We start from the raw sequence: 72,089 nt of genomic DNA, 5'->3' as shown, positions 1-72,089 counted from the left end.
CGAGCGGTAAGTGGCCATGCATTCACGTTTAAAAAAGGGCATGTTGCAGTGTGCTGGTAGTTAGCTACTTGGCTGCATGTGCGACATGGGTCATGTTTGGATGTGTGTGTGCAGGGACATGATGGTGCTGCATGTGGGTCCAGTCGGCGTGACCCACATGGATGGTGTATGTGTTACAATGCATCATGCGGAGCAGCATGCGGAATGCACACATGTATGCATGCCTGTGTCTGTACTTTGACATATTTGGGGTGTGAGAGATGTGTGCTGCTGTCATGGACATGCATAATGTACATGTCCGTGTGTCTGAGTAGTGTGTGCACCATGAATGCATGACACATGTCCGTGACGATGTGTTGATTCACTGATATAGCCTAGTCATCCTTGTATCCACTGTGTCTGGGGGTATACGGGGCCAGATGCATGACCCTCCGGTGATGTGTGTGCATGTGACCAGCATGTCCCATGATGCATGTGAGTATCAGCCCACCATTGGATGAATCTATGGTGCCTTGGGCATGGATGCCAATGTATGTTGCATGTGCCATGCCTGTTCCTGCATGTGTGTTGCCTGCACTGACCCATGTGTTGTGGTGGGACATGATGGAAGTGACGTTTGACAGTGCCACTCATGTGCTATTGCTTTGTGTCTAGGGGACTATAGTTCAGTACCCTGATGCTTGTGTTCAATGTCTCCCTTTACACAGTGGCAAGTGAAGAAGAGGGCGGAAACAGCGCTGTGGAGAAAGGCAGCAGGGATGCCTCCACCAGCCGGCGACGCAACGTCCAGTCACCCTCCCAGGAAATTCCATCATCTAGGAGCAAGGGGACTGGTGCCGCGTCTGCCACTACGGCTGCAGTGGAAGGGACGGATGAGCCCCCACAGGGGCTTGCAATGGCAGAAGACGGTGCAGAGCCATCCAGGTTGCTGGTGTGTATAGAGGAGGAGGAGGCCACTACAGAGCCGCACATGGGGCCTGGTGGGTGTGGTACCACTAGTGCAAGTGGTGCAGTCCAGGGGCAGGGGTAGGAGGCAGCACAGGTTGCCGCGGAGGTGCCTGTGCATGTCTCTGTCCCTGACACTGTGACTGCATCACCATTCACCAGCAGGGATGCCCCGTCCCAGGCCTGTCCGCAGGTAGGGGGGAGGTCCACGTCATCTGGCACTCCTCTACTTGGGGACGACGGGACCCGTGACATTTGTGATGACGTGCATGCTTCCTGGGGGGACCATGCATGTCATCACGAAGAGCTGTGTGCCAACGTGGCCCAGTTGGGAGGGACCATGGTCGGGGATTTCCTCCATGTGTCGGCCAGTCTTGTGGCCCTCTCCTCCTCTGTGCACACTATACGCCAGTCGTTCTCCGTGCCGTCTTCCAGCCCAGATGCCACCAGGGCCCCCTGTGGATCTGCCCCAACCAACGCAGCCAGCCTGGTGGAGATCCCATCCCTGCCACAGTCGGGGGTCAGAGGTCCAGCAGGGGTGGCCACCCCACCAACTCGACCCCAGCAGATGGAGGATGTGCGAGCATCATCGGGCAGGGCACGTGCACGACAGCGCCGGTGGATTCCATCAGCCCGGAAGCCGTTGTGGTGGCAGAGGCAGTTGGGTCAGAGGCAGCAGCAGACTCAGCATGGGAAGCATCATGGCTCGGGGCCATCAACACCCCAGGGGCAGGCATCGGCCGAGGGGCAGGAGGACCCCGGACTGGGAGTGTCTTCCGTGTGGCAGCGGTTTGGCCGGCAAATAGATGCAGAGAGGCGGCGGGCGAAGAGGGCACGGCTCACTATGGTCAGGGCGGAGAACTCCATGCACAGGGCATTGAGGCGGGCTGAGTGCCTCGAGGCAACTCGCAGGGAGTTGGAGGAGGCCATGGATGCATCCCTGCGAGACCTCGAGGCCAGGGAAGAGGCCCGCCTCCAGAACATCGACACAGAGTTCGATGATGCCCTGCCCCAGAACATCAACAAGTGAGCTGTTGGACTTGCCTGTCTCCTTCGTACATATTTCTTTAGAGTTAGGTTTCCTTTGTTTTTTCTTATTATTTGTAGTTAATGGACTTTGCTCCACCTTATGTATATAGCTTTTTATTCATAGGACTTTTTTGTAGGTTTCTATTTGTTTTGGGATCATGGACCCTTTGGACTTGGATTTTATATATTTGAAGACTTGTACATACTTTCTTTTTTAACATTTCCCATGGACTCATGTTTTTTTTTTTCCTTTGGTCATTCAAATCATAGTGACATTGGCGATGGACCACTTTTCTTTTTTCATGCAGGGGAACTTTGTTCATCATTGGATTTTCTATTTTTTTGGTAAAAGCTTTCATTATTTATTAATTTGTTTGATTTTCTTTATGTTATTTCATTATGTTTTGAATACATTTATTCTAACTTCATGATTGGTGTTGTGTACTATCATTGGTTTCATGCATGTCTCAATGGACATTACCTCTGTCATGTGTTGCCACTGTGTGGCTCTGCTGTGCATTTATGCATGGGCATGGTGGTTCTTTTGAGACTGTCATGGCATGGGTAATTTGGGAGTGGGTGCAATAGATGGTTGCATGCTTGTACTGGGGCCAAGGGGGATTTGGGTTGGCATGGGCCTGTTTTGTTAGAACATGTTGTTTGGTGGGCCATGAGTCGGGGCCTGCTGGCAGGTGCCCGTCAATGGGGGTGGGAGAGTGGGGGGACATGAGTCGAGGCCTGCTGGCAGGTGCCTGTCAATGGGGGAGGTGGGAGCACATGAGTCGGGGCCTGCTGGCAGGTGCCCGTCAATGGGGGGGTGCAGGGACATGAGTCGGTGCTCCCGAGTGCAGGGTGTCATGTGGCCTGACTGTGGGGCATGGTATGGGGTGATGGGCTGCCTGCGGGGCATGATATGGGGTGATGGGCTGCCTGCGGGGCATGGGGAGGTGGACCCGTGGGTGGGTACACACTGCCAAATCACATGTGAAAGTCTGTGCGCACCCCCGGAATACACGTACCCCACTTGCGCTAGCGAAAATGCATGTGAAAGTCCACGTGCACCCCTCAGAATACACGTATCCCGCTCGCGCTAGTGAAAATGCATGTGAAAGTCCATGCGCACCCCCGGAATACTCGCAGGAAGCCCATCCACCCTCCCCATGGCCCGCAGGCAGCCCATCACCCCTGGGCATGGCCCACAGGCAGCCCATCACCCCAGTCCATGGCCGCAGGCAGGCCACACCACAAGGTGGACTTTTTCCACACATTTTACCTGACGCAGCGGGTACGTGTGTTCCGGGAGTGCGCGTGGACTTTCACACGCGTTTTCGCTAGCGCGATCAGGGTACATGTATTCCGGGGGTGTGCGTGGATTTTCACCTGCATTTTCGCTAGCGCCAGCGGGGTACATGTATTCCGGGGGTGCGCGTGGACTTTTACACACGTTTTCGATAGCGCAAGTGGGTTATGCGTATTCCGAGGGGTGCGTGTGGACTTTTACATGTGTTTTTGCTATCGCGAGTGGGGTACGTGTATTCCGGATGTGCGCATGGACTTTTACACTCATTGATGCTAGCACGAGCATGGTACACATATTCCGAGGGGTGCACATGGACTTTCACATGCATTTTCACTAGCGTGAGTGGGGTACGTGTAATCCGGGGGTGCGCGTGGACTTTTACATGTGTTTTTGCTAGCGTGAGCGGGGTACGCATATTCCGAGGGGTGCGCGTGGACTTTTACATGTGTTTTTGCTAGTGCGAGCGGGGTATGTGCATTCCGGATGTGCGCATGGACTTTTATACACATTTTCGCTAGCACGAGCAGGGTACACATATTCCGAGGGGTGCACATGGACTTTCACACGCATTTTCACTAGCGTGAGTGGGGTACGTGTAATCTGGGGGTGCGCGTGGACTTTTACACATGTTTTTGCTAGCGTGAGTGGGGTACGCATATTCTGAGGGGTGCGCATGGACGTTCACACGCATTTTCGCTAGTGCGAGCGGGGTACGTGTATTCCGGGCATGCACGTGGACTTTTACACATGGTTTTGCTAGCATGAGCAGGGTATGTGTATTCCAGGGGTGTGTGTGGACTTTTACAAGCGTTTTCACTAGTGCGTGCGGGGTACGTGTATTCTGGGGGTGCGCGTGGACTTTTACACACGTTTTTGCTAGTGCGAGTGGGGTACGCGTATTCTGAAGGGTGTGAGTGGACTTTTACACGCGTTTCCGCTAGCGTGAGTGGGGTACACATATTCCGAGGGATGCGCATGGACATTCACATGCGTTTTCACTAGCGCAAGTACATGCCGTGTATTCCGAGGGTTGCGCGTGGACATTTACACGCGTTTTCACTCACACTGTGAAAACAAAATCAAAATATCGAGGCTGAGTACCCCAAAAGGAAATACACCGAACACGGGTTACAAAGGATTATACAAAGTACTTTATTTTATACTGAATCCAGTTACTAAGAACAGAGCAAAATCAGATAGCTATTGGCCCTCAGTGCAACACAACGAACTCCAGCATGGTTCAGTGTGTTCAGTGAGAGACGCTGTACATTGGAATGCATTGGTTTTTATGCTCTTTGTGAGCACGATGTCCAGCCCCACTTCGGGTTAGTATTATACTAATACATCACCGATCTAGGGTTCATGCCAAGTCTCGCACATCCGCATATAACTGGTTTGCTTTTTAATACATATATGAACAAGCCTATACGGCAACTGTGTATTCTGGGATTTTCCATGCAGGTCTTTTCAAACATTAATACAATGTAGTTAAACAAGTGTTCTACATTCAGTATTTGGATACATGGTTCTTTACGTATGCTTGTGGATTAGTTTCATTGCACTAGTAATCCTTTACACACAGGTCAACGAAGGACAAGGTCTCAGTTCACGACCTCAAAAACTGGCCTGGAGGCAAGTTATATATTAGCTACATACAGAGGTCAAGACGGCCATGTTGTATTTTGGAATGACATCGTCCACCATTTTAACTCACAGGGTGACTTTTACAAAGCGAACCTAATATGGCAGATTGACCTAAAATGGCGGTTTACAATGATTTTAAGGTCAGGACCTTGCAACACGGATTTCTTCGCAAACGACTTGTGAGCAGCTTGGCGTAGGCCAAAATACATATATTTATTGCGATAGGAGGCACGATATAATTTCTCATTTGACAAACCCTCCTTTTGGCCTATGCCAAGTGCTAAAACTACTTTGGATATCCTTACAAATAACTTCATGCATCATCGTCCATTCACCCTGAATCGCTGTCCGAAATATCTATTGCCATTAGGTCATTCGCTAAAATGTCTTTCAACACATATTCTTTGGAAGTTTTATCTGGGGCATACACTTTATGTCCTATCGTACCTATCGCTTGTGCGCAACATCCCCCTAGCATTGAACATATTCTAGGTAGACACTGAATACAGCAACAAAGAAACAACAGGATTCCCAAAATAATCAGCAAGACCGAAAGGACTTTCCAACCCCAAGATCGCAAGAAGTCCGAGAGCCAAGCGCTAAGATCCCAGTTTCCCTCTGGAACGTGCACTTCTGAACTAAGGACATGCAGATTCTGTATTGCCTTGAAGATGGTTAGGGAGGAATCTGGCACAAAAACACAGCAAGCGGACCCCACTAATTTACACACTCCACCACGTTCAGCCAGAATGACATCTAATGCCATCCTGTTTTGAAGTGCTACTAGTCTTATCGCCTTCTGCCCTAATGTCATATTATAGAGTATGTCTGTGGTTCGGTTGATTGTTCTCTCCAGTACTATCGCTAGTCTTCTGATATCCTCGGAATTTGCTATCTGCCCCAAAAATGGCACAACTGATTTTGCTATATCTCCCAAGATTTGTGCTGGGGTGTCACCATTCTCGTCCCGCCGTGGACGAGCCTTTGAAAATTCTTTTGTACTAGCTATAAACACCCCAGGTAACAGGATCCCTAAATAACACGTTCCCTGGGCAACCATGGGAATGCTACATTACTGCAGACAACGTAGACAGGTTCGCCTACATACAAAGGTCTGTTTTCCCCAGTCAAATTTGCAACATTGGCACAACCTAGAAAATCTCCCATTGACTGAGTTCCATTCCTCTGTATGCAAAAAGAAACTGAATCAGTGCTATGATTAACAGTGTAAGAAGGAGGCATGGCATCCTTATTGCCTATAAGAGCCATCTTAAAGGAAATCAAAGATTGGAAAGGACGAGAAAGTCTATCAGAAGGCCTGATAGAAGCAACGTTAGGTTTACTCCTATTTGCGAAAAGCGAGCATCCCAGGGGAGTCAAAACACGTTTCTCAAAACTATTCAAATTAGTGCCATCAAAGTTCCCTGAGATGCTATCATTCCAACGGCCAAAGAACAGTGCTCTAAGAGAAGCATAGCAAGCAGTTGTGAAAGGTAAAGGATGAATATACCAACCTAGCCCTTTATCCCCTTATCCTCGTGTTGCGGTAGATGTGAGCAGACCCAACAGTTAAACTTATTAAAAATGTCATGCGTAGCATTCATGATAAGTAGTAGAGTATTATTGTGGTACCTTTGTCTATGCTGAGAGTCCCTAGGGGACAGAGTATGCAAATGCACAAAGGTAGTAGGAACAGCGGATACATTTTTAGTGGGCAACAAGGATTCTAAAGGATGCATTTCCTCAAGGTACCACAATCCTAAGACAGTGACTATTATAAACTCAAATATCATTATAAAAAGACAGCAATACGTTTTCGGGGCCCAGGCATTTTGTCCATTGTCCCGGTTGGTCACCCCCTCATTTACAAGTCCCATACGAGCAGTAGCAGGCATTGTAGTGTTCAGACGGATACATCAATGTTCGTTGATGGCGACCTCCCGGCCGCACAACTTCTTATTCCTTCCACAACCCTAGCCAACAGAATCCCCTTTCTCAAATTTGGGCAGAAATAAGCCCTTGATGATCCTTTTCTTCTTCGAATGCACAGCCGAACCGTGCGTAAGTCTATCAGATGCACAGCAAAACCGTGCCTTAAGTCTATTTTCTTGGACGCAGATTGTACCTTGCTTTTCCCAGTACTGATTGATCCGGAAACAATATGTCGTCACTTCCCATTGGAAGCAACATATCAGAGACAAGTGAAGATGCCGAATTTGGAACAGCAGTTTCCGGATGCAAAACTTTTGGAGAGTGTGGAGACAAAATGGCAGCTTCCCCAAGCCTCACGAGCTCAGAGAGATTCTCCGACACACTCTCGGCACTATTTACTGCTTTGGGATCGTTGGTTGCAGCATTAGCGAGGGGTTCTGTTTCTTCTGTAACGTTTGGCACTGGATGAGGAAGTTTCTTGACGAGGGACGCGGGGATCCAGTTCTTTCTTCCAGAGGCCCGCACCGCTGTTTGGGTGACCAACAGGACTTGGAACTGGCCACGCCAGCGAGGCGCAAGGCAGGAAGAGCGCTCAAATGCCTTGATGAGCACCCAACTTCCAGGCCGTATACTGTGGCCCGGGCCCTCGTATCACACAGGTAAAGCTTCTCGTACCTGGTGATACATCAAATACAGGTTTTTAGTCAACTGGCTGCAATAATCTGAAAGTAATACATTTTCAACATTTCTCAATGAATTGCATTTGGGAAGGTTACAAATAGTGGCAGGTCTCCCCATTACCACCTCGAATGGAGAGATCCCAGTCTTAGTTTGAGGGGTTGTACGCATGGATAATAACACGATCGGTAAGGCATCCGGTCATTTCAGTTTGGTGCCGGCACACGTTTTAGCGAGCTTGTTCTTGATGATACCGTTGTGTCTTTCTACTAGTCCGGCGCTCTGAGCATGTCTGGCTGAATGGAACCGTTTGTCAATTTGTAATGCTGCGCATATCTGCAGAATTACAGCAGTGACAAAATGTGGACCATTGTCCGACCAGATAACTCTTGGTAGCCCGAACCGCGGGAAGTATGTCTTTAACATGGTTTTTTCAGTAGTCATGGCTGTAGCATCTTTAACGGGGAAAGCCTGAACCCATTTACTAAAAGCGCAGATGACCACCAGCACATACTTTGTATTGTCACATTGTTCCATTTCAATAAAGTCAAAGTGGATAACTTCAAAGGGGACAGAGGGTGGCCCAAAACTTCCCCTTTGATTTACTGTCCCCTTTCTCACATTGTGTTGTAGGCAAATCATGCAATCCTGGACGTAGCGCTGGGCAATTTTCGAAATTTTGTAATTTGCCCAAACTTTCTCTAACATTTTTGTCATCTTCTGGGTACATACATGCGTAGGACCATGGGCCATGAAGACCATCATCATTATATACGCATCAGGGAGTAGCCATTTCCCTTCAACTATGTCCACCCAACACCCATCATCATCAAGTTTGCCCAAGCCTTCAGCCCACCTCTTGGATTCTTCTAACGTGGCATCAGCTTGGATATCCCGTACAGACCCAACACCCTCATCCATTGCATAAGCATTTACAGTGTCCCTTGAAAGAAACATCTCCGTAAGGGGATCAGTAGCAGTTTGTCTAGCTATCTGATCAGCGAAAGCATTCCCTTTCCCTATGTCATCTGTAATCTTTCGATGTGCTGCACATTTCATAACTGCTAACTGAATAGGGAGCGCAAGCGCTGAGAGTAGTTGTACTATTAGGGAGCCATGTTGGATTTTAGTGCCATTTGAAGTTAGGAACCCTCTCTCTGACCAAAGTCTACCAAAGTTGTGAACCACCCCAAAGGCATACTGACTGTCAGTATATATATTTACTGCAAGCCCTTCGCAAAGTTCACAAGCTCGGGTCAATGCTATAATCTCTGCGGCCTACGCAGAATTATGCGTGATTCTCTTAGTTTCCACAACTGTGCTTAATGTGGTGATTGCATAAGCAGCTGTGGATGTACCATCCGGAAGTTTGAAGCTGGAACCATCACAGATCAGCTCTCCTTGTGGATTATGCAAAGGAGTGTCTTTCAAATCAATTCTACCCTTTGTTTCTTGTACGGTAGTATTCAGACAATCATGTGACTCTTCATCGCCGCAAGTAGTATCTTGCGGGAAAGGTAGGAGTTCAACCGGATTAAGAACACAACACCTCTTAATTTGAATGTGAGTAGCAAACAAGATCAATTCATATCGTGTCAACCGTGCAGAAGTGAGGTGTTGCGTTTGGGTTCGGTTCAGTAGAACATCTATAGAGTGAGGCACCATCAGGGTTAGATCATGGCCTAAGACCATTCCCTCACTCTGTTTTGCAGACGCAGCAGCAGCAGCGACATCTCGCAAACATCTTGGCAAAGCGCATGCTACAGATCAAGGGCGGAAGAAAAGTAACAGCACAGCCTATTCTTCCCTCCATGTTCCTGCGTTAATACAGCCAAAGCACATCCATCACATTCATGCACAAACAACACAAAGGCCTTTTCATAGTTTGGTGTGCCCAAAACTGGTGCAGAGCAGAATGCAGTCTTAAGCAAGTCAAACGATTGCTGGTGTTCCGTGTTCCACAGCAATGGTGAAGAAATGCCCCTCTTTGTCAAATCCAACATCGGTTTGATCAATAGTGAGAAACTTGGGATCCACAATCTACAGTAAGAAGCCATACCTATCAAGGATCTAACTTCCTTCTGTGTATTTGGGACAGGTATGCCAGAAATGTGTTTTATTCTTTCAGGTGTCAATGTTCTTCCCTCCTTTGACAGGATATAGCCTAAATAGGCGACCTACTGGCAACAATATTGACATTTTTTAAGTGAAGCTTTGTGACCATGCTCAGCTAGATGGATAAGCAATAACACAGTGCCCTCCTTACAGGCGCTCTCAGAGTCAGCAGCTAAAAGCAAGTCATCAACATATTGAAGCAATGTACAAGTAGAGGGCAATTCAAGGGTATCAAGCTGTTCTTTCAAAGCCCTACTATAGATGCTAGGACTCTCTGTGTACCCTTGAGGCGCACAAGTAAATGTGAACGAGCTTCCCCCTAAGGTGAACGCGAACAAATATCTACTATCCTTGTGTATAGGAATACTAAAGAAAGCATTCTATAGATACACCACACTAAAGTAAGTAGCTGTAGCTGGAATCATGGTTAAGAACTGAAATCTTATACTGGGGAATGCGTGGCAGCTCAATTCCGTGTTTCAAAACTATCTTAACAGGTTCAATCTGTAAAATGCTGACATCATTGTCGTCAACAGCCCATAAGCTCTCTGTTACATTAATGAATTCTGGTGGCAAAGGTCTAGTCAAGAATTGCGAGACAGAAAATTGCTGTGGTGAAATCGTCAAGCGCACTCCATCAGACGACCAATAAATCACTGCATTTAATTCTTTTAACAGATTCAACCCCAGCAAGTTCTCTCCACAATTCGAAGTCAACAGAAATGGACAGTGATCCGTAAAGGGACTCAAAGAAATGAGTACCGGCAAAGAAACCGGACAAACAACTGGTGTGCCAGAAAACCCTACAGAAACATTTGTTTGCCCTGACAGTGGAATGTTTGGAACCCGTGAATGATCAATGGAACACTTCTGTGCTCCAGTGTCTATCAAAAACTGATGTTTCCTATTTCCCACCACCATTTCAACGTAGGGCACTTTCTGATTGACGGGAATAGGTGTAGGTTCCAAACCCTGCTTTGGGCAATCCTAACGAAACAGAATGTCATCAAAAGAAAGCTCTTCAGGTAAATATGCAGCAGAAGGATGATCAAATATGTTCCTGGTGTCCACACTCGAAATCTGATTATCCTGTGAAAAAGGTTGCTGAGGGTCCTGTATAAACTGACCTCTACCAGGGCCCCTACCCCCGGGCGACCAATGGATCGTCTACCCATATTCCCGAATGTGTTATACGACCTTTGTCGAAGGACGGGGCATTGTGCACACCAATGACCCTCTTGACGACAATAGGCGCACTGATTAATGTTCACAGGACCTAAGGGCACATTCCCTTGTGGGACATACTGACCTCTAATATGAGAACTACCCCCTCTGGGGCCTCTAACAATTTGCTGTAATAGCACTTTAGTCTTCAAATCAACTTTTTCGTTTTTCAACTCTATCTTTTTCATTATTGACACGATGCTCGTAGTACTGAGCCATGTGCAGTACTTCTGATTGCGATTTCGCCTACCAAGCGCCCTCAGAAGACATAATTTGTGACTGGATGTCAGGCAGCATTCCACGCACAAATTTGTCCACAAATAACCTTTTCCCAGACTCTGTGCATGGGTCTTGACCAACGAAATCCGAGAATACCTGTTCGAACCGATTAAAGAACTCGGTAGCACCCTCAGACTTTCCTTGGACACAGGCCGTAAGTTTGTCCCAAATTATTCTTTTCTCTGGAATTATGGTTTTCAATTTTGCAATGATTCTATCAGGCAAAGTTAATGTCACCTGAGGCGGTCTTTCACCAGCTGGCCTTTCTCCATCGAGTCTAGTTATATTCACCCATGTAACTCCTAGCCCTGGTACATCGTCTATAGTTCTAACTTGTTTCCACAAATCTACGGGTAGGAGTACAGGGAATAACAATCGATATCGCCTAAGATGAACACTGAGGATTGTAAAACAGGCTCTATTTCTTTATAGAATCCTGTCGGATTTTTCCTAATATCAGGAATAAATTGCCTAATAGTATTCACTACCTGTCTTGAGAACGGGACATGACCGAACAGCGATACATAATGTGCAGGAATGTTCACAGCAACTATACCATGTGCAGCATCGGCCGCAACTTCAACCTTCGGGACAAATGTCGGAGGAACCTCTCTCATAGGCAACTGGGAAGTAGGTAACTCCGAACGCTTACTAAGCAACAGAGCAAAGTCGAGCACTAAAGCAGTCGAAGAAGTGTCAAGTGAAAAAGCTCTCTTATAAATACTCAATAACTCTGTGGGACAACTAATCTTTCTTTTTACACAATCATCCTGTAGGTACTCTATCATTACCTGTATCACTTTCCTCTGTATTTCTGGCTTATACTGACTAAATGTGTCATATACTTCAACTGGAGTTATCGACATATCCAAAATCCATCTAAGTGCGTCCTTCGTACAAATTTGTGCTTCCTCAGATATCAATTTACGACAAGGAAGGAACCGTTTCTGTACATACATATTCTCCTCCTCGTCATCCTCATTCTGCAACTTTTCTAACTCCTTTCTATACCCAAATAACCTCTCGACATGATCATTTACTTTCTCGACAGTGTCTCTAGAAAACGCTAAAATATTTAGATCCCTTAACCCTTGCGGGAGATCTGCATTATTTAATTTTCCCCACAATACACATAAATGAATCCCTAAACCTTCAATAAAAACATTTTTCTCAGGAAAATTATCCATATTACAAAGTGTGGCAAAAATATTAGCTTGCTCATCCTTCTCCATACAATGCTTAGCCCATGGAATCAAATCACGTGTCTTCTCTGGTGGTACAGTATTGCGAGTGACAACCGTTGACCTTGCACCTCGATCGACTACAAGCGGCTCAGGACCACTTGGAAGAGAGGGAGCAGGCAAATTCAATGGAGGTAATGTAACTAGTGCGATAAGAAGAGGTGGAGGAGCTGGAGGAAGGGGAACATTAGGAGGAGCAGGAACAACGGGAATAACAGCAGGTAGAGCAGGAATAGAGGAGGAAGAGGCAAAGCAGCAGGAAGAGGAACATACGGAGGTGGCACAGAGGCACCAGACCTTCGTTCATTTAACAATTTGTCTATAAATTCATCGGAAGCATGGAGGTCTTTGGAAGGATAGATTTTTTAAATTCCAAGTGAGAAAGCCCTATCCATATTCCTAGTCGATTCAGAATGTTTATCTTGGTCATACAATAATGCTTTTTTGGCGTTCGTCTTATGACGGCGCGCATGTTTTTCTCTACTTTTAAGTTGCTGCAATGCTTCTTTTTTCCAATTCTGCGAACCATCAAATGCTGCAGGTCTAGCCTTTCTCTTTAATAGAATTGACTCTAAATACTCAATACAAGGGATTTCTAACTGCCATTGAGTGGCCACTGAGGTTCGGAGGCATGTCTGGTTTGTCTGTGCCAAATGTCATTAAATACTATACTTCCAATGCCATGCTTATAGTACATAGTACATGCCGGCGACCCCTCCTGTTGTGCAGGACGGCTAAATTCCAAAGATTGTCTATCGCTGTGGAACAACGCCCTGAAGCAGGTAGACAATTTCCCAGGCATATCAAATTATTGGTGTTACCTGGTCAATAATTGTGTCTGCAGATACAATGCTTCACAAAAAATTGGGCTCCTGGAGGGGAGCCTATTCTACCCATGAGCGTTCGTGGAAAACAAAAATTACAATTGAATAGGTCCACAAAACACAAGTGCTCTTAGGATGCTCCTACCTATAGTCCCCTTTGCCTAAATAACTTATTCAGACTCAGTAAGAAATCAATCTTGTTTCTTTATAAATATCTGAGGCATTGAATTTTAACATAAAATGGAATCTCCAGAATGGACATCAACAAGGAAAAAAGGAGTAATTCCGGAGTACAGAAGATATTTTCACCACACTAGACCAAAGAATATCTTAGTATAACAAAAAAATGTGTGTGCGTGAGATCATATCAATTTAAATAACATTGATCATACAGTTCACATAAAAGTAGCAAACATGTAGACATTTGGACATATTTAACATCACATAAACATTTTCAAAAGAACATAAATAATTTTTTCTGCATAGAGCAGCATTTCTAAGCTGCAGTTGGAAAAAATGCATCGACACCACGGTGTTTCAGCCGTTTCTAGGTGGAGTTAGTGTGCCACGTATGATGTACGGCCTTCGTCAGGACGGGGGTCTGTACTTTATGATGTCAGAGGTGTAAGTGACAAGGGAGACTATAGTCAGGGGAGTTTTTGAGCATTAGTGATTTAATTTGAAATAAATCATGCAATGTGTGGAATGTCACACTGCTTACCTGTGGGTGTATAAATTCCACAGGTCTAGTAACTTAGAAGACACGAGCCACAACGGCTAGTTTCTACGTAATCCTGTTATAAAAAACAGAAGAAACGGGAATTCTTATTAGATGGGGGAGTAAACTTGTCGAACGGTTCACACTACTTTACACTCGGTGCAATATATGCAAGTGTTTACAATTTTTGGGCTCTTACCTCTCAGCCGGAGGTGAGACTCTAATGTTGAGTGCATCTGTTGACTGGATTTTCAAATGATTCAGCAGGGGACGCCTGTATCGGGTAAAGGTGTCTAATTATTGATTTGATCAATCACGGCACGTCAACAGCTCTAAAAGGTTTGTAGAGGGGCAGCGTTACCTGTCACTGTGCAGGGCCTATTCGCTGACTGTTGCAGGGGCATGCTGAACGCTAAGTCGCTGTATCGTGCAGTGAGACCTGGCTATGGCGTTGGTAACGCTGTTGCTAGGTCTCCGTGGTAATTTATATGGCGGCCATTTTAGGTGGGGCTTGATGTCAAACCGTGTTACAAATAGCTAAAAAATCACACGTATGATGCTCAGAATGATTAGGTAATTAATTGTAGTGGATCCCGTGTGTGACAGGTTTCAAATAGGTAATTTAAAACTATTTGTTTATATCGGTTGCCATGGCGACCGTTCTTCATTTTTTTTAAGAAAAAGCGGGAAACTGAGTGAGGGTTCAATTCGACTCATAGGATGCTCTGAGTTGGAAAAAGTGATGAGCAAATCAGAAGGTCGCACCGCGTTCTTTAAAAGGTGTGTGTATAATGCCTAAATTTCATTGCTGAGACAAGAAAATGCCAGTGGATGCATTTATGGTTATAAAATGACACAACTGTTTACAATAAAAAGGGATGTATGTTGTCCTTAAATAACATTTCTATCAGAAAAACCACATATTTTTGACAGGAAAGCATCAAAACCAACAATTGCATTTGTCCAAAATCAATCACAATTTTGTGTGCAGTACATTGGTTTTGTCAATGTGTTGGCAAAAATGGTACATTTGATGTCCTTGTTACATCTCTATGAAAACACACAATTTCTGAAAGGAACATGTGAGTCGACAAATGCTTTTTGCTAAACCTAAGTTACTTGTACGTGTAAAATACATTGTATACATTGATGATTGTTGGTGTAGAGATTCACAAAAAAGACTCCCACTCCACTGATATGTTGAGTCCAGCATGTACAGTGTTCAATCTATGGACCCAGCGCTGCTCAAGTTGTGTGAGTGTTTTGTTCAAATCTCCGCCACGTATCGCTGGTTTGATCTTTTGGATGACAAACCATCTCAGATCAATGTCTTTGTGGTTTTTTTGAGTAAAATGCTCAACTAGGGGCTTGTCAGCTACCTTGTTCCTAATGCAGGAACGATGTTCCGAAATGCGCATTTTTATCGCACGTATTGTTTTTCCTACATAAATGAGGCAGCAGGGGCATTGTATGATATATATCACCCCCTTCGTGTTGCAGTTGGTGAAATCTTGCATCTCCCATTTGACCTTGACATGTTCAAATGTTCTTTTTTGCAGGGTAAGGGGGCAAGCCACACAGTGTCCACATTTATGATGTCCAACTATAGGCGGTAGATCCCATAGGGTGTTCGGTGTGCTTGGCGATGGTTCAATGAATGTACGTACCAAAGTGTCCTTAAGATTTTTATTCTTTTTGAAAGCAAAACATGGTACTTTATTTAGGGTGCCTAGATGTTTGACCAGGTGCCAGTACTTTTTGATGGTCTTCTGGATCAATTGGCTAAGGGGTCCGAACATGGTGACACAGACCATCCGTCCCATTTCTTTTTTGGGTTTATTCTCGAGACATATTTCTCTTCTTGTATGTCTTGCTCTTTTTTTTACTTGGCTAATAGATTTTTTTGGGTACCCTTTCTCCATGAGACGCTCCATGAGACGCTTGGTCAATCCATCCGCGTGAAGTTGGAATTTCTCCAGATCTGTGCAATTTCGGCGTATACGGAGAAACTGCCCGCAGGGTAAATTGTACTTTAAACCCATCGGATGATAGCTCTGAAAGTGTAATAAACTGTTAAGATCAGTTTTCGAAACAACTCTGTTTTTAATTGGTTGCCTGTTCTGTAAATATGAAGGTCCAAGAAATCTATTTGCTGGTGATCCCAATGAATGGTAAATTTGATGTGTGAATTTCTTGCATTTATCCAGTTGTGGAAACTTAGTAATTCAAGCGAAGTGTAACGCTCACCTGGCTCCCACGGAGGCGCTGGTCTAGTCTGGGTTGCTGTGGCCTCTTCAAGCGTGAAGCGCAGAACTCGGACCACCGATTGAACAGGACCCCCAAATCTTGCTTGTCTGGCCCGTAGGAATATCCTTCTGCAGATGAGAAAGGGGAATTAACTGTCTGCAGAATAGTGTGCTTGCTTCCCTTTTTCCCCCCTTCGTTCTTCTCTGACTTCCTCCAAAACCCCCGGTTTAAGCTCACCTTATGGTTTGGAAGGATGAACTCTCCATCCTGCTTCTGGTGCAGGGGCGCGCGTTCGTCCAGTTACTTCACTGGTTTTCAGAATGGCGCTGGTAAAATCCACTTGACTTTTCGGAGCGATACGCCGTAAGTATGAAGATTCAAAAGTTCAAGTGTGAGCCTCTTTTAATGTTGTCTTCCTAACCTGTGATCTGTCCTTTATTTCAGGTGCAGAAGGAAGGCGATGCGTTGAGGGGTTAAATTGCCGACGGTAAAATCAAGTGAGTTAGTGATGAGGGCGACCCCTCTAAATGTCTTTATAATTCCCCAGTAATGTCTTTTGTCCTTTCCCCATAGGGGCCGGAGTGTGGTACCTGCCAAAGAAGCGGCGCCGACCCAAAATGTGGAATGGTTCACCACGAAAAGCCTGTAAGTATTATGGCTGAAAATTCGGCTTTCCTCCTGTGTTCCCTCTGCTCACCTTTTGTCTCTTCTTCTCTCCCCTAGGTGCAGAGATGTGGCGACTGGTGCTGACAGCCGCGATGGAGCCGGGAGATGTCTCGAGGACAGGTGAGTGAAGCGCGGTGCTGCAGCGAGCAACGCAATGCTTTTAAATGGAAGTCTCTCTTCAAGAATGCTGGCGTGAAGATTCCGGATGCAGGTAAGAAGTTTGAATAAGTTCTTGGTTTTCACCTTTCTCTTCTCTTCTTTCCTTACAGGTGTTCCAGGTTTGAGGCAGGCGTGGCTGGAGTCCAGGAGCAGGAGCAGACACGGTGAGCATTCAGCTGCTGGGATGCAGAACAATGCGAAGCACGTGTGGCTGTCCGGGCGTGGCTTAAATAGCCTTGGAAGAAGTCCCAGGTAAGTATTCTTCCACAGCCCCACCCAAGTAACAAAATAGTCCCTTTAGAAAAATAGTCCCTCCTAAGCCTCATTTGGCTTGGGTCTTCATGCAGCATGGTCTGCATCAGGTGAGTATGCAGCATGGTCTGCATCAGGTAAGTGCACCAAACACTTTCCTTTATGAGCCTGGCGCCTATGGCGCCAGGACTGATGTCCAACATGAGCCTGGCGCCAAAGGCGCCAGGACAGAGTCCAAAGAGCCCCTATAAGGGGCCGCTGGGCTTTTACCTGGGGGCATGATGCCTGCTCCCGGGGGTGCTGGGCCTGGCCTGGTGCTCCGGGGGTAGGCATCATGACAGCACTCCCCCGCAAGGCCCCTCCCAAGGTCGTTCCCTCTGGAGGTTTCGGTTTGTTTGGGAAATTCCGATGGAACCTTTTAACTAGCCGAGGTGCATGTACGTGGTCGCTGGGTTCCCAAGACCTTTCCTGAGGCCAGTACCCCTTCCAATCAATTAGACAGAAAAGTTTTGATTTTGAGATCTTAGAATCCAAAATGTTCTTAACCTCGAATTCGGGCTCCCCATCTATCTGGATTGGTTCTGGTGGCTTTATTAATCTGGTTCCTGGTTGCACTGGTTTCAAAAGTGACACATGAAAAACGGGGTGAATCCGCATTTTAGCTGGTAGATCTAGCTTGACCGCCACTGGGTTAATTATAGCTTTGATCGAGTAAGGGCCTAAATACCTTGGATTAAAAGTTCGAGGTCCCTTGAGCGATAAGTGTTTGGTAGCCAACCATACTTGATCCCCTATTTGGTATGGAGGCGCCTCTCTTCGATGCAGATCCGCATTCTTTTTGTATTTCCCTTTCGCATGTTGTAAGTGTGCAGCTGCATCCTTGAAGGCTTGAGTAATCGTAGAATGCAAATCGTCCACTGCGGGCATTTCAAGGCTCAAAGGTGAGTCCAAGTCTGAAGTACGAGGGTGATGTCCATATAGGGTATAAAAGGGGCTCTGACGAGTTCCAGAGTGTATCGAGTTATTGTATGCATATTCAGCCACCCATAAAATATCCTTCCAATTACCCTCCGATTGGTGCAACATACATCGTAGATATTGTTCAAGGGTCTGGTTCGCTCTCTCCGTCTGACCATCGGTCTGTGGGTGGTGGCTGGTTGAGAGTCTTACGTCGATTTGTGCCAGTTGACAACACTTTTTCCAAAAATGAGAAATAAACTGGCTTCCCCGATCGGAGACTAGTATGGACGGGAATCCATGCAAACGGATGATATTTTCAAGGAATTCCTTGGCAAGAACAAAAGCTGAAGGTAATCCTTTCAACGGAATAAAATGGGCCATCTTGGAAAATAAATCCACCACAACCAGAATAGTATTGTATCCATTACAAGAGGGCAGGTCCGTGATAAAATCTAGTGACAAGGTGTGCCAAGGTGCTGGTGGAATGTCTAAGGGTTGAAGAAGACCGGCGTGTCTTGTTTTTTTACCTTTGTTTTGGGCGCAAACTCCACAGGACATCACGAAAGATTTAATATCCTTTCGCCAGGAAGGCCACCAGAATTGTTGTTTAATTTTTTCCTCTGTTTTGGCAATGCCAGGATGTCCTTCCATCAGAGTATCATGATGACGGGAAATAACCAGTTCTTGCAATTCCTTTTCTGGCAAAAATAAGCGTCCTTGGAAGTAAGGTAAGCCATCGTTGACTGAAAAGTAAGACCCCCTTTTGATCCAATCCTGCAAGGCTGAAGAATCCAGGAATTGTTTTACCCATGCTTGAATGTCTTCAAGCGTCTGTAAAGTGGTTATCCCCAAAATTCTTTGTTCGGGAATTATCGGCACGTGTTCTGAGTTTGTGTCCATTTCTCCCATTCCAATTCGAGATAGCGCGTCCGCTTTGCCATTCTTACAGCCGGGACGGTAAGTGATTACAAAATTGAACTCAGCAAAGAACAAAGCCCATCGGAGCTGTCGTGAAGACTGAGCCTTGGCAGTTTTTAAATATTGTAAATTTCGGTGATCAGTGATCACGGTGATGGTATGCCTGGCGCCAAGAAGATAATGCCGCCAAGCCTTAAAGGCGGACTTAATGGCTAATAGTTCCTTATCGGTGATTGCATAATTTATCTCCGGCGGCGAGAACTCTCTGGACCAAAATGCTACAGGGTGCAGTTGGTTGGTTTCGGGGTCTCTCTGAGACAGGACAGCTCCCATGGCTAAGATGGATGCGTCGGTTTCGACTATATATGGGAGATCGGGACGCGGGTGTTTCAGAATAGGTGCGGACGTAAATTTTGCTTTCAATTCCTGAAAGGCCTGTTCAGCCTCCTCGGTCCATTCAAAACGTTTATTTTTCCGCAAGAGTGCAGTGATGGGTTGCACCACCCGTGAAAATTCCGGGATAAACCTGCGATAAAAATTGGCAAAACCAAGCATGCTTTGGACACCTTTCACCGAACTAGGTGATGGCCATTTGAGGATGGCATCCACTTTCCGTGAGTCCATTCGGACCCCTTTAGGTGTCAGGATGAATCCAAGAAACTCAACCTCGGTGGTATGGAAAACGCATTTTTTCAGCTTTGCAAACAGTTTGTGCTGGCGCAATTTCTCTAGGACGGCCCTGACATGTTTTCTGTGATCTGATTCCGAAGAGGAGTACACCAGAATGTCATCGATATACACGACAACACAGACATCGATGAGTTCCCGAAGGACATTGTTCATGAAGAATTGGAAGGCAGCAGGCGCGTTGCACAACCCGAAAGGCATCACCTGGTATTCGAATAGTCCATATTTTGTACGGAAGGCTGTTTTCCATTCGTCGCCTTCTTTTACTCGTACCAGATGATAAGCCCCCCGGAGATCTAACTTGGTGTATACGCAAGCGTCCTTCACCTGGTCAAGGAGTTCAGGGATCAAAGGCAGAGGGTAACGATTTTTAACAGTTATCTGGTTCAATGCGCGGTAATCGATACAAGTTCTAAGGTCGCCTTCTTTTTTTGGCACGAAGAACAAAGCCGAGGATGCCGGAGACTTTGACGGGCGAATGAAACCATTGGCTAGGTATTGATCTAAATATTGTCTCAAATGCAGATTCTCCGGTTCAGTAAGGGCATAAATCCTGCTACAAGGGGGTTGTGCACCGGGCACCAGATCGATTTGGCAATCGTACGATCTGTGCGGAGGTAACGTGTTGGCCTGTTCCTTTTGGAAGACATCCTGAAAGTCTTGGTATTCCGGAGGTAGTTGCATGGAGACTGACGTTACTGATGCTACACTGATCTTCAGATTTTCTGGGTAGCAGGTTTGTGCACACTCCGGGAAGGTTATTCTCTTCGCTCGCCAATCAATTCGAGGATTATGTGTCTCTAACCAAGGGATTCCGAGAATAACCTGAAACTGTGGAGCCTTGATTACATCAAACACAACTGCCTCCCGATGGCCGTCCGGACCTACAAGTGTCACCTCAGCTGTGGAATGTGTTACCGGTCCAGAGGCAATTTCGGTTCCATCAACTGTGGTGATGACATCTTTGCTGGTTTTAGGACGCAGAGGGAGGTTAATCCTGAGACCAATTCACGATCCACATAGTTTCCTATAGCCCCAATATCGATGTATGCCTTTATTGCATGCAACCGCTTAGGCTGTTCCGGATCTACGAGGACCATTGGCACAATGAAATGCGAGGTCTGAGAGCTTGTTTTCAAGCTCGGCAAGCGGACCCCTACGCTTGTCGGGCGTGGTCGTTTCCCGATACAGAGTTTTCATGGATTTTATCAGCGGCTCCTACCACCTTCTTGGGCGGTTTTGCCGGGCAATCTCGTAGAAAGTGTCCAGAGGACCCACAATAAAGACATAAGTGCATCTGCCATCTTCTTTCACGTTCCTTTTGAGTTAGAGGTCTTTTAACCCCTCCGATTTGCATTGGCTCAAAGGCTTCAGCCCCCTTGAGGTTAGCGTGGGTCTTGACCAACACCCGGGTCTCAAACTTGGACCGATCTGCTTTTCTGTTTTGCAGTCTGTGATCCAATTGGACCGCTAAGTCTATATATTCTGAACATTCTTGGGGCGGATTTACAACTTGGGCCAGGACATCTTTAAGTTCTCCGCGTAGACCTCGATAAAATAACGTGATTCTTTTATCCTCTGGCCACCCAGTTTCCACAATTACTCTATTAAAGGTTGCAATGTAGGATAGGAGGTCTTGATTGCCCTGTCGCAGAGATAGAAGTTCGTCATCCAGAGCCTGCCCCTGGGAGTGACGAGCAAATAACCTTTCCATGCTTGCTTGAAATCCTTGAAAATCACGAAGAATCGGGTCATCTTGAGTTACCAGTGGAACTGACCAATCGGCAGCACTGCCGCTGAGATATGACAATACAAAGGCTACCTTGGTCTGGTCATTAGGGAAGGCCCCAGGTCTGCATAGGAAATGCAAACAACACTGATTCATGAATACGGCAAATCGTTTGGGGTCCCCAGCAAAGCGTTCGGGTGGGGCCAGCGGCATGTTTCCAGGTAGATTAATCTGCACCGGGTTACTGGAAAGCACAGGAGCGGGGTTCCCCCCGGAACCGGGTAAAGGAGTTTGTCTAGCTTGACCTTGCAAAAGCTGTCTAGCCAGGTCATCAGCTCTTTCCTTTGTTACAATCACTTCCCTCCTGAGAGCATTAGTCTCTTGACGAGCGGCGTGTACTTCGGCCCGTAATTCCCCCAGTAGATGGGCCAACTGGTCAGTCTCAGAAGTTTCCATAGCACCTGGGTGGGAATTTGTAGGAAGGCTTCGTGTTCTGTAACGCTCACCTGGCTCCCACGGAGGCGCTGGTCTAGTCTGGGTTGCTGTGGCCTCTTCAAGCGTGAAGCGCAGAACTCGGACCACCGATTGAACAGGACCCCCAAATCTTGCTTGTCTGGCCCGTAGGAATATCCTTCTGCAGATGAGAAAGGGGAATTAATTGTCTGCAGAATAGTGTGCTTGCTTCCCTTTTTCCCCCCTTCGTTCTTCGCTGACTTCCTCCAAAACCCCCGGTTTAAGCTCACCTTATGGTTTGGAAGGATGAACTCTCCATCCTGCTTCTGGTGCAGGGGCGTGCGTTCGTCCAGTTACTTCACTGGTTTTCAGAATGGCGCTGGCAAAATCCACTTGACTTTTCGGAGCGATACGCCGTAAGTATGAAGATTCAAAAGTTCAAGTGTGAGCCTCTTTTAATGTTGTCTTCCTAACCTGTGATCTGTCCTTTATTTCAGGTGCAGAACGAAGGCGATGCGTTGAGGGGTTAAATTGCCGACGGTAAAATCAGGTGAGTTAGTGATGAGGGCGACCCCTCTAAATGTCTTTATAATTCCCCAGTAATGTCTTTTGTCCTTTCCCCATAGGGGCCGGGGTGCGGTACCTGCCAAAGAAGCGGCGCCGACCCGAAATGTGGAATGGTTCACCAAGAAAAGCCGGTAAGTATTATGGCTGAAAATTCGGCTATCCTCCTGTGTTCCCTCTGCTCACCTTTTGTCTCTTCTTCTCTCCCCTAGGTGCAGAGATGTGGCGACCGGTGCTGACAGCCGCGATGGAGCCGGGAGATGTCTCGAGGACAGGTGAGTGAAGCGCGGCGCAGCAGCGAGCAACGCGATGCTTTTAAATGGAAGTCTCTCTTCAAGAATGCTGGCGTGAAGATTCCGGATGCAGGTAAGAAGTTTGAATAAGTTCTTGGTTTTCACCTTTCTCTTCTCTTCTTTCCTTACAGGTGTTCCAGGTTCGAGGCGGGCCTGGCTGGAGTCCAGGAGCAGGAGCAGACCCGGAGAGCGTTCAGCTGCTGGGATGCAGAACAACACAAAGCACGTGTGGCTGTCCGGGCGAGGCTTAAATAGCCTTGGAAGAAGTCCCAGGTAAGTATTCTTCCACAGCCCCACCCAAGTAACAAAATAGTCCCTTCAGAAAAATAGTCCCTCCTAAGCCTCATTTGGCTTGGGTCTTCATGCAGCATGGTCTGCATCAGGTGAGTATGCAGCATGGTCTGCATCAGGTAAGTGCACCAAACACTTTCCTTTATGAGCCTGGCGCCTATGGCGCCAGGACTGATGTCCAACATGAGCCTGGCGCCAAAGGCGCCAGGACAGAGTCAAAAGAGCCCCTATAAGGGGCCGCTGGGCTTTTACCCAGGGGCATGATGCCTGCTCCCGGGGGTGCTGGGCCTGGCCTGGTGCTCCGGGGGTAGGCATCATGACACGAAGTCCCCTTCCATATGATGATAATATCATCGATGTATCGTTTCCATAGGGTGATGTTCTCCAGGAAGGGATTTTCCATAGTGAATATATTGTTCTTCTCATAGCTTGACATATACAAATTATCAATGTCCGGGGCGAAAGTAGCCCCCATACTCACACCGTTAATCTGTTTATAGAATTGTTCTTGAAACAGAAAGAAATTTTCGGACATGGCCAGTCTCGTGCATTCCAGAATAAAATCGGTTGGACTGGTATTGATGTCTTCTCTGGTATTTAGGATATCTTGTATTGCCTCTAGTCCCCCTTGTTGTGGTATTGACGTATAAAGTGCCTCTACATCCATTGTCGCAAGAAGGCTTTCGTTTGTCAAGATGATGTCATCCAGTAAATTTATGGTACTGGTGGTATCCTTTAGGTATGAGGGCATCTTCATTACAAAAGGTTTGAGAAAATGATCCGTGTATAGGGATAAGGGTTCAAGGAGGGATTTGCATGCCGATACTATCGGTCTTCCAGGTGGTGTTTCACAGTTCTTATGCATCTTGGGCAAAATATAGAAGGCTGGTGTGCGTGGATTGATCTTATTTAAGAAAGTCTTTTCATCTTCGCTTATCCATCCTTCGGTAAGAGCATGGCATGTTAGACCGGCAATTTCTTCTTGAAGTTTCTTAGTGGGGTTGTAGGCGAGAGTTAGATATGCTTCGCGATCACTTAGAAGTCGCAAACACTCAATATTATAGTCAGCTGTGTGCCAAACGACTATTCCTCCACCTTTGTCAGCCGGTTTTATCGTTATTGATCTGTCGGTCTCTAAAGTCTTCATGACCGCCCTTTCTTCTCGATCTAAATTATCCCTGTAGTAGTTGTCTTTCTTGAAACCGGCTAGGATAGTTTTCGTCACCACTTTCTCGAAGTTGAGAATCTCACCTGGGGTGGATCCTAGTTCCTTGTTGATGTCCATTCTGGAGATTCCATTTCATGTTAAAATTCAATGCCTCAGATATTTATAAAGAAACAAGATTGATTTCATACTGATTCTGAATAAGTTATTTAGGCAAAGGGGACTATAGGTAGGAGCATCCTAAGAACACTTGTGTTTTGTGGACCTATTCAATTGTAATTGCAGATACAATGCGCCAAATTCAAATTATCAGGGTTGAATTAAGAGTCGGGTCACGACTCACCTGAACAAACCTAAGGAGGTCCGATCGGATTTCAAAGAATCTTACCTAACTAATCTTACCTCGTGTATGGTGATTTCGACAAATCTGCCCACCTCGATAAGTGGACCCTCGTCAAGATGCCATCTAGGACCACAAGCTAATCGTCCACGGATCAGGTTGTGAGGCGCTGCTGACGTGTCGCGTTTCGTTCAGTGAGGCCCCTTTTTGTCACACCGTCCGATCCCGGTCCGATAGCTTGCATCAACCTTCAACAAACCGGCATCATTCTTGAGGGTCCCTATTCGGGCGCCAACTGTGAAAACAAAATCAAAATATCGAGGCTGAGAACCCCAAAAGGAAATACACCGAACACGGGTTACAAAGGAACATACAAAGTACTTTATACGAATCCAGTTACTAAGAACAGAGCAAAATCAGATAGCTATTGGCCCTCAGTGCAACACAACGAACTCCAGCTTGGTTCAGTGTGTTCAGTGAGTGACGCTGTACATTAGAATGCATTGGTTTTTATGCTATTTGTGAGCACAATGTCCAGCCCCACTTCGGGTTAATATTCCATTAATACATCACCAATCTAGGTTTCATGCCAAGTCTTGCACATCCGCATATAACTGGTTTGCTTTTTAATACATATATCAACAAGCCTATATGGCAACTGTGTATTATGGGATTTTCCATGCAGGTCTTCTCAAACATTAATACAATGTAGTTAAACAAGTGTTCTACGTTCAGTATTTGGATACATGGTTCTTTACGTATGCTCGCGGATTAGTTTCATTGCACGAGTAATCCTTTACACACAGGTCAACGATGGACAAGGTCTCAGTTCATGACCTCAACAAGTGGCCTGGAGGCAAGTTACATATTAGCTACATACAGAGGTCAAGACGGCCATGTTGTATTTTGGAATGACATTGTCCACCATTTTAACTCACAGGGTGACTTTTACAAAGCAAACCTAAAATGGCGGATTGACCTAAAATGTTGGCTTACATTGATTTTAAGGTCAGGACCTTGCAACACGGATTTCTTCGTAAACGACTTGTGAGCAGCTTGGCGTAGGCCAATATACATATATTTATTGCGATAGGAGCCACGATATAATTTCTCATTTGACAGTATGAGCGGGGTACGCGTATTCTGAGGGGTGCGCGGGGAGTTTTTCACGTGTTTTCATGGTTTGGGGCTGTATGCTGGTCCACTAGCATTTGTGCCATGTAGGGGTTTTGTGCGATGTTTTTGGTGTACGGGGCGGGGTTGGGGGCGTAACTGGCGCTGCTGCAGGGTCACTGCGCCACTCTGCGCCACGGCTGGTTATGGATGTTAGTATCCATGAATTTTCTGTGCGCTAAAATGGGTTTTGGCGCACACTGTCGCACGCGCACTCTTGTGCACTAAATTCTATGAATTACCCCCCAAATGTAATCTAAGCGCATCACGAGTTGGGCATAGGGTCGCATTGTGAATATGTTACATGTGGAAGGCATAGTGTGAAGCATAATATAAAGCTTAGAATGTGTCACATGTGGAGGTCCTAGTGTGAAGCTTGAAATGTGTTATATATGGAAGGTTGATAGACATATAAAGTAAATAATATGGGAATCAGTATGGTAGAAACCTACAGGTTATAATAGTTTACATACTGATTAAAATTATGAGACAATTCATTGCAATGTAGTTTTACAATATTGTGGAAGGTGAAAAGAAAACGGACTGCATATACTAACATTTATTGCACCAAGCATACGATAATAAGTGCTCATGGATGGTGAACTGGTAAATTGTATTTTTGATATAGCTTTGTACAGGTTTAGACCTCACCATCCCAGTGCAGCCTTATTGCTCATTAATTTACCATAAACAAATCAAAGAATACTAGTAGAACTAGCGCAGGAAGGATACAAATATGAACTTTGTGGTTGTGTATAGAGTACAATATTCTAGTTCATTCATTATTTTATGCCGATCCCGCTTATTTTACATTCATTTTTGTTTCATTTGGGAGTCTTACTGTCTTGTAAAAAAAAAAGTCTAACTCACCAAGTATTTGTTTAACTTGCCAAGGGTTTATAATTTTATTAACTGATAGGTACACCAGATTAGAAATATACATTTAATCTCACAGCTAAAGACATTTTTTATTTATGAAAGCATATATTTATTAAACCAGACAATCACACTGTATTAAATATTCTTCATATTCTTCATTGCAATTAAAGATACAGTATTTCAGCTCTAATTGCATGGCAGTGAGCCAACAATCATTTAAGCACCATTCATCAATCATTCACATCAAAATGAAATGTATCACATTAGTCCCAAGAACAAACCTGCATATAATACTCGTAGAAAAAAAAAATCCATTCTATCTGTTTGTCTAAATTATTCATTTCACTTGTCACCAGGGTATTTTAAGTTACTAGGTGCATCTTATAGGCACAGTGCCATATATGACCTTAGCCCTGAAAATATTAGCACGTTGCGAAATAATAATCATTTATTTTCCTTGCGCGAAATTAAGTACTTACATATTGTTCTTAATTGGTTTGGCCTATTTAGGGATGAGATACAAATAGAGTCGTAGCCCACACGGTAGCCAGATAAAGTCTGCAAACTTTAGCCTTGTTACTCCCACTCCTCTCATTTGAAGTTCATTGGGAATCGACAGTCTTTAGAAGGCCACTCTCCAGCTGTCTTTTTTATTTTTGTAAAATACTTAGAGGCAAAATAATTTTGCATTGTTTGAGCGCAAATGCAGGCCCCTCTTTGCGTTCCGACAAAACATCTGCTTCCAGTTCCAAATACAGAATGTCTCAGAAACAGTCAAAAAGCAAAACCGCCAAAAGCAAACAACCCCTTCTCTGGCGAATCATAACTTTTTGTGGTTGCTTTCTTTTTCCACATACTTGCTAAATGCACCTATATCGGTCATCCAATCAAAATTATTTGGTTCTTCCACACCCAGTGTCATTAACACATGATGGCATCTGGTGGCTTCTTCCATCTGAGCACTAAAACACTTGTTTCAAAATAAAAACATTTATATTTAAATGTATTTCTGATTTCCCCCTTCCATATCAACATGTTGTAAATACTCTTGTCCTTGTCCAAATCACATAGCAGCAATAATGCCTTTGTCTACAGCTCAAGTGTTGTGATACTGGACTTGCTCAATTCATGTTTAATTCTGAATTTACGTTGTTATCCCTCCTGAGTTAGCTGAAGCCCAACCATTATGTCCCCCCACCACCTCCCTCCATCTGAAACTGCTGGAGCAGCGTTGTACGCACAGAGGAGAAGGTAAGCCCTGTGGGGATTTGTTACTGGCTGGGGAGTACAAGCTGCATTTTAATTTGAAAAAGTTGTTGCCAAGCATGCAGCATGCTTTAAAAAGGCTCAGAAGAAGAGCAAATGATTTTGCTGCAAAGCGCTCCTATTTGGGGACATCCATGAAGGATTACAACCTTTCCAGTGGGAAAAAAATCTTTTCATTAATATCGATCATTGGCGTAATCCAGCACTCCAAGATGGCCACCCCTGCCTAGGGCAGATGATCCATCCACAGCCTGCAAGCCTGCCTCCTCAGTAATTGGCTGCCTCACCCCGCATAAGCCAATCAGTGGCACTTGCATCCGGAAGCCGCCCCCCAAACAGAAGGCACACATCTAAGGCCCTGTCTGAGCCTGTCCGGGCATGGTAGACCACATGAGGGCCCCACTTTCGTGTCCCACCACAAACAATGCTGCAGCCTCCTGTGCACATCTTTCTCCTGCATGAACTTGGTCCATAGCACCCCAGGCCTGCCCTTCTGCGCAAATGTGTGTGATGGCTGAATGGTCCTATTGCCTCCTCCACCTTGAACAGTTATCTGTGCCAATCCTATTCTGCATTTTCTAGCTTGGCCACTTATTTTCTTCACTGCACTCTGTGTTCTACAATTGGGAAATTCATTCAAGTTGTGTTACTTCCTTTTCCTCCTGTCATCCATTTTGTGCACTGTATTTTGATTGTGCTTAACACCTCGCATCCATTGTGTGCACTGTATTGTGATTGTGCTTAACACCTTGCATCTATTTTGTGCACTGCATTGTGATTGTTTTTTAAAATTGAATCTAGGTGGGTGTGCTTTACACCTTGCATCCATTGTGTGCACTGTATTGTGATCCTTTTTAAAATCAAATCTTGGTGGGTGTGCTTTACACCTTGCATCCATTTTGTGCACTGTATTGTGATCGCGCTTAACACCGTGCAGCCTTTTTATGCACCGTATTTTGATTGTGCTTAACACCTTGCACCCAATTTGTGCACTATATTGTGTTTGTGCTTAACACCTTGCATCCATTTGTTTGCAGTGCAATATGATCTTTTTTAAAATCGAATTTAGGTGGGGGTGCTTTACACTTTGCATCTATTTTGTGCACTGTATTTTTTTGTGCTTAACACATTGCATCCATTTTGTGCACTGTATTGTGAACTTTTTTAAGATTGAATCTAGGTGGGTGTGTTTTACACCTTGCATCCATTTTGTGCACTGCATTGTGATCCTTTTTTTTAAATAGAGTCTACGTGGGAGTGCTTTACATCTTGCATCCATGTTGTGCATTGTAGTCCCTTTTAAAATTGAATCCTGCACACCACCTATTGCTCTACATTTGTATTTGTGACCGCCTTAACTACTAGGCCGCCTTGGAGTAAGTGCCAGGACTGTGCAGTGCAGCCCACCTTCTTTTCCTTCTCTCATCTATCCTCTTCCACTGAGATGGCACTCACCATCTCTCCAATCCTCTCAATAAACTATCATCTTTACTCCCTCTTTCATGAAATGTGGATGTGAAAAGCACAAAAAAGACATATTGGGTACAAATCCTGGCCTTCCCATCACAGACACCTATGTCAGTGCATCTTCCAGAGAGATTTTCACTGATATCCTCTTCTCTGTCCCCTCTCCAAACCTATGGACGTTTCGTCTCATCTCTGCTCTCACCCCTTTCATATCCTCTCCCATTAATGGTGGCACCAAGTGGGAAGTCCTAATGGTGGGCTTATTTTCATCATACTGCATCATGTCTGCCACAGTGATACTATCCTGGTTCAGGGTCCACAAGCCAACCTCCTTCTCTTTGATCGGATCCTGCTGTCCCTCATCAACTTTCTTCCCTCTCCTGCCTATCCCCCACCACACCCTCTGCCCCCATCTGACTGGAGCAGAGGCGTTGCTAGGGGGGGCTAAGAGGGCTATAGCCCCACATCTTTTGGTTGTAGCCCTGGATAGAATCTCAGGAGCTACAACCAAAAGGCTAGCTAGCCCCCAGTCTAGACAGTCCTGACAGCAGCGTAGCCCCAGGTCTTTTCCAGACCTAGCAACTCACCTGGACTGGAGTACCACGCCACTGTACTACACCTCAGAAAACCGTCAAAAGCAGAGACTGTCTCCACCTGGCGACCCTTAACGCCTGCTCAACCAACCAGAAACACTCTGCTGACATCTGCCTCCTTCTTGAAGACACTGAGCTTGACATTCTCACTCTTACTGAGACATGGTACAATGCCAGCCCAGTCACTGCTTTTGACCTCCTCCTTCCTGACGGCTTTTAGAAAATGTCCAAGTCGCCTCTTCAGAGTGCTGGTGGTGGGGTTGACTTAATCTTCCCTGAGTGGGTTCCTTCTTCCATCTTACCCACACAGCGCTACTCTTCCTTTGAGAGCCTGGTAGACAAGTTAGTCATCTTTCCCTCCTCCACCCTGACCATTGCTACCATTAACCGGCCTCCAGGGGCTATCTCTCTTTTCCTCTCTTAATTGGCTGATTTCTCTTCCTCTGTACTATCATACTCCAACCTGCTCCTCTTGGGTGACTTTAACATCCAATTGTACTCGCCTGGCACAGCATCCACTCTTTTTATTGACCTCTGCACTGCTCTATCCCTCTCCATTCTCCCTTCTGGTCCTACCCTCTCTGCTGGACACATTCTGGAGGCCCTCTTCTACTCCGAGCTCCCTCTCTCATCCCCTCTGGTCACTCCTCTCTCTTGGTCAGACCACTCTCTTCTCTCCTCCCACCTGGGCCCCTATGGCCCTCTGACCGCACTTCCAAAAGCCCTGCCAACCTCGTTTATGGACATCCACCCGATGAAACAAGTGTCAGCTGCTGCCTTCACTTCCACCTTTATCCCCCTTGCCTCCAACTCAGACTCTACCACCGACACTGCTCTCAGCAACTTCTACCTGTCCATTACCAACACCCTTGACATTCTTGCCCCAGTCATGAGGATCCGCCTGAAACCCGCCTATAAGCATAACACCTGATATGACTCTGAACTTGCAGCCCTGAAAACGAAAGTGCAGAGCGGCAGAACGGAAGTGGCAAACTTCAGGCTCACCTCTGACAGACTGGCCTGCCGCCTGCTCAAAAGGCATTACAGACTCGCTATATGTGCCAAGAAAAGGGCGCACATTCAGGCACGGGTATCTGGTGCATCCAACAACAGGGCTGAACTTTTCATAATCTGTAGGCAACTAGCAACCCTTCTGCAGTCTCCTCCTTCCCTTTTCCTTCTCAGGCCCTCTGCAACACACTGGCCACTCAATTCTCCACCTTGCCTCCCTTGGCCACTCCACCTCCCCCTTCCTCCTTCTCCTTCTTCGCCTTTGTCAAACCTGATAAAGTCACAAGAGTTGTCCGCTCCATGAAGGCCTCTTCCATTCAGGTTTCCCCTTGCTCATCCAGTACCATCAAGGACAACATTGTCTCTCTTGTCCCTGCACTCACTGATCTCTGCAACCACTCCTTTGCCACTGGTTCTTTCCCCTCCTCCCTCATGCACTCCTTATGAGCTCTCTCCTTAAAAAAAAAACATCAGCAGACCCTACCTGTCCAGCCAACTACCGCCCCATCTCCACCACGCCCTTCCTGGGGAAACTGCTGGAGAAATTGAGCCTGCCACAACACAACTCTCACACTGAACTCATTGGTGGTCTCCACGACCATCAATCTAGATTCCCAGCGTCCAGAGGCATGGAAACTGCTCTTCTGAACAGTTAGTGAATAACTGTTTGCATCGCTGGATTCCAACACCCCAGTTGCCCTCATTCGTCTTGATCTCTCCTCTGCCTTTGACATGGTCCACCACTCCATCCTCATACAAAGGCTCCACGACACCCTTGGTATCTCAGAGCAGGCACTGGACTAGCTGACCTCCTTCCTAACTGACTGCTTTTCCCAAGTCATCCTGGGCACCTTCTCCTCTCCTACTTCCTTCTCCACCTGTGGTGTCCCCCAGGGTTCTATCCTCTCGCCTTGGCTCTTTAACATCTACCTTACTCAGCTGGCACTCCTCATCTCCTCCTTCTCACCCAACTTCCAGTGTTATGCAAATGACACACAACTCTTCTTCAAACTTCTTGCTGACCCTCTTGCACCTTCGATCATCTCTGACTGCCTACCTGCCACCCAGGCCTGGTGCACTTCCAATGGTCTCCGCCTCAATGCCAGCAAAACAGAGATCCTTCCCATTGGGACCCCTGCTGCCAGCTTCTTCCCTTCACTCTGGCCTTCCTACATGGGCTCTCCTCCTGCTCCTTCTTCTGAAGCCAGAAACCTTGGTGTCATCTTCAACTCCTCTCTGTCCTTCATACCCTAACACTCAGGACATTACCAAGAAGTCCCACTTTCAGCTTTTGCTTCTCAAAGGAATTCTATCTTTTCTCACCTATCCCCAGAAGCTCAATGTTACCCGAGCCCTGTTTCTCTCTAGGCTTGACTGTTGCAGTAGCCTCCTCCTGCATCTACCTTCTTATACTCTGCCATCCCTCCAGCTAATCTAGAATAGGGCAACAAGACTTATCCTTGCCTCAAGACCAGGGACGGCATATCTCCTGTCCTAAGAAGTCTTCACTGGCTCCCAGTTGATTCACAGATTAAATTCAAATCCCTCTGCATCATCCACAAGGCTGTCTGGCGCTGGGGACCACACTATATGTATCCCTCTCTCACTAAATACTCCCCCCTAGACCTTTGCGCACCTCTGGCACCAACTCTTTGTGTGTAAAGTGTTTCGCTAAAAAGAGTGCAAGCGGTTCATCGCTTTCCTCAGCTGGCTCCCTTCTTCAGAACAACCTCCCACTCCCTCTTCGTCTTGAGCAAGACTTTCTTAAATTCCAGAAGTTCCTCAAGACTTTCCTATTTACCTCCTCCTTCCCCCCTTCTCTCATTTGCTATGTTCACAGTTGCTTGTTCGGTATCCAGGACTCGTATGCATTCTCGGGGGCCCTGACCTCCCTCACTGAATCGCCCCCAGCTTTTGTCTATTCTCAGCACTTGCCTCGGCATACCCTCCATCCTGGAGGCTCGCACTTACAAGACATTGCAGTTTACCTGTTGCTCACCCACAAGCACCCCAGCACCTACCCCCATTACCCCTCTCTTCTGCACTTGCACGTTCTGAACACTCACAAGGCATAATAGGTTCACCCTTCCCCCACTGTATTTAATATTTTGTATGTATTTTAATGTTTCTCACTCACATGTCCCCTCCCTGTTGCCCTGTGGGAGCTTTGAAACAGAATTTACTTGCTGTATAAGTGCCTAACAAGCGATCAATAAATAAATAAATAAATAAATAACAGTTTAACCATTTATGGTTAAACCATTTCTTAGGTAGTGTGCTTCAGCAATGTGACATTGATTTTTAAAGTATTTTTAGAAAGTACATTTTTTAAAGCAATTAGCCATCCCAGCACAGCAAGTAAATTGGTAATGAATTCATGTATGTTAATAGCCTCAATGTGCTTCCTATTATTTGTTTTACTTTTTGATATCCACATTCTCAAATATTACTTGTTCTCCCTTAAATGTCTCCCCCATATCATTGCACTTCTTTCATCGTTTACCTTTTTGTCCTGATACTCTTTCCAGGTTCTAGTCATGTAGCATGGAATCTGACCATCAACTTTGCCTTGGTTGGGTACTGCTGGATACTCCTTCCAATATGTCCTTAACTTCCTTGGATGTTGGATCAGGGTTTGTGTTCCAGAGACATCAACAGCAGGTTGCTTACGGAATTATTCATGAACATGAATGTATTTGAATTTAGGAAGATAATAAAATAAAATCTGTTTTAGATCTTTATATACTGTTTCATTATTAAGAAAATAGGGTTTATAGTCATAAAATCGAATACAATAATGTCGAAAGTCATTAAATCGAAAAAATAATGTGGAAAAAAAAGTCGAATTTCTTTTTTATTACGTTTTTTATTCGAAATGGGGGGGTTTCCGCCCAACCCCCCTTTTTTTTACCTTTTTTTTACATGCTGAACGCAAAAAAAATATAAATGACAAAATTAAAAATTGGACTTTTTTTTCCCGACATTATTGTTTCGAATTTTTTGTAATTCGACATTATTTATTCGATTTTATGACTGCACACCAGAAAATAGACATATAATGAGCACCACTGAAAGTGTATAAAGTGCTTAGTCCGTGTTTTTCTGAGGAACACCACACAAACATAAAAACAAGCACATCTCATTCTCCCATACAGACAAACATGTATAGAATCGATTAGTATAACCACAGCAACATTTTCTTAAATAATGAGCCAGAGAATCAAACAAATGATTTTGGACAAGCATAGTCAAAATTACAAATCTAGAATTAATCATATTACAAGCACTGGCATTTCAAAGAGAGGTGATTTTATATCCACCTATTTAATTTTTCTCAATTAACTGATTGTTCAAGGTGCCTATGTTGATTTAAATATTCACCAACATAAGTTTCGGCCTAAATAGCCTATCCTGATATGGACAGATCTTCTTCAGGGCGGATGAGGCTTATTTCGTTGTGATATGTTCCTATTCTGCAAAAAATGCAAACCATAAGTGTATGTTAGAATTTATGCCATGGTTACATGATCTTGAGACTAATGATAATGTTAATAAATTGTATCAGGAAGATATATATCTGGAGAATATACATACCCAAATTCCCAGTTCTTTTCAAATAGGGATACAACACTGGGGAAATGTCTGTAAACAATCCTGTGTGGTTGTGACATTTTAGAATATGAATTGGTATATGAACCAATAATTTAAACTGTGAATGCTTGAACATAGCTTCTCACCTCCACAAAGCAGACGCTCATTTGGAGAAACATGAATTAACTCTTAGTGGACATTTCGGAATGCCCATTCTAAATCAAAACTGCAACACAGAGGGAGAATAAAGCTACGTGCTGTGTAGCATTGAAAGAAACAGACTTCCATATTCTAAATGACACATATGGACATAGCATAATTTTGTTTTTCTTTGTGCTGACAGTGAAAGGTCATATACAGCACACGTTTCCATCAGGTCCAAACTCTTAAAAAGGAAACAGAACAGCGTGGGGCCATTAGTTGGATATAGTTTGCAAAGCTGACCGAGAGCTTGAAGAGCTCAGCAGTAATTTAAACTCACCGTAGCATGAAAGCGCTCGAGGTCCAAAGAGAATCTGTGCAAAGCTAGCATTCAAAAAGTAAAAAACTGTGCTATCCGCTGCACTGTTGCTCCTTCCTGACTTTCGCATGTATTCCGGAAAGCCTGGACAGGCGCAGCGTAAATATGTCCCCCCGATTTCCTTAGTGACCGAGCATAGCGAGGGAGCCCGATCCAATCTTGGGGGTTTAGAGGGGTTCTCCCCCCAAGAAAATGTTGAAAAAAGGTGTTAAAAGTATGCATTTTACAGTACCGTTTTCAAACAAAAAGACTAAAAATGTATTGGTTTTACAGGCAGTTCTTAAGAAGAAGAATTAAGTATTCTCGTACTCTTACTTTGTAAAATGCCACAAGCAATCACAAACATGCCTTTATGTCACATGAAGAACCACAACCAAATTGTTTTTCTTACCTGTAAAGTAGGTCCAGCTGTTAACGGATGCAAATAAATCCTGAGGTCATTGCGCCTCATTACAAATATTGAGGTAGTCATGCCGCTTTTAGCGGCATTGCTACCCCCAAACTGGGTACCGGGTCTGGGTTCCAGAAATAGGGAATTACTGGACCATGCCGACTTTGTCGGGCCCGGTAATTCCCATTCTCTGGACCCGGACGTGGTACATCCCCATTCCCATTTGAGCCCCCACAGGGCTCAGTGGGAATGGGGAGGATGCTAACAACGGGCACGTTAATGACGGGCCCATTGTTAGCATCCTGGTCTGCTAGCGGGTCCCGCTAAGGATGCCTGGTCTGACCAGACATCTTTAGCTGGATCCGCTGCAGACCTCGTAATACGGCGGCCCGGAATGAACGGTGCCGGTCCCTTACCGGCACTGTTCATTCTGTGGCCGCCTTCCTCGTAATGAGGCCCATTGTATGTCTGAAAAAAAAATGAAAATACGAGAAGCTAAAATTGAATGTCAGCAGTGGCACAATTATCTCATGAAAAAACACCTTTGTATTTTGTCAAAAATATTTAGCTATTGAAAACAATCCAACCTTTTTATTGTGATATATAGATGCATCATGTATGTATAAACATAACACACATACACACACACATTTAAAAAGAGAGAACAATACAAAAGTGCCCCTAAATCCCTAACTAACATGTACCTGTGGCCCCCTTAAGTGGTACCGTCAATACAACAAAAAATAAACATTAAATGCAGTAAATGTATGTCAGCATCATTAAGAAAAATTATATAAAGGAGAAGCTTTTTCCTAAGGGATTTGCTCTGTAAAAAGCCAAAACAAGATTTTACATGTACACAGGCTGTCGACATAATGAAGAACTTATGGGCCATTTTATAAGTCTTAAATACAATTGAACATGCACTATCTGTTATGAGTCACTCTTGCTCACTTCTTGTACAGAGGTTTTGCACTCCTATCTTTAAGACGTGCAAATCTCTCAATAACATACTTATTAAATTCCGGAATTTCATTGATAAGTTGCTTTTCAATAGACAGCATAGCCAGTGCATTAAGTCTGTCTTCGGTCACTGTATTTCTTGGGAATGTTTTAATCCGTTTCAGGGTTGAAAAGCATCGCCCGGATTCTGCTGTGGTCATTGGTGTGGTCATTAGAATCCTCAACAAAATGATAGTGTCTGACATTTTCTTTTCAAGATTGTTGTCAATAAATAACCTAAAGAAAGCCATTGCAGTGTTAGCACACTGGAATTCAGGTCGTTCATAGATTAAGGATAATTCAGTGTTCAGTTGGGCTTTATTCAACATGGGGGCTTTAAGCCACAATTATATGCTTTTGGCTTTACATGTTGTTATAAAGGCTTTATTATACAATTTGTGGCTTTTTTTATGCAATTTGTTTTTTTGGAAGTAAACTAGACATTACTCGCTCACATTCAGGCTTGGACTGGATTATAGGGAAATAGTCCCATGGCCGAACCAAAAATGCGAAATGCTTATGTGGGCCAGTTTTTTGTGTCAAAGTGGGGCACTTTCTTGGGCAATGTGTGCCAGTTTGATGAGTTACTTCACTATGCGGATAATAATTTTGACCAGTGTTGCAGAATAAATATTCTTTAAAATGTACAATTTGCATCACATGTTATCAAAAGCCTCCCACGTGGGTACTATTAAAACAGCGTCACAAAAGGAATGAATTCCCATTTGCAACTGTGGGCCACTTTTTCGTTGGTGCCCGAGACAATTGTATGCCCCAGTCCGACCCTGCTCACATTGTTTGGTTTCAAGTTCAACAGTATAATTGTAAACTCTATAGACATTAAAATCAAACAATGTGAGCCAAAACACTGATACTTGTACCCCTGAAAACCCCCACTGCTGATTAATGGGCAGGTGGGGGGTCACATTCCCCCCACCTGCCCATTAATCATCATTACCCCCACCTGCCAATTAATCAGCAGTTGGGGTGTGGAAGGGGTACATGTGGAATGTCTATGTCACCGGAAGAGCTGGGCAAAGAGTGTGGCCTGCCATCAGCATTTTCTTACATTTCATTTTCGTTGCCTGAATCCCCGGACTAAGGGAACGGAAACAAAACTCTGCTGACTGCAGTCACAGGCCCGGTTGTGGGTGGGCCCACTGGACTGGGGCCAGATTTTTGGCATGAATTTCGTTTTAAGTTTCATGCGCTTCCCAAGCCCGGGTAGCAGGAAGAAACTAAAACGAAATGCATCCCAATTATGAACATAGTCCGTCCGACAGAGTATATTCATAATTGCCATGAATTTCGTAAAATTATACCATGAGGGATTAAGGACATAGGGAATCCATAGAGGCCAAGATTAAAATCATTTTAGAAGAGGTTGATTCAAATGAAGGGGGCTAGCGAGGGATGGCTTTGAAAAGTAATACCAGTGGTTAGATTATGAAAGTAGCTAAAGGAGCAGGGTATTTCCGCAGATGCACTGAGAGTGAATTGGAAATGGAGATTGCTAACCTTGAGAACCAATATAAAGCATCAGCCCCATAGAAGGCTGACCACATCATGGGGCCATCCTTCCGGAAAGTAACTCAAACAGCCTGGTTCGAGATGAAGCTTCATGCAGGTTTGCAGTATGAAGATGCTGGTGGTTCAGTGTGCTGATTGAGGTGTAACGGATCTAAGGCTTCTGCAGCTGTGTGCTTCTTAGTGGTTTTGAGTCAGTGTAAAGGAAGCACTGTACATCCTGTTGGTTTGAAGCCATTAGTGTGGTCAATTTCTGGCTCGAAGACTGTTCCAAGCGACAGAGCACAGCAGTGAAGCTGCTTTGGCTCTGGTGCTGTGACTCCCAATCTAGCACCTCAGGGACAAGATTAGTCATTTTCCTGTTCACTCCCAGTTGAGGGAAGTGAAGTGGCACCCACAGGAATCCTTCACCTTCACTGAGGAGGCAGGGTACTGGTGCAGCTGGCAGAACGTGCAGGTATAGGTCCAATAGCAGACCCCAAATGTTCTTTTTGGTGGTTAAGGGACAGGGCTTGCCTCTGCCTTGCAACACCTGCCTTTACAACTGGAGCACTTTGGAAAAGACTGCTCTCCCAGCGGGGACCAAAATAATTCTTCTCGTCTTGTAGATCCAAAATGAACAGTAAGAGTGGAAGACTCCTTCCTTATAAAGACAAAAGGTCACATGGGATTGGGTAAAAGCAAGCCTAGTTTATGGGTCCATTCTATGTCAAAGTGCCAAGTGACATATGCCTACTTGCTTCATACCCAAAGTGCTCTACAGGAAGTGGAGGAGACCGGTGTGAAAAGAAACACAGAAATCAAAATGCAAGGCACACTTACTCCACCTCTCTTCTGCTCTGTCTTACTGTTCTCATATGGCCCCCTTCTCAAGTCTGCAGCTTCAAAGGCCCTTTGGTAGGCAAAACGCTGGTGTGAGACTGGCAATTAGTTGTGTGTTTGCCTTTCCCCCTGCAGAGTTTCCTGTCCTGGATAAGTGTCTCCCAACCTCCCCAGGGATCAAAGGAGACCTAGCCTTCCTGCCTATTGTCCTGCTGGCTGAGTAGAGACAGGCAGTCTAGCTGGAATCCACATAGTCTTTCCACAGCTCGCCTGAGCTCATAGGGTTGGTGTGAATGATTTTATGATGTACCTTTAATATTTGTACGAGCTGTGAGCTGTTGCCATACCAAAACCCAGATATGGCTTATTCGAGATTACACTCCTGCCACACTGTTTGATCTCCATTGCAGGATTGTGGCTTGGGGGTGCAGATTTAAATGCAACCTCTGTCTACAGTGACCTTGCTGTCCTAGCAGCTGTTGAGCAGGGCACTTGTAACCTTTGAATCTGCTCTGTTTCACTCAAGAGCAGGAGCTGCAGAACAGTAGACTGATGCAGCAGGGCACAGGAGTGCACTGCCCTTGGCATGGAACTTTCTCAAAGGGGTTTCTAATCAGCAGACTAATCTTTCCGAGAGAGACCAAGCATTGTTGTATTAATAATCAATAAAGCCAGGTATTCTACGAGTTGGGTGAGCAAATAGATCAGGGGTCTGGGGCCTGTGGCTCTTCTGTGCTTTGATCTGAAATTCCCACGGTCCCTCACCCATGGATAAACTGTCTATGGCTGATGAGAGTTGATGTCTGTAGCATCTGGAGGGCCAAGGGTTGCAGAACACTGAAATAAAGGCATGAGACTTAAAGCAAGGATCCTTGAAAGGTTACAGAACTCTGAGGTGACTTGCAATATCCTTTTTAGTTGGGAATTGTTTGTCCTTATAATACATGGGTCACACACCTGTTGTCTCATTCTGGCCTAATCAAATGCAAGACCTTTCCCAGTTGATCATCTGTTTTGATTTAAAATGAATAATTAATGTCATTTGTTTCAGAAAAGCAGTTTAAATGCATCTAAACATTTTGTGCTTTAACATTAGCGATAACCAATTACAGCGAAGTAGTGATGTCACAGCTAGCCTGTAATTTCTTTATAAACTCTCAAACTAGTGAAGTCCTTTAAGTTGCACTGGCTATCCAATTCAAAGGGACCTGTTTTGGCAACATGAAAAGAGTGAAAGTAGGACCTTGAGGCACAGGCTAAGGGCACCTTCCTTCCAGCACCTTTGCTCCCTGTTTGCCTATTCAGCTGGTGCCCTAGCCCTGCCAGGGGTAATGCTCTCCATCAACAGCTACTTTCAGGCAAGGGACCCCTACTGAGAATCTCACCACTGTTGTATTTTGCCACACTTGCATTTTGCTTCCCAGAGTGTTCCAAATATGGGTTTGCTGGGGGGAATCTCGCTGCTGTTGTTTTTGCCACACATGCTTTTTGACTCTCTGAGTGTTCCAAATGTAGGTTTGCCACCTTCGAATCTCACCACTGTTGAATTTGGCTGCACGTGCACTTTGCCTCCCAGAGTGCTTGAAACAAAGGTTTGCTACTTTAAATCTCGCCATTGTTGTTTGCCACACTTGCTTTTGCCTGCCGATTGTTACTAGTTTAGGTTTGTTACTTTGAGTCTCATCACTACCAGAGGCGATGCTGGGGCGGGGATGAGGGCGCTATAACCCTGGGTCTTTTGGTTGTAGCCCCGGATAGAAGCTCAGGGACTACTACCAAAAGACTATAGCTAACCCCGAATCCCGCCAGTCCCGACATTAGCTTAGCCCCTGATCTTTTCCAGACCTAGCAACACCCCAGATCACTACAATGATCTGCCACACTTGCATTTTGCCTCACCTCTGTGATATTTTGCTGCACTCTCATTTCACCCACAAAATACAGCTGAGTCCCATGAAAAGATTTGGTGCAGCTGTTCACATAGCTGCACACCTTTGAGATATACACTATTTGACTAATACTTTTCCCTAAACATACATCGGTATGACCCATAGAGGACATCTGTGGTCCAGTTGTTCACATAGCTTGACACTTTGACACAGCACCCGTTCCTCATGCCTTTGCAATATGGGCTGCTGTTAGAGACCTAGCCATTCTCTTACCTACCTTCGATTTAGCAATAAATATGCACCAGCATTTTATCATTCCTTTTATTACATGTCTATACAGACTATGGTCTTCCAAAGGCCATTCATCCTCAAAGTGCTTCAAGGCCATACCAATGGCAGCAGGTACTATACAAATACCACCTAAGATAACATTTAGAACAGCTTGTTACAAAAACGGAAGTTGTAAAGATGATATCCATCTTAAAGTTAAATAGAAGGCCAACACCGGATTGGTAAAGCAACATTTTATAAGAAATGCTAATCACTTTCAATTCCATATTTAGCTACACAGTATGACACCTTTAGAATTAATGGCATTATATGAAATTCAGTGAAAATGTCGAATATAATTCTTCTGCCCGAGTTAGGAAAGGCCCCTCAACTGAGCTCCTCAAATCACCATGTAGCCCTCATTAAAATATATGTAAAGATTAGTAATCATTTATTGGTATCCAGGGTGGATGGGGGATCTGACTCACATTGTTAACATATATAAATCCTGTTTAAAAAAAAATTGAAATGTCTCTTAACATTAGAAACATTTTCTATATAATAGAAAACAGGCACGTTAGCAATGCTTATGACACTGGATGCCTAGATGGCATTTGGCCATGTGAATTGTTTTTTTGCGATCAAGGTGTTTCAGAAACTGGCGTATGGCCTGCAATTTAGGAATATGATTCAGGTGAACTATTGAGAACCGAAGGCGAGAATGAAAGGGAATGACTCATGCCTGATAAATTCTCCATCGAGCAAGGTGCCAAAAGGAGTGCCCACTCTCACCTTTGCTGTTCTTGATGATTGTGGAATACTTTGCATATATGATAAAGAAAGAACAAGCAAATAAAGTGAGTCAAGTCGGCGAATTCCCAACATATAGTTTGTCTCTTAGTGGATGTTGTCCTCCTTATAGTTACTCTCCTATTTAAATCACTCCCAAAACATTATGCAAGACATTGGTGAGTACTCTTTATTCTCAGGATTTAAAACGTGTGTCCACAAATCAGCAACATGAAATATTTCAGTATCATAGGAGAAGGGAGAGAAATAAAAATGAATGGTTCTGTTTAGCTGGTCTACTAAGTCAATTAGATATTTATCAATGAATATATCTCCAAAGGTCGAGAAACTCTACAATGTAAATTATTTCACATTATTTGAAGAAATGAGTAAGATCTTCCGCAATAGAAATGCCTTTACATCTTGTGGTGGTGAAGAATTTCAATATTCAAAATTAGTACTGCCCCATCTTCTATATCTTTTCCACACCATTCCAATCCATGTGGAGAGTCCCGCCCCTATGCTGTTTGAGAATGAGTTCCCCAATTTTATATGGAAAGGTGAAAAAAGAACTATCTAAGAAAATATTATTTCAACTGAAGAGAAAGAGATAAGTGGGTTGTATAATACAATATTTTTGAGCATAGAAACCTAGGGCCTCATTACAAGTTTGGTGGTATTTTGGTGGTAAATCTGCACACAGTACCACAAACAGATTTACCATTACCGCCACTTGTTCCGGTGGAATTACTGTCGGATTACAAGTGACAGTATGGCAGTGTTAGTCCCCATTTGTGGAGGCCATAGGTCTCCATGGGGATTTTGTCAGAATTACCGCTGGTGGTAATTCTGCAGAAATGGCCACATTTGGGCAGTACGGTGGGTGAATTACCTCCAGCATTTTTCCTGAGGTTTTTCCTCTACCCCACCACTAAAAACATAGTTGGGTGGGGTGGTAATGTGGAAGTAATGCAGCAGTAACTCAGTTACCACGGCAATACTGCTGATTTCACCTGCACTGTTCAACTTGTTATGAGGTGCTTAGTGTATTTGCACTGCTGATTGAATAATGAAAAAGAAAAACTGGGTGACAATGGAGCAGTTGGTTGCCAGAGAATACTTATGGAGGCAGCCCTAGTTGTACAAGGAAGTAATACACCCCACATCATATGTTAATCCAATCCCCAGCTATACATTGAATATGTGGGCTATAGTCAATAGGAGCAACAGTCTGTCTCCTATTCTTCTCCTACAGCACCTTTATTTAGGAATCTTGCCTTCTCACCAGCCATGGACCTGGGGAGGTTCGAGAGATGAATATTGGGGTGAGTATCATTATTTTGAGGCGCAACAACCTTCGATCAAAATGGGTGGAATAAGGGAATTGTCCCTTTTTGAGTCCGTGCAGCAACATTTGGTTACATCAATGGGATTGATTTTGGCTATAGCTAGAAAATCCTGATATCAGTTTTATTTTCTGTGATTCATTCTCAAAAATGTTTATGTCTCGCCGAAATAGGTCTTTTGGTCATGTACACTGCAAATGTAGATTGACGTGTAGCATTGAGTTTAATAGTATTTGTTTACCTATTTTTTGGATGAATTACTCTCCTACAATTTTTTACAGCAGCTGCATTCTAATTATTGAAAAATTCCATTAAGTGTAGACACAACATGTACATGCACCTAAGGTTTTAAAGTTACTTCTCTTATGGTTCTCCAGACAAATATAACATGAATCAGTTGAGGCAGCACATCAACGTAATCCCTTACTCTGCAGCCATCTTAAATTGGCCTTTCTGCTTTCCGCACAAACCCTGCAAATAGCTTATCTCAAGATAACTATCACTTCCACAACAAACTAGCATTCCTTCATGAAACTGTCAGGGCAGCTTCTCCTTCCCTACGCCTTTGGAATCTTACACAAATCAGAGTCACTGCTTTTTTTTTTAGAGCGTGCATCTGGAATCACAATGTTCAATATAAGAAACTAGTGTGAAAGCCTGTGTATCTGGCACACACTGCGTGAGGAGAGAAATGTTCAGCGTATAGCGGTCACAACAGGCGAAGTGGGCAGAATCTACTGCGCATGATTGCACTGGGCAAACAAACATCAGGCCTTTTTTATATTGTATGATGGTTTATACTTCCGATGGTCTTCTAATAAAGTTTGTTTGTTTGTGTGTTTGTTTGTTTATTTATAGCGCGCGCCAGACCCGAAGGTATCCGGGCGCGTGATCAAGAATACTATAAGCTTACAAGTTACAGTTACAAATTGCAGAATAATAGAAGGAATAGTTAACAGCAAAGATAATAATTACCACACATAATTTTATACACAGTTGTATATACACAGTATACACTAATAGTCAAAGTGCAAGACAAAGTATGCAAGGAGAGATGTGCATAAAAATATGCGGTATGCCACAGATTTTCAGATAGGCCGGGCACAAGTAGCCAGGGTGACAATTATAGGTCGTTATCTTTGAGCCATTTAATACAGTTAAGTCTGAAGTGTGGGTAAGATTGGTCAGACCTTAGAGAAGGTGGGAGGGAATTCCACAGCTGGGCCGCTATGACGGGGAAGCTGTTGCCTCTGGCAGTATTCAATTCGAATGGGGGCACAGCTAGACAGTTGGTATACACTTCTCTGGTGGGTCTGTTGGAGGTTTTCTTTTGAACCTTTCTATTAGGTATTTGGGAGCTAAATCATTGATGCTTTTGAACGTTAGTGAGGCTGTTTTCAATTTTATTTTGTTAACTGTAGAGAGCCAGTTAGATTGTCTTCTGACTTCTGATATATGCTCTCTTCTTGGGATTCCTAGGGCGGCTGAGTACATTATTCTGCAGAGTTTGGATTTTTTGCAAAGTATGTTTATTAGACCCTAGGTATAGAGCGTTACAGTAATCCAATTTGGATGATACCAGTGCTCTTGCTAGAGTGAGGCAGCTAGTAGTGGACAAGTATGGTTTTGCTGCTCTAATCAACTTGCAGGTGTATGCAGTGGTGGAGGCCATCACATCCACCTGCTTTGTTAGAGAGAGGCAGGAGTCGAGGTAAAAACCTAATGTTTTTACCTCTTTCGCTACTTTAATAGTGTTGCCATCTATAACAAAGGAAGAATAGTCAGAGTTCAGTTTTTTGAAATTATGTGTAGTCCCCAGTATGATGAGTTCCGTTTTGCGATCATTCAGGCATAGACCGTGACGGGCCATCCATGCCTGTATGGTGAGGTATATCTTATTCACCAAGGCCAAAACCCGTTCATAATCCCCCTAAAGTGGGATGAGAATCTGAGTGTCATCTGCATAGTTCATGTAGTTGACACCCAGAAGGTCCAGATCATCAAACAGGGGCTTAGTGAAAATGTTATACATGGTCGGAGAGGTACACCACATGTGTAATAGGTACAGGGTCAGCCGCTGCTGAGGTAGAGAAAACCCTCATGGTTCTTTCACTTAAGAACAACTTGATCCATTCTATGGCATGTGAGGAGAAGTGGGCAGCAGATTCCAGGTGGGTACAGAGTACTTTGTGATCCACCAAGTCAAATGCTGCTGAGAGATCCAGTAGGAGGAGTAGGGCAGTTTTTCCTTGGTCTCTCAACTTGTCGACCTGGGTTTTGAAAGTGATAAGCGCAGTTTTGGTGCCGTGCTGAGGCCTGAAACCTGATTGTCTAGTACCTAAAAGTTGATGCAGCTCCAAGAATTTTTCGATCTGTAGGTAAGCCACTCCGTCTAGTATTTTTATTAGAAATGGCACTGTTGTAATCGGCCTGTAGTTTGTCGGGATGGACGGGTCCAGAGTTTGCTTTTTGAGGAGGGGGAGGACCCAAGATTGTTTGAGGTTATTTGGTATCATGCCTGATGAAAAGGAAGCATTAATGAGTTTGGATATAAATGTGGCTAGATCTCTCGCAGCATCTTTTATTAGTTGAGCTGGGCAGATGTAGCCTTGGCAGTTAGACGGTTTAAGCGAGAGTATTATTTTTTCAATCTCTAGGATAGTTACTTTAGTGAAGTTGAATTTTAGCTCTGGTTTAGTGGATAGTTTACCTCTTTGATTAGTTGAGGGAGGAATATATATATATTTTTTTTTCAATTTTGATTTGGAGTGTAGCAATTTTGTCATTTAGCGCTTTTTTCAATGTTGGAACACCACATTTTGTTTTTGTCACAGTTGTCAGGAGCAGGGGTAGGGTTTTCCAGTTCCTTTAGTATAATGAATAACTCTTTGGTTCCAGATTTTGCCTGCAGTATTCTGTTGTCAAAGCTCTATTTTTTTGCTCTGCGTATTTCGCTTTTGTATTTGTTAGAGGCGTTGATGAGAGCTGCTTTATTAGTCTCAGTTGGAGTCAGTTTCCAAGAAGATCCGCACCTGCGTTTTTCTTTCCTTAATGACTTAAGGTATGGGGTTAACCAGGCATTTAAGTGTGCTCTAGGCTTACTTTTTCTCAGTTTCAAAGGGGCAATAGTGTCCAAGGCTTTGGCCATGGCTGAGTTGAATTTGTTCACTAGAGCTGTAGGGTCTAGAGATTCAGGTAGGGCTTTTAGAGTTGGGAGGATTAGTGGTAGCAGTTTGTCCGTGGTTATGTTTTTTTTTATTTCTCGTTGGTATGGGAGGACCTAATATATTTTCCTTAGGTTGGGTGGTTTTTTCGTTTATGAGGAATGTTATTAGCACATGATCTGTCCAGATTTTTGGGCTGACATCAGTAATAGTTATATTACAGTTATGGTCAGCTACCCAGTCGAGTGTTCGTCCTTTCTCGTGGGTGGCTTGTGAGATTCTTTGGGTAAATCCAAGTTCTGTGAGGACATTGGATATATTGGTCGCTTGCAGGTCTTTGTGGTCATTGAAACCTAAGTTCAGATCTCCTAGTAGGATAGCTTGAGATGAGTTTTTAAGGTTATTTGAAAGGCTCATAGAGATGTCCTCCTCAAAAGTTCCGATGGGACCTAGTGGCCTGTAGATAAGATGTATATTGATGGATTGTGAGCATGATGTTAAGAGTTTGGCAGTTAAGGATTCGCAGGATTTGGTATGCGAGGGCGTTTCTATTTTTATGATAAGATTATTTTTTGCGATGATGGCTATGCCGCCTCCTCGAGAGTTGGTTCTATCTTCTCTGAGAATATTGTACTTAGGGGGCAAGGCAAGCATCAGGGCAGGGCCGGCCGCTTGGTGAAGCCATGTTTCCGTTATGGCTAGGAAGTCATATTCACCTTTGTGGATGAGATTAGCAATGTCGGTGGCATGTGCTATTAGTGACCTAGCATTAATAAGGGCACCCTTAAGAGGAGTGTTTAGTTTAAGTGCCGGAGGGCTGACACATCTGTTTTTTTTGGTTGTACTATTGCTTAGTTTGCGGTATTTGTTAGTAGGGCTGTTGTGGTAGGATTCTCTCTTGGCGGGGGAGATGTTTAGTTTAGTGGCATTTAATTGGAGGTCTCTTCTATTGCTGGATTCAGTAACAAGTCTAGCTAGTGGTTCATACATTTTAGGTAGTCTAGATCGTAATTTGGCATTTCTACTTATGGTGTCACACAGGGTATTTGTTAGGGTAGGATTGAGAACAGGTGACTTTGTGGACCGAAGGACAGTACTCAGTGTGATAGCCGGTCGGCTCTTATCAATGTTCAGCATTGTGGTAGTCATATGGTTTACTAATACCTTTGTGGACCAGAGAGTGGTCAGGTAGTGGAGAGTGATGAGCATTCTATCCTCAGGGTGAGTAATAATGTCTAGTGGCAGGCCACAGTGATGTCTAGGTCATTGCTAGCAGATTAGGTTCACACAATTTCTGGCATTATGATAATAGGCAGTAGCTTAGCACAGGTTAGGGTGCAGTTGGTGATTCACTCGGTTAGCAGCGCGCACTTAGAGTTGAATTCCCTCTACAGTATAGATAACTACAGCACTATCTAACAACAATATGAGGTCAGGTACAGGGAATAGCGTTATTGAAGTAATGGGCTAACAAGCATTAGTTGTGACATAGAGTATGCTGTGTTAGCATAAGCAGTAAAGTATATTAGGGCAGACATTATACTTCACTTTGGCTGGTAATGTGACTATTAGTATACATAGGCTGGTTCGACTTGTGAATTTAATGGGCCAGGATACATCAAACTAGAGTATGAAAGGTACAGGTATCGATTGTGCTGTAATCTAAATTGGCAAATCATTAAGAGTAAGAAGCGTTTGTAAAGCGATGCATTTGGGTTTTAGCATTACAGTGCGTAAATGCCCGGAAATGGCTAAACAGTTGAGACACTTAAGGCTTAGTCTGAGTTCCGTAATTTGTGCAGATTGTGCACTCACCTAGATGTCCTAGATATGGCGGCATTTGTAGAGACGGGCAACCTGACCACGCCAAGCACTAGTGAAGCCAGGATCAGGCAGAGGCATGGGTCAAGGCGGCGGCCATCTTTGAAGCAGATTCGTTGTGTAGGGCAAATACGAATCTAGGTCGAATTTCGTTCCAAGCACGCATCTGGAATTGCATTAGGTGCTCGTGCAGGGCAAACCGAGCATGCAGATATAAAAATGCTCAGTAGGGCTTGATAAAGGTTTGCGGGGGTTGCCCCATCGCTCAGAGTCTATAGAGTCCTTGCTCTGAAACTCTTCAAGTCTACATCTGCTTGGTGGTGGGATGCCACTGCATCCTTTCCAATTGCTGTTCCTGTAGATGTAGCTGAATTTATTCCAGTAGCTGAAGATGAAACCACAGTTATCTATCAATTGATGATTGAGCCCACTGGGTTTTCTCATCCAAACCTCCGCTGATGAGCTAAATAGGGTCTTATCACCTTCTTTTCTTGGTGTTTGGATTCCTTTCCTCTTCACCACCTCTCTACTCCTGCTCTGAACCTGCTCTTCCTTGATGCCATGCTGTGTGCTGGTTCCTCACCCCACTGTGGCTTTATCCCCTTCTGATCAGGGTCTAACATCTACTCCTTGCCATGGGCAACGCGTTCTCTCGTGCATCTTCCCGCTTTGGGTGGCTGTCAGATCTGAACCTCCTCCAGATGACTTTTCCTGGCCCTTCCTGGGCTATTTCTTCGGCCATTTTATGATGTCTCATTCCTTCCACCTGATTTCCTCCTCCTAATACATCCTTATGCCTCCCTCCCTGTGTATTTTGGTGATGTTGTATTTGGTTTACCCACTGAGGAGTAAGAGATATCATTGTGCAAAATGTTTGGGCAGGCTCGATCGTGGCTTTAAAAAGCTGGCCTGTCATTTTGAAGCCCTTGTCAGTGTGTGTTTTTGCTTTCATGTATTTATCTGTGTCCTTCTGTGTCCATGCAGAGGCACGTTAGTAGTGGGACCCACGGTGAGTAGCATGAATGCCTCCTAATTGTTACTTTATCATAACCTTTGGCAGCATTGAACTCACAATGTACCTACCTCAGGAAGGGGTTGGATTGTACTGTATGACGTCACAGGTATTTTGGCAAGGCCATTAATGGGTGAGTAGCATTTTTAGCTGGCTCATGACTGTCCTCTGCACAGTGAAGGGGGCTACTACCCAAATGGCCAACATCCACTGGCCCAGGTAGGCCCAAGGCCCCCTTGGTAATCCCGCTAGAGTTTCCCAGAATAAGGCAGAGGACTTTTAACTAGTTTTTGTTTTTCCTTTGGATCTATAATATCTGTTGAATTAAGAGCTCTTTCAAACTGATGCTTCTTATACATGCAATGGAGGCTTTAAAAAAAGATATTTAGCATTCTCATATCAATTTCAAGAATTAGTATTTTAAGATATTGGCCCTCATTCCGAGTTTGGAGGTAAGTACCGTCCCTTACCGGCATGGCGCAAATAGCGTGTCCGAGCTGGCAGCAGCCCGCTAATAGCGGACTATTACGACTTTGCGGGCACAAGCTTTGCACCATGCCGGTAAGGTACCTAGCGCCATGCCGCAAAAGTGCCCCAAAAAGCCCTTACCGGCATGAAGCGCACTGCAGATAACACTACCGCCATAGTCCATAGAGGCATTAGCGGTGACCGTAAATAGCGGTGACCGTAATTAGCGGTCACCGCTATTTACGGTCACCGTTAAATAGCGGAACCGGAAATAGCGTCATCGCAGAGGAACGGGAAGGAGCATGGTGGCCATCTTTAAAAACACAATCCATTGCTCTCCTCACCACACAGGACCCCTGGGACTCTGGTGAACTTCCAAAAAGGACATCCTACCTTCCAACAATGCCTAAAGCACCCAAGAAGGGATCTGCCCACCTCCAAAAGGAGCGCTTCAGCCCGGATGAACTACAAATGATCGTAGACACCCTGCATGAGCACGCAGGGGCAGTGTTCAATAGCAACATGAGGAGGGAGGCAGTGTTATGGAAAAAGGAAATTTGGGCACTAGTTGGGCAGAAGGTCAGTGCAGTGGGCAACACCCCCCGCACGGTCAAGGATTGCCGCAAAAGGTGGGATGACCTGCGGCTGAGGGTGCGGAACATTCTTTCAGCAAACCGTGCCCAGGCCTTGGAGACCGGAGGAGGACCAAGTTCTCCAATTAAGCTCACACCGTGGGAGGAAACATGTGCGAGCATGATAGGCCCAGAATCCATAGACGGCGTAGGAGAGATGGAGTGTGGCGCCACGTCTTCTGCTGATGGAGGTGAGTGTCCAAAGTAAAAACTACTAAGCCGAATGTGATGAAAGTCAATGCCAATGTCTGTCCTAAGAGTGACGCCATGGTCGGCCACACACACACTCCCTGTAAAGTATGCCAAAGCAAGTGAGACACATGCCGATGCCTGGTGCAAGGCCATAACACACTTGACACATACCACACAAGCTAGGAAATCCCATGACGCACACACCGTGCATGACCTAAATTGTGAGCATGTCAGACAGCACAGTACCTGGCCAACATGAGTGACACTGACATATGGCTGCATTTACCACCCATGTATGGAATGACGTGCTGTTCCCAACCCAATTGCCTATTACCCACAATTGTGTGGATGTGCAATCGTACCAAACTATGTATGATGCCTATCCAAACATCACTCATGCTGTCCCTCTCTTTCACCCCCACAGGCAGTGAGCATGACAGTGAGGAGGAGGACACCACCCCTGCACAGGACAGCAACCGTCCCTCCACATCCAGGGGACAAGCCAGGGGGCGCTGGGTCACAGCAAGGAAGCCAGCACAGGGACACATGCCACCAGCAACAACAAGGCCCGTGGAGGGCACACCACCCCACACCCACCCCTCACTTAACTGCCTGCAAACACCTGTCCAACGCCACGGTCGGAGGAGTCCAGTGTGGCTGGGGAGGTGGCAGCCATGGCCCCCCTCGCAGTCGAAGACAGCCCCGATGACATCTGAGGCACCATTGAGGACGACTCAGTGGATGTTGTACACACCCCAGCACAATTGGCATCCCCCCAGGTATCCATGAGTGACACTGTAGATACCAACACACCGGAGCAGTCTGGGCAAGAACGGAGCCTGGGACATTTCAGTCCCGTAAACAGTCCCGGTGAGGATGAGCAGGCTGGGCATGCCAGCCAGATCCCCAGCAGGACCACTGGTGCAGCCGCAGGAGCACAGCAGGCTGAACAGCTCTCTGCCCTAATAACGGAATTTGTGCAGGACAGTCGGCAGGCCAGGGAGGAGTGGCGCATGGATTTGAGGGCAGTGGGCCAGTCCATCACTGAAAACACAAACCGCCTCTGCAAGGTGCTCAGCCACATAGCCGATGCTTTGGATGCAGCTCTTCCCGGCCAACAGCCTCAGCATGAGGACACACCATCCACAAGCAACTCTGCACAGACCAGCCCGCTCCGCCGGTCGCTCCATGCGCTGCGCCGACGGGACATGCCTCCCCCTGGCTCTGGGAGCGCTGAGTGACTGTACTGGCAGACTCAAGTGGGCTCTGTGGACCCTATGGGACTTGTGTGGGGGAGTTGTGGGGGGAGGAGGAAGGGGGTGAGTGTGTGTTGGGGAGTTGTGGTGGGAGGGGGCAGGGGGTGAGGGTGGTGGAGGGTTTGCTGTTCACGTTAACATTATTACTTTCAATACACTGGTTGTGTTACAAAAAAAGAACCAGAGTGGACATTCATCATTGTGTATGTGTCATTTAATCTTGCACAGTGCATAGTGTACATGTATCCCCGCACCCAGTGTCCTATGTTCAAACATTATGTCACCCTCTGCTGACATGTGTGTCAGAAATATTGTGCGATCACTGACTGCTGCACAGCACGTCCCTCCTGTTCATCGGCACAGTGATGATGTCCTGCCACATCTACCTCCTCCCCTTCATCATCATCAGGTGGTAGCAGTTCCATGTCAGGGGGCAGGGGCACGTTCCGGCGGATGCACATATTTTGCAGCATTACACATGCCATGGTGATCTTGGCCACCTTCTCATGGCTGTAGAGGAGTGCCCCACACGACCGGCTGAGGCAGCGAAATCGGGCCTTCAACAGGCCAAAGGTCTGCTTAATTACCACACGTGTACGGGTATGGGAACGATTGTAGTCCTCCTCGTGCCTGTTCTGTGGGTTTCGGACAGGGGTCAGGAGCCACGGCTTCAAGGGATAGCCACCATCACCTGCATGAGAGGCGAATGAAGGTAAATGTTTGCACATTCATGTTGGACAACTGTACTAGTCTCACATGGCTGCAGGTAATTTGTGCCCACATGCACATGTCCCTGAATGCATTGACCCCATTTCAGGTCCCGCTATGTGTCCTGTGCAATGGACTAATGGTGTGGGTTGCATCTTCAAGATGATTCATGGTGTGCACTGACATCTTGTTGCACGTGCATCCTATATGCATACAGCAGTGTTGGAGTAAAATGTGTGATGTGTTGTGTTCTGTAAAATTTAGTAGTAGAGAGTGTTGGCTGTAGTCTGTACAATATTGGGCATTCTGCACTGATCATTTCCAAGATGACATGCAGCACTCCTATGTGTGTGCCGAACCAGTGACACACTGTGGAATCTCTGGTTGGCTCAGTTCAATGCACTCCCAGGGATCAGTGTCCTGTGTGGTGATATGCTGGAGACAGCAACATAGTGCATATGCACTGCATGGTGCAGGATGGCCTTACGGTGTGTGAGGGCTGCTGATGAGTGGTGCATGCGTTGTGGGATGTGGACTGGTTACCTGTTAGTCATGTAGTGATAGGTGTCGGCCTTACTTCATCACTATGGGATTTGGGTGTCATGTACCATTTCTGATGCTTTGGGGCACAGTGTTCTGTGATGTGCACATTATGCACTGACATCAACATTCCCATCCAGGTGGAGTATGCATCCCCCCCTTCCCACCTAGGTGGAGTATGCATCCCCCCCTTCCCACCCAGATGGAGTATGCATCCACCAACCTCACAACCCCGATGCACTGCCATGGCCCAGTCAGGCAACTCACCAAGCAGCCAGGCACGTCCAGCATGTCACTCCATGAAGCGTGGTAGCGTGGAGTTCTGCAGGACCAAAGAGTCATGAGTTGATCCGGGATATCGGGCACAGCAATGTGTGATGATCTTGCTGGCATCGCATACCATCTGCACATTGATGGAGCGGTATTGCTTGAGGTTGCGATACACCACCTCCATGGCATGCGGGACCATCAACTCCACGTGGGTGCTGTCGAGGGCACCTCCACAATTTGGCATGCCTGCCAGTGCATGGAAGGCAACTTTTATATCGAATATCTTCTGGGGAGTCCGTGGTAGGGATATGTAATCCATTGTGTGCTTGAGGAGGGCATCCAGCACTTGGTTCAGAATCCGTGAAAATAAGGGTTGTGATATGCCATGCATGTGCCCCACTGTGTGCTGGTAGGTGCCTGTGGCAAGGAAGTGGAGCACAGACACTACCCTCAGTAGAGGGGGGATGGTGGTGCGTATTTCTATGAGGCCCACTATGTCGTTGTGTATCAGGTCCACGATGGTGGTGATGGTGTCCCAGTCAAGCAGTACAGGGTGTGGATCTGCTCAGGGGTTAGATTGAATGGACTGGCTCTGATGCGAGGGATTGTGGGCTGCCGGGGTGGTAACGGTGGCTGCACTGGTGGGGCATGCTGGGCCTGTCTCACCTTCCTTCTCCTCCTGCATCTCCTCTGTGGTGGCGGCTGTTGTTGTTGTTGATGTTGAGGCATTGCAAGCAGGGCCTCCAGCTCCAGTAATGCTACTACTATTGGTATCATCTTGGTGTGGGAGAGGGTGTGGTGTGTGGGTGTGCTCCTTTTGTACTGGCCCTGACTCCATTGCCTCCACCTGTGCTGATTGTGTGCACCTGTGGCACTTTGAAACACTGCTCAGGGCTCTTTACCCCTGGTCTGCGATGCCTATATTTACACCATGCCAGTATGCACTTTTCCGCCTTCATGAGGCTGTTATTTGCATGTCCGCCTCACTTGTGATCTTCTCCGGTTTACGGCATGCCACTAATTCCGGCATGGTGTGTCGCGTGCGCGTGCCCAGACGCTATTTGCGGCATCGTACTTTACGATGCCGTTAATAGCGGTCTGGTTGGTCAGAATAGCCCATAGCGGTAGATGATGCCGGTAATCCTTTACCGGCATCGTTTTTACCTTACCTCCAAACTCGGAATGAGGGCCATTCTCTTTCTATGACCCACTAGTAGGTCCATAACTTGAAACACATACTGGGCTCCATTACCAGGTGGGAGGTAAGGGATTACCGGCACCAGTAAGGGCACCGGTGCCAGTAATCCCTTACCACCCTACTACGAGTTCCCTTTGCGGGTCCTTCCTTAACGCCTGTTTTTTTCAGGCATAAAGGACGGGACCCACAAAGGGACTCTAGAGCTAATAATGGTACCGTAATTTGCGGTACCGTTGTTAGCACTTTCCCCATTCCCATTGAGCCCTATGGGGGCTCAAATGGGAATGGGGAATGGCCCTGGTGAATGGGGAATTACCGGTCCCGCCAACCTTGGAATGGACCGGTAATTGCTCCATTCACCAGGGCGGAGTCGGAACGAGGTTGGAGGCAGCCATGGCGCTATTAGCGCCATCGCTGCCTCCAACCTCGTAATTCTTGGCCCACTGATTGTTTTGTCATGATGTCTTCACTGATTCAGACGGTATAATGTGTCTTCTTTTGCACTTGGTTTTCTGTAATAATGTTTCAGTGCATGTTGTTTGTCATTCCCTTGTTCGGTGAAAGCTTTTGCACTTGCAGTAGTCTCACGGCTCAAGTCGACGGTACACACGGGGGGACGGAGTCCACCCACTTTATTCAGAGGGTGGACTCAGTCCCCCCCAGCTAAAAGAGAATCATTGGATGTATTCTTTGAATTAAAGCCGACCTCTGGGGTCAAACCGCAGTTGTCAGGTGTGTGTCTGGACATTTCAGCACTGTACCATATAACCTGATGAAAAATAACAAACAACTAACAGTGAAATATCCGATTTTGGTACTGCAAGTCCCAGGGAAAGCATTTGTATTGGTTCTTGGAGTTAAAAACATGCACACCTTTTAACGTTTTCAAAAACACTATTAGAAGAACATATCCTGTCTTGGTTTTGTGTGTATGTTGTTTATGAAAGGCAAATGCCATTCGTCCTGTGCAATTTGGGTGGTTATGCAAAGCCAATTTAATGAAATGTGCATATTTCACCTTGATATGCTAATTTCTGGCAACATTGCATCCCATTGCGTTTGCTGATGAGTCCCCCCACTTAATTTTTTAGGACTTGACCCCTGAGTAATCTTCCTTATTCTTAAACGCCGTAAATGCAAAATACATTTACCAGTGGCAGGTGGGTGGTATCCATATAAATCACCCAGAGGGTCACCCCGGCTGCTGTGTGTTCATCCAGTGGATCAAAACAAAGTTTCAAGTACACATAAAGTATAGATTATTGCATAAATACGTAACATATAGAATCATTGTGTAAACTGCACATATGAATCAAAGTATTTTAATACATAATGGTAAAAAGCCTGGCAAACATTTCATGTGTGAAGCCAATGCATTTCGGACATTAGTCCATCATTAGGGCTGAATCTGCACATTAAGATAGAAAAGAAATGTAAAAGAACAAGAGAGATCATCAAAAGCTAGAATACATCAGATGAAACGTGATTCATAAGTAGATAAAGCAAAAACAGAATGGCCGAGAAATACCTGTGTCAACTCGCACTGAATGCAAGCGTTGAACCATCATGGTAAAAAGGCAGTACCAAAATCCTATTGAAAGACTACAATGTAATGCTAGTGAAGGACCCGATGGATGGTGTGAATCATTATTTGTGTCACTTTTTTGTATGAATTGAAGCTATCATAGGGCAGTATAGTTAGTTGAGATTAGTATTGAAGGTTCAGTTGCATCAAACAGCAAGATACTAAAAATTACAGATTAGTCTGCTTGCGACCAAAAAGCTATAGTTTAGGGCTGTAGCAGCCTAAATAATACAGTTTTAGCCACCCCAAAAGTTACAGATTAGTCTGGTAGCAACCACATAATTACACAATAGAGCAGTAGGGAAGCCTGGGCGAACTATCGCGTCAAGTCCACGCGTCAATGAACTTTGCAAGATCTCATGGGGCTCAGCAGCAGACCAAAATCAATTGTGAGCAAGTTCGGTGGACAAGCTCGATTGTGGAATCAGAATCATAGAATCTCTGAGAGAGATTCGATTGGCCAAAAAGAGACATTGGGCCTCATTACGACTATTAGCGCCATGGCTGCCTCCAGAATTGGATCCGGGTTCCCTGAGTGGGGAATTTCCGGGCCATTCCGAGTTCGGAGGGCCCGGTAATTCCTCCTACTGGGAACCCGGCCCCAGACCTTCCCCATTCCCATTTGAGCCCCCATAGGGCTCAATGGGAATGGGAGCGGGAGCTAACAACGGGCCGATTCCGACCGGCCCGTTGTTAGCTCCCTGGTCCCCTCGCGGGACCCGGTAAAGACGCCTGGTTTTACCAGGTGTCCTTACCGGGTCCTGCGAGGGGACCTCGTAATTTTGCAGAATGGGCTTAACGGGTCCACCTCCATTAGCAGAGCCCGTTAACCCATTCCGTAAAAGTCGTAATGAGGCCCATAGAATATGTAGGGAGGTTTGGTGGCTCTAGCTCATGCTGCCGTTTTTCTTTTTGGTGGTTTTCATTAATTGTAAATGTCAGGTGATAGGACAGACAGAATAAATGCAGAACTTAGCTTTTAAAGTTTTAGTGGACTTAGGTGGCGATTTGTGGCCATTTTGTTCAAGTTTATGAGTTGTAGTGCGTGTTGAACCTTATTTGATCCCTTTTGTTCAGTTGTTTGTTTATAAGGCTCGGTTTGTCATCTTTCATTTTTTCTCTTACCTTCCTCTCCTAAAAAGTTATTAAAGACACCAAAATAAGTTCCCCTGTCCTTTCACCCTTTTGTTCCCCAAAAGTATATGAATCCCAGAAAGCTTTGGTTTTTGTTTTATCGCTGTATCTAAGTGCTGGAGGAGAGACTCTTTGAGTTGCATTGTCCTGCCCCCACCTGCTGTATATAAAAGTGCCTGCCGTGCTGATGCAGTGTGGCAGTGAAGTGCACACAAAGAGCGCAAAGTGCATCTCCCTCATGCCGTCTAATTGGAGGTTTGAAGGGCGAAATGGCATCAGGGTGCACAGTTGAACAGAATGGAAAAGAGTTGCATTGAAAACCTCCCGCAGCCGATAATCCTTGTTTGCTGGAACCCTGGACTGTGATAAATGTCCCTTCAGTCGATAATCAGGACAATCGTGCCATCCGTGTTACACGCAAGAACACTTCCATCTTCTAAAAATTTCAATTTTGATGGAAGCAATTCTTGTGTAGATGCTAAAATCACCAACTATTTCCTACATGGAGTCTGCCCCTCAGTTTGGGTCTGCCACTCAAGACAAAGCGCTACCTAGTTTTAACATTGATGACCATTTTAGCAGCTCCTTAGCATGTTTGGCTAGCAAATTATCCCAACTTGTGGTTGCAAACCTTGCAGAGGGCTCTGCTCCCCCTACTCACAATTCTATTTCAGCTGGTTCTGCACCTGAGTTTGTGAGTCCTTAGACGCTTGGAATAACATCTTCTGGTTTTTATAGCTGCCACCTAATCTTTTCTATTGAAGAAACTGACATTCGTATGCAGCACAGTCGACCTATGGATGTGCACTCCAGCAACCAGCCTCTCCTGGGAAATTAGATGTTCCCACCTTAACTTGTAATAATGAAATCATGAATGCTTTTATAAAAAACAAAACTCTTGACATAAATGATTTATTGGTACATACTACAGATTTGGAGTTGTTGAGTAAAGGTCTCCTAGCTTCCCGCAAATTGCCCATTTTAAACTCTACTGTACCAGAAGACAAGGATTTAGTCGACTCAAGTACTAGTGGGGTCTCCTTTGAGCCTGATGGAAATGTGGGTATTCCATGGTGCCAATTACAAGCCCTTGACTATTTGTTAACTTCACTCGTCAACCTCTGAAAAGAATTATACAAGACTTCATCAGATCATACCACACTTTTAAACGGTATTGTCAACCAGTTAAGTTATTGCAGACATTTGACAAATGGGGCTTGTGTTATATCTAACTCTATTACTGTTGAACGGGTCCAAGGGGATACTGCCCCATTGAAACAGTCTCATGGTCCCCTTGTTGCAGAGTAAAGAATCAACACATCCAGCGAAGTAAACACCCCTCCATCTAATGAACATACACACTCTGTGGCAGAGGGAAATACCCTCGTTCCTGATACTTGTAAATAAACCATATCACAGATGATAGAACATTTAAGTCCTCTGGCCAATGGTTGTAATATCTATCCTGATTCTTGTAAGTTTTTGGAGATGAAGCAGCAGAAGTCTAAATCGAAAATCAGAGCTCCAGGATCACTTCTGAGCTCAAAATCTAAACAGCTGGTAACACATAAATTAGGCTTGTTTGACACTGACCCTCGTGCTGTGGCTAACGAGAAGGGAAAGCCCCTTAATAGGGTAGCCAAGGGAAATGATGAAAATAAGCTTCTCACTGCTAATATGATAAGATCTATCTGCTTATCTGATAGAAAATAATTGCACCAATTTTGCCAAGATGAGCCTAACTAATAGGAGGAGCAATATACATGGATTTTATAAGGACCTAAGTGACGCCAAATGATTGCTAAACGTGACTTATGCACTCTTGACAATTCACTGTGACAGTGTCACTGGGCCTCATTACGACCCAGGCGGTAAGTTACCGCCTGGGCCGTGACTTTACCACCATGGCGTAAACTACGTTTACGCCATGGTGGTTGGCGGACTTACCGCCCCATTCCGACCTTGGCGGGGCGGTAAGTCCCCAATCCCCATTTACCCTTCCCCATTCCCATTTTTGCCCCATAGGGCATAATGGGAGTGGGGAAGGCATTAATTACGCCACCGTAAATTACGGTGGCGTAATTAACTCCATGGTCCCTTAGCGCCATGGATTTTAACACCTGCTAAAAGCAGGTGTTAAAAGCACCATGGCGCTAGGGGACCTCGTAATTGGCGGTAAGGGGTCGGCGCAGCTAACGCTGGCGTTAACCCCTTACCGCCAGGGTCGTAATGAGGCCCACTGTCTCTTTGACAGGTTTAGAGCTTAATAGGTGAGTGAACTAGGACATTATTTGTGTTATTTCTTTTTCGGCTCGCAAATAGGTAATTTTCTTAACGGTATCCTAGGAACTTTTCTGGTAAATTTACTTGTAACAATGGATGATTTTCAAGAATGTTTTATTATTGTCTCCTACCAATACCATATTAATGTTGCATGTAGGATCTCTCTGTTGAAGCTAGAAATTATAGTAAATCCAAACCTCTATCATTAACCGTAGGAAACTATAATTTGGAGGGGGATGTTCTTCTCCATGTATTTCAAGTAACGAAGCGTATGAACATTACTTTGGAGAATGGCAATATTGCGTACTCCAAAATGGTGAGAAATAATCTTGTCAACAGTCTTACTATTCTGGATCCTGATGCTGAGGTTGGCAGGAGAACAGCTCATCTTAATGCTTTGTTAGACTCCAGGGGGGATGTTTGTTTTCACTAATAGAAAAGTCTCAAATATCTATTGAAACAAAATCTTGGCTATGTACCTAAAACACGTGTTTGTCAAAGCAGCTAAATGCGTATCCAAATACAAAAAAATATAATACAATTGTAAAATTACTCTGCAAGAAATATAAGACTGATCTACCTCAAAGAAAACATGGACACCACCTAAGTATATGGAACAAGATAGTAGTAGCAGCCGAAAATTCTGATACTGTAGTTTCTGTAAATACATTGTGTAATATTACATCTAGGAATAATGCAATTCCAGGCTTTTTTCCTTCCTATACTTGGGTAGGTCATTTTACTTCTCCATAGTGGAACCGGGCCGAGGGTGATTCGTAACAGCGGATTTCGTCAGAGACGCCATGCCTAAGTAAGGATCTTCGGCAAAGCCTCATCCTGCCGTAACAAAAAAGAAAAATGATCTTGAGGAGTGATACGTGGCAATGGCTAAAAAAGCTGGAGGCAAGAGCTCAAGTGCAGTCAGTAAACAATGGATCTTCATGCATTTTTGCCATCTTTGTGGTCCCCAACTGCGACCATGGGTTTTAGTTTTATTCTCTTGGCTCATTCTATTCCTAGACATTGGACATCTGGAACCACTGCCCTCATTTTCAAATTAGGGTTCTAGATGATCTCCCTAATTGTATCCACCAGTCTCTCTTATCATTGGAAAATACACTCTAGATTGCTAGTTTGGGTTCAATATAATCGCATTCTGTCAAATGTACAGTTCAGATTCAGAGACAATCTGGGGACAGAGCTTCAAGCTCTTAGTGAGTGCACATATCATCGGGTGAGAAATATCTGTATGACTTCAGAACTCCACTTTAGCTAGCCCACATGGACCTTGGTTCTGCCTTTGATAATGTCCCAAGGGATACATTGTACAGTCTAGGGTTCCCTAAAGACTAAGTGGCAATACTCATGTCCCTTCACTTTCATCTTAGGGTCGTTCATTTGGTGTGCCATGGCTATGTCCTGGCACACCTCCTATTTAAGATGCATAGTAACTCATTAATGGGCACCTGGATGAGTAAACGTCAAATGTGCCAAGGATATTGGATGGGTTCCCCCGTATTAATGTAGCGGATGGTGCTGCCTAATTACATGTCATCAAGAGTCCTATCTGTTAATGCTAAAGAATCAAGCCTCATGGTGGCCTTTTTTAAGAACATGCCAGGCCAGCTTGTTTTTTCTTCAGGAATCAAGTTAGATTCATGTACTCATTTATGATTATTTGGGTATAAGATTCGCAAATAACCTTTCCAGGCATCAACATGTGCGCAATCAAGCTTTACAGGTAGGTCAAATCAACAGTGGGATACTGAGGCTCCTCCATAGCTATCCCTAGAAATCAATTGATAAAATACTAAAAGGATAAAAGCAAAAAACTCTTACGGTTGCTAGCTACGGTGCAGGTGTTTGAGGCTTTGCAAACTCTTAGATATTAGAAACAGTGCAGCCTCAGTTTATAACTGCAATATTCTCGGCCTACCAAGAACAATCTCTACATTGAATGTCTATTAGAAGTCAGTTGGTTACTCACAATTATGTAAGCTTCTTTCTAGAACAGTGAGAAAGCTGTTCTTACCCAGGAGGTGGTATGTAATATTTTGAGTTTGTTCTTTAAACTAAGAATTACTCGGCTATTGTATCTTAAAGACAGCTACAAGATGTGGCCCACATGACTCGGTTTGGTAAATTGGCTACGATAAGTAAGGCTGCAACATTCAAAGGCAAGGGAGTTCTTGTGAACTTTCTACATCATAGAAGAGTGAGTATGGCATACCACACACTGGATGCTTCGCAGGCTATTTACTATCCTTACTTTTAAGATCCAATCTCACAATGTTATCACGCGCTAGGTTACAGGCTCCCCCTGTTTTATCAGTTACTAGGAGAAGGCTGGGTTTAGATAACATGGAAATGTGCTGCTGTTGTGATACTGGTGAAGTGGAACATTAACTCATTGCGTATTCTTTGGTCCTATGTACACCAAGATAAGGTCGATCGACCAAAAGGGTTTGCTTGTAGAAAAGAGTTTCACAAAATGCAAGCTCTCCTTATCATACCTCTTGATGTTGCCGCATCCTGTAGGGCTTTTTTTGTGTGCACATTTGTATTCATCTTTTGCGTATACATTAGGAAAGAAAATGAAGGTACCTGTCTACCTGACTCTTCCTAGTTAATGTATAGTAGTTGCAAATGAGGTGGGATTGCATTCTCGTATTTTATCATTTTAAATGTTTTAATATTTTGGGAATTTCCGTTTTTTTATCATGTATTTCTTCTTATGTTCTGCGCCTTGAAAAACATTGTGTATAGGCGCATTATGAACGCCCAATAAAGAAAATAAAAACAATAACATGTCTTGTCCCACGAAATGTGTTCTTAGTCATGACGGAGGTACTTGTATGGAGCAACGTCACTGAAATAAAGTTATTGATTGGTAGTGTTTTATTTTAAACAAACCGTAAGGAAATACATCATCCGACGAGACATTGCATGACTTCTTTAACAACATTTCCAAAATATACGAAATGTGAAAGGGAAAAGGGTTTTTGTTTTGCTTTGTTAAACGTGTCAGTGTTAAATATGCTCAAAAATATTCCTGTGCTGGTCTTGTAATAGACATCTCCAAATGTCGAGTTTTTATATATTTTATTGGAATGAGAATATTATGCTGCAATGCAAAAAGCATTCGCTTTCGAAAGTCCCAAAGCGCGTCTTAATCAGATGTTAAAATGCAGAAATGAGTAGAGAGACTATTCCGAAAGGTTTACCAAGGCACTCATGAAAAGCAGTGCTCTGCTTTGCTCATATTAGAAAAAGAGCTGTACATCCACAACATAGAGCCATTGGCTTGCAGACAAGCATTCCGAAACTACACTGTTCAGAGAGAGGCTTGCATTTACATAATTTAAGCAGTCCTGTCGGTTGTGTTTTCCCAAACAACTGGAAAGTGCTTTAAAGAATGCAGGCCTAGTGAACTTGAACACATGTATTTCAGTTCGTGGTAAACATGTCTCAAAGTGTAGGGTTTAAAAAGGCAGAAGAAACAGGTTTTATGATGTGTTCAGTTTGCTACGACCTTTGCATTGCTGAAAAACTCTGCACCACACATCCTGGCTGCTTGTTCTGGAGGCTCAATGCTGCCGCCCTACAGTGGTTGTGACAAGTAATAATGATTTACAAAAAGGATGTTACACGTTTGTGCATAGCGGTTGCTGAGTTCTTTTAGGTGTCGGCAAACACTGTGTGAATTCTATGTCTTGGCAAGGCGGTATGGTTACTAACACCTACATGCATCAGGGGTTCATTACCAATGTACGCATGACATGTTGCCAATGGCCTAGACTTCATAGCTCATCATGGAGAGGCATGAAAACCACCTCTCTTTTCAAACCTCTGTTCTAAAGGTTGAGCATCTTCAAATACTTGAGGTTCCCTATTCTTCTATGTCTTTTATTTTGGAGATCTCCTTCAAATACCAAAACTGACAAGTCCTTTAGTCTATGTTAATCTTGAGGGAAGTGATGTCCTAGCGCTGCATCTGTTTCATGGATCTCGATGGTACGTCTGTGTAGGGCAAGTCAATTCTTTTGCACTTTCGTGGCAGGTTTCACCTATGTAGTTTCGTAGCATGAATCTTTTGCATTGGATGAAGTACACAATATTAGACGATTTGCAGTTGTTAGTCCTTTAAATCCCCATTGTTCAATTGAGTGGGGTTGTCTTAGCATACTCAGTGCAGATGTATTGGCACTGTTTTGCACCCCCTCATATTACATGGGTACGTTTCAGGACTCATGGGTAATTGATCTATTTAAAACGCATTTCTGGTCACTGACTGTAATAAATGTTTTAGTTGCTTTTATTCAAGCAACAGGGGGTTCAAAGCAAATGTCTTTTTATTATTTCTACCTTCTGAATACTTGTTGTAGTTCCCTGTTAATACTGTTTAGTTGTGCTAACGCTGCGTAATAGGTGATCCTTGTGCTTCCCATTCTGTAGGTTTGCTTTCTTAGTATTGTAGGAGATTCTCCCTTGGGATGTTCAGTGCATGGTCAAACCTCCAGTCAATTCCTCTGTGAGTGTCCATTTTGCATAAAAGATGCGTGGAGTGGAACAAGTTGATTGCCATTGGTACCTGAGTGCCTGTTCTGTACTGTGTTGTAGATTTACACTGCTTAGACAAGATGATCAGAGCAGAGAACTGCATTCCTAGCAAGCCAGCATTGGTAAAACTCTCAGGCTGTGTCTCTCCCCTCACTGATAACTGTTAACATCTTCTGAAAGAGGTATTTTGGACGTTTGAAAGCTAATTATTTTTCCAACACAGCATGCTATTGTCAGTTTGTTCCAAACAGGTATACACACTATATATTTGGTAAAGTTTATTAGAGTAAAATATTGAAGGGCTTGGGAAGCTTTTTATTATTTAGTGTAGTATAATACAGCTAAATAAATAGCTTTTTACTCGGTTATAATTTTTAAACAATAAAACAGTAACATATCAATATACATGAAAATCAATTATTTTAAGAACAAGAAATGCATTGCATAGTCTGACACCACAACAACTCACTAAGCATCCCAACATGCTAGCATGACTACACAGAATGTGTTTTACAGGTTCCCACATCTTCATCATGTGGTAATCGACCACAATGTCATGCCCTTCAGTGAGTCTTTCCCAAAGTCATTCATAAAAGCTTTCTCCTGGTGCTACCTTACCACAAGCTAGTTCCATCTTCCTCCGAACTGTCATTAAAGAGTCACATTCAAACATGAGATGCTTTGCGCTTTCAGTCGTAGAATTACCACCCTGTCTACAGGTTCTATCCCCTTTAGACATACTCCATTCTCCCACCATAAACCTCTATAACCAAGGTAAATTTAAGTGGAGGTATATGCATGTAGAAGCGAGTTGAGGGGATATTCCAATAGACACGAAAGTCTTTTCACCCGTTTTCACAATTGCTGGACATATTCGCCGCTGTTGGCTTTGCTAGCCAAGTCCATGAAAGGTTGCGCTCAATCTAATATACCTAGTTCCCTTTTAAAGGTGGACTTAAAACTTTGTAAGGGAATGGCAGATGATCTAGGCCCACTTTTAGACTACTGGCTCTTGGGTTAATTACCAGTGACATAAGGCAAAAAAAAACCTAACCCGTTCATTGAATTGGTGGTGGCCTTGTAAATAATATGTAAAACAATGTTTTCAAGCCTGTTAACTCATTTCCAATATTGGTTCGTGAATAATTTATTAAACTGACAGTTAATACTACTAAGCCCCAGTTCACCATAGAGATATTCAACTGGAAGGCTACTTGAGATTTGTGTAAGAGTCTCAAGACTTCGTCCTCCCAGTTTTCTGAGATTGTTAATACAGAGGAGGAGTCTTTGCCTCATAGACTTTGATAATAGAGTCCATTGAGTATCCACTGTGGCGATGTCAAAAACTCTTTATAGTTCCCATCTCTTGGTGAAGGTTTATGTCTAGATTGTCCACCTTAGGTCACCAGAACAACTTGTCGTCTATAGTGAACCCCACATAGTCATAAGATGAAACAATGTCCAAATCGTGGGTACCCATACTCCAAGAATAGGTGCGGTATGCCTCTTCCACAAAAGTAGGAAGACGGTTGTGGTATCACCAGATGATGACAACCTAACCTTAATAGTGGTGTGGCTATAAAGCAGAATGATCATATTTAATAATCGTCAAGGAATGCGCCACTTCAACAGCTTGAGGCAGAAAACATCCCGCCGTACTGTAACAAAGACTGCGCTGAAGTCAAGGAATGATGCCTAAACATTTTGATTCAGGGTACACCAAGCAAATTCCACCAAAGAGGTCAGGGCCAATACAATAGCTGTGGTGCCCATGCCCCTACGAAATTCCGTTTGGTTGAATGGCATAATGTTGTTTGAATTAATCCAGCTCAACAAATAGGATATGTGCAAAGATCTTGGACGGTATGTTCAACATGGACAAGGTGCAGTAGTTTCTTGGGTTGCATCTGGGCCCTTTTATGTGAACTGGAACAATGATGCTTTTCCGTCATGAACACGGCAGCGTACCACTCACACCTATTGCATGAAACAAAACATGCAGCACCTGGGCCCACCAAAGTGGGTACATCTTAATCAAATTGTGGCAAACTCCATTGGCAACGGGGGCTCAAGAGATTTTTTAAGGTTTAGATAATAGTTACAATGTTATGAACTTTACCTCCATAATGCCATTGTTCTAGAGTAGTTGGGATGCAAACAGGATACATAATTTCCCTTCTGATAGTTTCCACTACAAACCTTTCCAATTCACTAAGAGAGGCTCCTTGGTGGTTTGTGCTGGTTTGACCTATTTACAGAACTCCTTAGACTCAATACTACGGGTTATCTTGATAAAGGACTACCACTGTTCTAGTGTTTTCCTTTTACAATGAAGCCAGAGCCATTTGGAGTTCCTAGCTTTAACTGCCACACTAAGATCACAGTTTGTTATGTTTCAGACAGATCAGTTGACATCCCCACCCATGGCTTTTCCCACCTTGTCATGGGTTTGGGTGTTAGGTAGCTTGCAGGAGGGAACATTGTTAAGGAGGAAGAAGGAATTTTTAAATGCAACCAATTCAAGAAGCTAGTCATGTAGGGTAGGAAGGGTTGTGATTAGGGTCCTTGGCATGTTCCTTACTACAGAGCACAGGGAGGCTTTGGTGGAACATCCTGCAACATTTCGGCAGAGACTGACTCATCCAGATGCGTCCCCACAGATCCCAGTGCCATTGACTAACCTGCAGAGTACCACAAGATTCTATCCTGTCCCCTTTCATAATTCTCTTCTCTATGGAACCTCTGGAGGAACTCCTCATCAACATTGATGTCAAGATACATCAATAGGCGATTGACATGCAGCTTTACATAAAGAAGAATTGCATCAATGAAATCTATGTACTCAAGCACTGCCTGTCCCTCATGCGAACCTGGATCTCAAGAACCTATCAAGAAGCTTGGTTATATGTGATATTTCTACTTTATAAAGTTTGCTCATTAAAAAGTCTGATTTATTTTGGCCATTTTGTATGCAGCCTTCAAAAGCAGAAAAAGCAGCGATAGCACACTAATGGTATTTGTTCACACCATACCCCTCTTGGAAAGTTATTCCCCTGACCATTCCCACCCCAGACATACTGATCCAAAAACACAAACATGCATGCACACGCACATTTACCCTACACCTTCATTTTACTTGGAGCAAACATTCCCCTTCCTATCCTGCAGACACACACAGTGACACACACACACACACACACACACACACACATCTTAAACACTTACCTCAGGGACCCATGTCTCTCCTCTTCTAGCCCGGCGGCACCTGTCAGTCCCTGCATGCACTCATGAGCGTCACAGGGGCCGAGTGTTCGATTTAGAAAGCTCGCTCGGAGCGGTCTCAGAGCAGTCTTTCTAAATCGAGATTTGTTTTCGTTTAATGCATTAAAAAAATCACTGGACACCGCAGGCTCAACCCAACAAAGGCCAAATTCACTCTCCTAGGAAACCCCATAAAGCATGCCCAAACCCATAATAGTCTGGCAGACATGGAACTTGATGGATTCATGCCTTAAATCGCACCCAGTGAAAACTCTCCTGGTTTTACCACTTAACGTGACTTCTCATTCAAAACACACTTTGCCAAGAAGACTTACCGCTCTACTTGGTAGATAAACTCACTATCTCTGGAGGCCATTGCACCACCACAAGTAACAACATCACCAGACTGAAAACAAAGATATGGAAAAAATAGAAAATAGGCCTGTGTTTGAAATTTTATTTCTTGAACGTGTATGCTTTGATGGCTCTGTTTCGAAAATAAAGAAATATTGATTGATTGAATGATATGAAAAAAATAGGAATATGCATTTTCCTACTACACACCCTGCCTCTGGAACAATTTATAAATGCAGACAATACTGGCCACCTCTATCTGACACTTCAGGATGTATCTGAAGACCCTGCTCTTCAAAGAACATCTTGCTTATTGCTGCTTGCTCAACTAAAACCTTCTTCTCACCTTTACGCCTGTACTGCTACATCCTCTTCATCATAGCTACCTCTGTTACACGGGCCCCCTTTCTGGAAGCCTCTGAGTGCATCTACAACATGCAGCACACTGCTGCTTCTCAGCTAGGTCTGTACTTTTAAATCCCATGTATACTTGCATTGAGTGCACAAGTTGATTTCACTTGAGTGATATTTCGCAGCATCCTTCAGTGGGAGTGATAGTAATGAGGGAGTGTCTGTAAGATCCTCTACTGAGGACACACTGGGACATGGCCGAACACACTACTACTAGCAGCCCTTTGTCCCCACCTTCTTAGCATGCCAAAGCACCTACATTATCCTCCTTCCCCCGCTCTTTCCCTAAGAATTCCTATCACATAGCCAGCCAGCAGGCTCCCCAGGAGACCCTTTACACCCGAAGCTGCTAAAAGAAATCTTGTCCTCCCCTTGTGCAGGCAATCTTTCACTATCCATCATCAACACTTCACTTACTTCTGGCAGCTTCCCAGTGGATTTTAAAACCTCTTACATCAGGTCTCTCCATAACAAATCTTCCCTTGACCACCTTGACATGACCAATTACAGACCCATCTCGAATAACCACTAAATAGTCAAAGCAGCTGACCGAGCGACATATTCACAACTCTGCCTTGTTTCCGTATCCAAGAAGGTGACTCTGCTCAATCAGGCCTCAGACCATTACACAGAACAAAATCATGCCTTGTCTCCATTTGGGATGATCTTAAAAGACACACAGATACAGACAGATGTGCTGCCCTCATCCTTTTTTACCTCTCGGCAGCCTTCAATACCATAAACCACTCCATTCTCACCAAGGCACTACACAATGTAGGTGTTGGGGATCTAGCCCTAAACTTGATTGCCGCTTTTCTCTTCAACAGATCACAAATTGTACACATACCTTTGTTCTCTTCTTCTCATGCAGCCCTCCACTGGGTTCTTCCAGGTGCCTGTCTCTCCCCTCTTCTGTTTATTTCTATCTGAGCCCTCTGCCCGCCCTCTTTTGATCGCACGGGTTATGATGCTACAACAATGTGGACAACACCCATCTCTCTGGACTTTGCAACTGGTCTCTCAGAGATTAAATGCTGAATGACAGTGAATCACATTCTACTTACCCATGACAAAAAGGAGATCATGCTGCGTGGAAAACTTTTGTTTTCTCTCAACCCATCCCCTGGCCCCCTTTGCGGGGTCCACCATATTCCACTTCTAACACAGTGCAAATTCTCTGGTGCTTTATGGTCTCCAGCCTGACCCTGACACATCAGATCAACTCAGTGGAAAAATGCTGCTTAGTCCACATCCTCATCCTTCAACACATTTTCCTGTTCCTAACATTCCCACACAGAGTCACCGCAATAGTTGAAATCATACTGTCACACGTAGACTATACTAATGAACCGTATTTTGGAGCTCCCGTCTCTCATCTGACCAAACTTCAATGAGTTGAAAACACCACTGCAACAGTCCTAGTCTTTGGTCCTAGAGAGGATATCTCTCCTGCCCTCCAAATTCTCCATTCACTACCGATCCACCATCGGGCTACCTTCATATCACTCATCAAGCCTTCTACAATAAAGTAACCGAAAACCTGAAGAAATGTTTTCTTGATACAGGCCCACCAGAGACCTCAGATCTGGCTCAGCACTCCTACTTGTAATTCCAGTGACCAAATCACCCCGTGTTGGTGGCTCTTCCTTCTCCATAGAAGTAGTCAAAATGTGGAACTCGTTCCCTTTAAACGTTGGCTCTTCCCTACACCCCCCAAAGACCTATGTTGATCCCCATACACCAGCTCAACAAACAACCCAAATAGCCTACCTAACTCATCACTATTTTTCTGCTTCTACACCAACCCCGCAGTTTCCACCCACAGCCAGCATAAACAATCCAATCTGATGTGCTTTGTTGTAACAAGAGCCAGCAATGACATTAGAATGAAATTAAGCTCTCAAAAAAAAACTAATTCCAGCCCCTCCCAGAGCCCATCTGATGCAGAAGCCTTTCAAAACCTCTCACTCACTACTGCATTTCTAGGACTTTTGCATCTCTCTCACAGACCCCTGTCATGCTAGGAAAAAGGTATTTCTTAATTTACCATTCCAAAAAGGCTCCTCGACTAGAGATAAGGGTTGGTTCAACTTGGATCCTCGATTTCGAAACAGATTCTATAATTGAATATGATACGGCCCTCGTGTAACTCCAGTTATAGGCAAAGCATCTAGCACCACACAGCAGGTCGTCAGGGGATACTGCCTGCAATGCAGAAGTCCTGAGGCATCCTGCCACTCCCATGGCTACTCTTCCAGGACAAGCAATAGCTTCAATTGTAGATAAGCCCCCCAGACCATAGACTTCATTTGATCTGAAACAACTTCACACAATACTCTTAGTAAAGACAGGATTAGGAGCAGCATTTGGTAAATTTGTATTGGCACATTATTTATTCATTTATTTTTACATTTGTAAAGCGCCTAAACCCGGAGGCATCAGGGCGCTGTTGCTAACCAGTTACAAGCTACAAAAACTTCAATAGAAGTGAGTCATCCCACTCCCGATACACAGACATGGTAACAATAAAGATTATTAGGGTGGTCACTGGTTATTCCGGATGGAATCACAGAGGACCACTAGGCAAATAGCCAGGTTTTCAGAGCCTTGCAGAAGGCCCAGTATGAATCCTCTGCTCTTAGTTCAGGGGGGGATGGCGTTGCATTGGTTCGCAGACCAAATTTCCCCAATGAATATGCTCACACCTTTCAACTTTAGAATTTGGATCTTCCTCACTCTCGCAATCTACACTTCCCCCAAATTAATAACTCAACTCACCCAGCTCCCAATCCCTAGCTTCAGTCTAGTGGCACATCACATTCAGGGCTGATACATGCTGCAAGAGTGATGACCTGAACTCAAACTCCAACTTAGGAAGGAGCAATCCTTCTCGCAGCCACGGAACACCTAAGTACAATGAGATTCCGCTCAGCTGTGACACTTCCGGATCAACTGAACATACAAGGAGCCTAACCCAAGTGAACCCAACTGCAGTTCATCTCAATCCTCCACTCCATTGCCATTTCAACAGATATTGCTGAAGACTGACAGAACGTTTGACTCAGTATGTCAGACCCGCAAGGTAGGACTATGCCAACTATTCCTTCCTCTGTGATGGTTCATTGTTATAAGCAGTTTTTCGGCCTCTTCTTCACTCGGGGGACAGTGTATCCTAGAATAACCATAAGTATGTGTGTATGTGCTGCAATTCGCACACTAATACACACATAGAATGGCTATCTAAGAAACTTCAGGCTTCCTGTGACATCATACTCTGCTATTCACTTATGTCTCAAGCCCATACTTATGATCCACTGACACATCCTCCCTTTTGCCTGATATTTCTATCAGGATCTCTACTCCCAGAACTAACCTCCCATTGATCTGTCATCCAACATCTATCCATTATCAACAACACTGGTGCAACTACTGTCTTCATCAGGTCACAAGGTTTTGCCTCTTCCGGACCCAGATATGATTCAAGTTATATCTTGGTTTGCTCAGGTCTGCATATGAGTTCATACCCTAGACTCATCAATCCCTTAGGAAAGGTCACCAAATGACACCTGGGGATTGGGAGTGTCAAGGGGATAGACCCACTCCTCCTTGGGAGAGGTACCTCATGGACCACGCCTTGATTCCTTAGAGGGTCCGGCCCACCAAGTTTTCTGTCCACCAACATCACATAGCTAAAGAATCCCACAATTATTACTTGACAAATAATAAAGCTTTATGTGTCTTTTAGTTACTTGACAATGGTGCATAAGTAATGACGATGTTTATTTGAATGGAATGACATTTCCCTTTGCTGCTCAGGTTTTTCTGTATATAAGGTACAGCAGAGCCTACAACTGTAGATGGATCCAGTAATCGGTACTAACTCCCTTTTCACCTAGCGCTGCACCCCATAGAATGAAAAGCTGGGTCACACAAACTATTTTGGTCCATCTGTTCACATAGTCACGGACATCCTCATCCGAATCCTAAATGTGCACCACCTCAGCTTATTCTATGTCATTGCACTAGTTACCTCTGCTCACAACTGTCTAAA

The sequence above is a fragment of the Ambystoma mexicanum genome, chromosome 7p (genome assembly GCF_040938575.1).
Source record: "Ambystoma mexicanum isolate Mex_15411 chromosome 7p, UKY_AmexF1_1, whole genome shotgun sequence".
In the NCBI taxonomy this organism is placed as follows: Eukaryota; Metazoa; Chordata; class Amphibia; order Caudata; family Ambystomatidae; genus Ambystoma; species Ambystoma mexicanum.
This window is presented reverse-complemented; position numbering follows the sequence as displayed.